General features: G+C 35.6%; 1 protein-coding gene across 2 annotated transcripts; it reads right to left on the bottom strand.

Moving 5' to 3' along the window:
* Positions 1–12,157: 12,157 nt before the first annotated feature.
* LOC129282641 (protein O-mannosyl-transferase TMTC3-like) lies at positions 12,158–36,475 on the bottom strand. Of its 2 annotated transcripts, XR_010296590.1 has the most exons (17): positions 36,240–36,475; positions 35,868–36,086; positions 35,211–35,310; positions 33,835–33,950; positions 32,786–32,970; positions 32,145–32,397; positions 28,835–28,983; positions 27,885–27,971; positions 25,205–25,342; positions 24,190–24,418; positions 23,683–23,838; positions 18,393–18,553; positions 17,752–17,872; positions 15,382–15,483; positions 14,582–14,665; positions 12,962–13,434; positions 12,158–12,850 (listed from the first exon to the last, which is right to left on the bottom strand). XR_010296590.1 is itself a non-coding variant. In XM_064113855.1 (16 exons), the coding sequence occupies exons 1-16, from the start codon at positions 36,435–36,437 to the stop codon at positions 13,195–13,197; spliced, it is 2,538 nt and encodes an 845-aa protein (XP_063969925.1). In that variant the 5' UTR covers positions 36,438–36,475; the 3' UTR covers positions 12,158–13,194. The 2 variants fall into 2 exon arrangements, 1 of the variants encoding a protein (XP_063969925.1); XM_064113855.1 differs by having other exon boundaries at positions 12,158–13,434.
* Positions 36,476–72,089: the final 35,614 nt, after the last annotated feature.

Raw genomic sequence — 72,089 nt, forward strand, 5'->3', positions numbered from 1 at the left:
CTCTCGCAGCCTTATAGAAATTTTGCACCATACGCCAAGTCTGCCTCATTAAGAAAAAAAATCCTCAGTTTACTTTGGAGGAAGTCATAGATTTTGTTATTCGTCCATCATTTATATTTCATTTTAAACAAGTAGCATCTCCATTGTTCGAGGCTATCCTAACTATTTGATTTTCCTCCAGAATTTCCCTCCTCTCTTACTGGCTCATCTCACCTATTTACGACTGTGTTTTTACAGAAAAAAAAGAAATCTGCCCAAACTAAATATTAACTAATAACTGAAGAAAATTCTTTTTGAAAATTAAAACAAGAAAGAAAGATTGGAAAGAAAAGAAGAATCTCTACTTTGACACACTCCTTTCTACTTGAAAAAATAAAAAAGGATGAGCATCGAGTTGAATGTAGCAGATAAGAGACGAGAGGTACTAATTTTATAAATAAAAAATTGCAAAATAGAAACTAACAAATTGGAAATTGATAGAAACATATAAAAAGACTGTCGGAAGAAACAAAGTGATACTCTATAATTATTCTCTGATATTTCATAAACATCATCCCTCCTCTTAAACAAACAAACAAACAAACAAAAAGGATGAGTGTCGAATTGATTTGATTTGATTTTCGTATGAATCATAAAGAAAAAAAAAACAAAATAAAAAAGTCATTTTAAACAAATATGATCTACTAACAAGGAGATATCACTCAAAAAAAAATTAACACTTACAGTTTGCAGGAGAAGGATTGTCATTATAAACGGATATTTTCACCATGAGATTATCAATTGCGTGAATTAGTTGTAAGTTTTGTAGTAACTAAGTTGAGCTAAGCATTATTGAAGTGATTTCTGATTGATAAGATGTATATTTCGGCTTTATTTTCCCGCGAGAGAGTGTAGCGAGCGAGCGGTTTGGATTTTTTTTTCAAATCTAAAGTTGTATAAATCGCTTTTTGATCAACCATGCATGATGCTAATTGCTGCTGATTCTTGGGTGATGTTGCGAGCGCGAATCGCGAGCTCAAACTTTTGGATATTGTAATAAGACATGAAAATTTAACATTCTGAGCACTTTTAGTAATCATGACAAAGATGTGTAACTAAAACTAAAGAATTAATGCGAGCGCAAAGAGCGAGCTGAAATTTTTTAATATTATGCTGACCAGAAAAGGAACCGGTTAAGGACTGCATTTAGTGACTCATAGATAGGATATCTCATCAATCGAATAATGCGAGCTGAAAGTTTGTGATATTCCAACCTGAAATCTGGAAATTCTGAGCATTTTTTGTAACCAGGAACCGAACGATCGAGTATCTTTTAATAAACAATAATTGAATTAATGCAAGAGCGAATCGTGAGTCAAAATTTTGTGATATTCCAACCTATAAAAGCTGGATATTCTAAGCATTTTTGTAACCATGAACAGGTTGAGTACCTTACTAAACAATAATCAATGGGAGCGCGAAGCGCGAGCCCAATTTTTCTGTGATTTTCTAACACAAAATGTATTAGGTTTTACTTCACAAACGGTATTTCATTTTGAAAACGGGCACATATCATTTTGAAAAATTGGCATTTTCCATTTTGAAAAAAGGGCATCAAAAGGTTCATCATTTATAAATTTTATTTCATTTTAAAAAGTAGCCTCTCCCTTGATCGAGGCTTTTCCTATCTATTTGACTTTCATCCGAAATTTCCCCCCTCTCTTACTGGCTTTATCTCTCCTATTTACGAATGTGTTTTTACAGAAAAAAGAAATCTGCCCAAACTAAATATTAATTAATAACTGAAGACAATTATTTTGAAAAAAAAAGATTGGAAAGAAAATAAGAATCTCTACTTTGACACATTTCTTTCTACTTGAAAAAAAAATGAAAAAGGATGAGTATCGAGTTGAATGTAGCAGACAACCCACCATGCATATTTGCACGGGTTATTGGGTTTAAGTCCGGTTGCTTCAGTCTCAAACGATATCCACTACACCACGGCTCACCCCAGAAGAAAGGGAGATAGTTTTACTATTTATCACTTCCAATCAATATTGCACCATCGATATGATGCAATATTTGTGCTATATGTCACTATTATAGAGAGGACGATATGTCAATAAGTTGGGTCTATTATCTATTTTATTTTCGTGACCGAAAAAATCGAACAAAAAGAAATTATTTCAAAGTAAGTCAATGATTTCTTTTCGCCATCCGTTCACGATTTTTGTTTTAATTTTAAAGAATACATCGTATTTGTGTGTGTGTCTTTTCAATATTTGATGTCCTCCTAAAGTTGTACTTCTCACTTGGCCATATTTTTCTTATTTCTCATTTTGTCTTTGCATAGAAGTAAAGGAAAAAAATATATACACTTGACCCCCATATGTATATTAATATTAAAAAATGAAGACCTCCCCCCAAAAAAAAAATCACAGAGAAAAGATAAGTTTTGTGTCTTGATAGAAATAGAAAAAAAAACTGTTTGCCTGGAATAAAGTTCAATTATAAAAAAATAGAAACTCAGAAAATTGAATGGGAAAGAGACAATGAAAAAATGCAAAAAGGATGAGTATCGAATCAAATGTAGCAGACAACCCAACGTTGTTGGGTTTGAATCGAGTTGCTTTAGTCTCAAACGATATCCACTACACCATGGCTCACCCCGACAGAAAGGGAGATAGTTTTATTATTTATCACATACAATCAATATTGCACCATCGATATGTCGCAATATTTATGCTATATCTCACCAGAGAGGGCGATATTTCAATAAGTTAGAGAGATTTTCATTATTCTAATAAAACATTTCAACAATTTTCTTTCAAGTTCGCAGCCTACCTACTTGAGGCAGAGTGTTTATATTGAAATACGAGTAATAGCCGCCCATTTCATATTCCGTTAAGTATAAGGATGGGGGGGGGGGGTTCAGCTGAGACGAGAGGTACTGATTTTACGAATAAGATTCGCAAAATAGGAACTAACAAATTGGAAATTGATAGAAACTTAAAAAAAAAAAGACGGTGGGAAGAAACAAAGTGATACTCTATATATGCTCTGATATTTCATAAACATCATCCCTCCTCTTAAACAAACAAACAAAAAACAAAAAGGATGAGTGTCGAATTTAATGTAGTATATAACCCACCATTACTATGTTTTTTTTTTCGAGACTGAAGCAACCGGAATTAAAGGTCCGGTGGCTTCAGTTTCAAACGATGATCCACTACACCACGGCTCACCCCGGTATAGAAAGGGAAATAGTTTTACTATTTATCATACAAACAATATTGCATCATCGATATGATGCAATATCTATATCGTATCCCTACATGCAGAGAGGGCGATAAATCAATAAATGAGATATTTTCTCTATTCTAATTTCTTCAAAACATTGAACAAACCCCTTTTTTTTATTCGCAATTAATACCTATTTGAAACAGAGTATTTTTTTAAAATAGAAATAAGAGGGATAACTCGTTCATTTAACATTCTTTATAATATTAGGACTGGGAGGGGGATTCGATTAATATAAGAAACGAGAGGTACTGATTTTATGAATAAAAATTTGCAAAATAAGAAAAAAGAAAATTGATAGAAACAGGGAAAAAGGCGGTGGGAAGAAAAGAAAATGATACTCTATTATGTTCTGATATTTCATAATCATCACCTCCCTTCTCTTTAGAAACAAACAAATAAACAAATAAACAAAAAGGATAAGTGTCGGATTGAATGTAGCAGATAACCCACCATGATTATGGCTTTGGGTTTTGGAGTCCGAAGCAACCGAAATTGAATTTCGGTTGCTTCGGACTCAAACGACGATCCACTACACCATGGCTCACCCTTGCAGAAAGGAAGAGAGTTTTACTATTTATCACACACAATCAACATGATCAATATTGCACAATCGATATGTCGCAATATTTATGCTATATCTCACCAGAGAGGGCGATAATTCAATAAGTTGGGTCTATTACATAGAGTTATTAGTATATATATCTATGGTCTATTATCATTCTATTCAATTTTCTTGACTGAAAACATCGAACAAAAGGAAATTATTTCAACGGAATCGATTTCGTTTCGTCATCCGTTCACGATTTATGTTTTAATTTAAAGGAATACATCGTTTTATGTGTGTGTCTTTAAAATAATATATTTAACGTCCTTCTAAAAATATATTTAAAAAATAGAAACTAAGACAATTGAATGGGAAAAAACACTGAAAATGCGAAAAGGATGAGTATCAAATCAAATGTAGCAGACAATCCAACCTTGTTGGGTATGAATCGAGTTGCTTTAGTCACAAACGATAACCACTACAGCTCACCCCGGCGGATATAGAAATGTTTTTAATATACAGTGCGTCCCACAAAAAACGAAACCGAGATTTATCGATGATTTATCATAACTTAATCACAAATACAATAGACAAATGACCTACCATTGTAAAGCTTAGAATCCCCTCTTTCATCTGATATTCCTTAGATTATTTCTCATTCACGCATGAGTGAGCAAAACAATTTGATACCTCAATTACAGAAAATTGTCAAGAAATAACAAAGCTCTGGTTATTTGAAATAAGACTTGAATTTCAATAATTTCATAAAATGAAGAGATTATACAGGCTAGCGTTCAAACTCACTCGACACTCCGTTTTGTTTGACGATCAGCCATGTTAACCGTGCGATAGCTTCTGTGGAAAAGCGGTGAAAACACGTTTATTTAATGAAATTATGGAAATACAAGCATTGTTTCGAGGGAACATAACTTTTTTACTTCTTGACCATTTTTTGTGATTAAGGTATCAAATAAAAGAGCAGAAATTGAACTTTTTAGGCATGTGATTTTCTTTTTGAAATTCAGACACCCCCGCCAAATTAGTTTTTGGTATCCTTTCTTCAAATTGTTTTTGCTCACTCATGCGTGAATGATGAATGATCTAAGTAATATCAGATGAAAGAGGAGATCCTAAGCTTTGCGTTGATAAGTCATTTGTCTATTGTATTTATGATTAAGTTATGATAAATCATCGCTAAATATCGGTTTCGTTTTGTGTGGGACGCATTGTATATCCAGTACATCAATATTGCACCATCGAGGTGCCATGAGCCTAATTACATCAGGAGGGCTAAAGATATTCGTTCGACCCAACCCATTCGAATTTTTTTCAATTTGATATTGCTGATTGACAAAAGTGTATGAATATGATTCAAAATCTAACACTGATTCTAGAAATGGTAACTACTGAACTTCCTTTGCCCAAATTGGGAAGATATATCAATGATTTGGAACTATTTTTTGACTGGCGGAAGAATTGGGGCTATTTTACTGTTTCATGTGATGAATTTGATCCCATCATAGTTATCCTCATAAATGGCGATTTATTTTTAAAATGAGCTGGCTACGATACCCTTCTCTGGTCAGATATGGAATGTCAGATATATATCCTATCCAAAGGTAGTAAACATTTGACCTTCTAATTTCACATTTATTTTTTATGAACTTTTCTTAAGTGCCATTTTAACACACAAGTCTATGGGGAATGTTTTACGCGCGTGACACCTCGATATGAATTATGATGCAAATTTATGCTATATTTCTTGAGAGGGCGATATATCAATCTAACGAGTCATCATTCTAATCGTTTTATTTCTTCCAATCATTGAAAAAATTAAATGATTAGGAAACCAATGATTTTTATTCGTGTAGCATCGACCATGAAACGAAGGTAAAAATGTTATTAAATGAAAATTTACAAAATAGAAACTAATCAATTGGAAATTGAAAGAAACATAACAAAAAGTGTTGGAAAAAACAAAGTGATACTCTATAATTTATACTCTGACATTTCATAATCACCACCTTTCTCCTCTGCAGTCTGAGGGGAAGTTCACCCTGAAAAAACGTTTATTCATTGTAAAAATAGCAGAACAAAAATAATGATGAAAAATATTGCCGAAAGTTTTTGAGAACAATCCATAAATGAATAAAAAAGGTTATAAGTATTTCAATCATTTGATTTGTGACGTCATATGCGAGCAGCTGAATTCCCCACATATCGAATGGTAAAAAATCAATGAAATGTCATTTTCTCAGAAAATTGAAAATGGTTTTTACTGTACATTCAGTAAATCAATAGACAAATCATTTCATACCTGATCATAAAAAGAAAACAAAAAATGACCACGAACCAAAAAAAAGGTGAAATTTATGCATTTTATATTACATAATATATGGGGCAACTGCTCGTTTATGACGTCACAAATCCAAAACTTAAAATTCTAATAACCTCCTTAAAGGGATGGTCCGGGCTGAAAGTATTTATAGCTTAATAAATAGAGTAGAATTCACTGAGCAAAATGCTGAAAATTTCATCGAAATCGGATAACAAATAACAAAGTTTTTGAATTTTAAAGTTTAACAATTTTTTGTGAAAACAGTCGTCATGAATATTCATTGGGTGGACTGATGATGTCACATCTCCACTTGTTCTTTTGTATTTTATTATATGAAATTAGGTTTATTCAAATTTGTTCCTCCAAGAATTAGAAAAATTGGATTGACAACTGATTTAGTGCATTAGATATTTATTGCTGCAACTTATTTCATTATAAGGGAGACATGTTATTCACACAAGTATGAAATAATGAAAAAATTATGATTTTATGTAATAACATAAGAAAACGGAAAGTAGAGATGTGACATTATCAGCCCACCTAATGAATATTCATGACGACTGTTTTCACAAAATATTACTTAACTTTAAACTTCAATAACTTTATTATATGTTATCCGATTTTGATGAAATATTTGGCATTTTGCTCAGTGAATTCTACTCTATGTATTAAGATAAAAATATTTTCAGCCTGGACCATCCCTTTAACGTTTAGTGTTCTTCAGGGTGAACTTCCCCTTTAATTGAAAAAAAAAAGAAAAGAAAGAAAAAGGATGAGTATCGAGTTGAATGTAGCAGACAACCCACCATGCATATTTGCATGGGTTATTGGGTTTAAGTCCGGTTGCTTCAGTCTCAAACGATATCCACTACACCACGGCTCACCCCAGAAGAGAGGGAGATAATTTTACTATTTGTCACTTACAATTAATATTGCACCATCGATATGATGCAATATACGGGCTATATCTCACCACAGAGGGTGATATGTCAATAAATTAGATATTTTCTCTATTCTGATTTCTTCAAAACTTTGAACAAAACTCTTTTTTTTTTTCATGTTCGCAATTAAAATATTTTGAGACAGTGTTCTTTAAAAAAAAAAAAGGAAATAAGAGTTCATTACATATTCCGTGGTATTAGGGTGGGGCGGGGGGGGGGGGGGGGGGCTCACTTGATAAGAGAAGAGAGGTACTCATTTTTATGAATAAAAATGTGCAAAATAGAAAATAACAAATTGGAAAGTGGTAGAAACATATCAAAGACAATGGGAAGAAAATTGATACCCAAAATACTATATTTCATAATCACATCCCTTAAAGTCCCTCCTCCTGAAAATATCCACAAAAGGATATCAAATCGAATGTAGCAGCCAACCCAGTTGGCGTTTGAATCGAGTTGCTTTAGTCTCATCCTGCTCACCCCGACGGATAGGGCGATATCAAGGGGCGATATTTTACTATACATGTATACATATACATACTATAAATATTTATGCTATATCTCACCAGAGAGGGTGATATATCAATAAGTTAGATATTTTCTCTATGTAAAAGAATTCAACAAAACTTTTTTTAAGTTCGCAAGCCTACCTATACTTAAGGCAGAGTATTTTTATCGAAAGAAGAGGGATAACTCGTTCATTTCATATTCCGTGTAGTATTTGTATGGGGGGGGGGGATAAAAAAATCCCACTGCGTCCATTTATTAAAAAAATGAAAAAAACAAGAAGGAATTGTTTGCAAAGAAAAAAGGGAATCTATGGAAGAGAGCCCCATTTCATTTGAAAAATACAAAAAGGATGAGTGTCAAATTGAATGTAGCAGACAACCCAGTTGGGTTTGAATCGAGTTGCTTTAGTCTCAAACGATATCCACTACACCATGGCTCACCCCGGCAGAAAGGGAGATAGTTTTATTATTTATCATAGACAATCAACATTGCACCATCGATATGGTGCAATATTTATGCTATATCCCAACAGAGAGGGCGATATAGGGTATATCAGAGTACAGGGACACTATATCAGAGTAGTGTCCCTGTATAGAACAGGAACACTATATCAGAGTAGTGCGACATTGCATCAGTGCTTATCTTCTATTCGGAGAGTAAAATATAGGCCTAGTTATATATTTTAAATCAAAGGATATATTTAAGGCCATTAATACCAAAAAAAATTTGCGCAAACTTTAAATGAGATAGGGCTCACATGCGAGGTAAAAAAGTCCTTTATAAATATCCACAGCTCAGTGAATCTTTGATGAACTTTTATTAATTTTTGTCTCTCAAATTCTGCTTTCTTTCAAATCAGCTTAACGTCTGGTTGAATCTAGCAGAATAAAAAAAACACAACAAAAAACATTCAACTTGATCTATCATGGATTGTATTCTGTTAAAAACTTGGTACATTTTAGTTTGAATATATTGACGTTTAAAACTGAGTTACGAGTGATATGAAAGGATATGCGACATCAATGACATGCTCCCCCCAAAAAATATAACTGATCATTTTGTTTTTAGTCATTTAATTAGATCAAATTCCGTATTTCTATTCATTTTCGCCCTCTTTCTCCAATCTTCATTCAACTATTCCCCCCCTCCCTCGATCTCTCTCTCTTTATCTTTACCCATCTTTATCTATCTCATCTCTCCTTCCCATGTAATTAGTAAATGGGAAAAAAAACACTCCAGCTTTTTTTTTGGGGGGGAGGGGGAAAGCGTAACTGGAGAACTATTAAATCAAATGTAGTTCTACACTACATCATCATCTCAACAGAAATTACTGAACTGGTCTAAGGGCCTTTTTCACGCGTGAATCTTGAATCATCATTGTAATGATTACTATTGTAATCATGACTGTTCGTGATTCTAATCATGTTCTAGTTTGATTTCACTCGTGCTAAATATTCATCATTAGCCTTATTTTTCACTGGAATCATCATTCAAATGACGATTTTTTTTTTACTGTGTTAAAGGGCGGTATGACTTATGTGATCACGTTTTGAGAAACACACATTAGCAACAAATAACCTTCATCAGAGTGCTTTAAATATAAATAGTCAATTTTTATTCTGTATAATCCTTGCCGAATCCTTGTGTGAAAACTCTCACTATCCTAAAGAGAAGATGAATACATATATTACACACAAATATATGCAAAAACTGAATATAAAAATGGGGTATAGTACTGCTGTTGTTGTTTTTTGCTTGGAAAGTTCACAAAATTTGTAAAATAATAACAACAAACAACAATAAAAATAATGAGGATAATAATAATAATAATAAAATAATAATAATAACAATCATAATAGAAATTGCAATTATATAAGTAATTGACTGATGTGAAATGGCAAGGGTCTGATAAGAGGACATCTTCATTATAGAGAAATTGTGTGTGGTCTCTAATTCACTGTGTTATAAATATCTAGTCTTAAAATATACCTTTTGAGACAACTATAAATAAAAAAATAACAATAAAGAGAATGAATAAGCATATCAATTCATTTGTTTAGAGAAACTAACATTGTATTGAGAAGGAAAGTATTTGTTTAGCTACTTGGTATCAAAATCACTGCGGTATAAATGTATCGAGCAGGGAATTAATCTGTTATCATTCCAATGGGCCTGAATTACAAGACTACACTGCTTAGAATGTTGCATTATGGGTTAGCAGCCTGGCCAGATTTGGGCAGTGAAGGACTTGAGATGGCTGCTATTTTTGTATCTGCTTTAAAATGACAGAAACATAAGTAAATTGATTTTGAAGTGTGGGTGTGGTTATTCATGAGTTTATTCCTACCATTCAAATCAAATTCAGCTAACCTTACCAATTTCTATTATTTGATCAACTTCTATAATTGCAATTTCTATTAGAAATATTATAACAATTGAGTTTGCATTAGGTTCATTTATAACAAGGCAATTTAAAAACAAATCCTGTTATAACGACAAATTTCATAAATTCTTGATATGGCAAGGGAATTGTTATTAGGTTCAATTATAACATGGCAATCCGCAATTTCACAAAATTCCTGTCATAACAGGGCAATTTTCACAAAACCCTGTTATACTAACAGGGCAAGTTTCACAAATTCTTGTTACAGCAAGGAAAATGCTAATGGTTCAATTATAACATGGCAATTTCACGAAATTTCTGTTATAACAGGGCAACTCTCGCAAAACCCTGTTATAACGAGGAAATCGCTATTAGGTTCAATTTTAACAAAACGATTTTCACAAAATTTCTGTGATAACATGGAAATTTTTTACAAATTCCTGTTATAGCAAGGAAATTGCAAATAGGCTCAATTGTAACAAAAAAATCCCAAAGTTCCTGTTATTACAAGGCAACTTTCACAAATTCCTGTTATAGCAAGGAAATTGCTATGAGGTTAAATTTTATTTAAAAATTTCACAAAATTCCTGTTATAACAGGGCAACTTTCACAAATTCTTGTTATAGAAAGGAAATTGCTATAAGGTTCTCTTATAATAAATAAGCCAATAAAAAGTCTTGTTATAACGAGGCAACTTTCACAAATTCCTGTTATAGCAAGGAAACTGCTAATAGGTTCTCTTCGAACAAGCAAATGAAATGTCCTTTTATAACAAGGAATTTTCACATGGTTCCTATCATAATGATCCATTGTGTGGAGGTGACATGGTGTAGTGGTTCAGTCACTTGACTCTTAAACCAAGGGTCGAGGGTTCACATCCCACCCTGCACTAATGTCCTTTGGCAAGGCCTTTATCCACATTTGTCACTCTCCAACCAGGGGGGTGTTTCACAAAAATTTAAGTATGACTGAGTCGCACTTAAATGCCGACGCGTACATGATATGCAACGCGCGATCTTATTGATAGACACGCATTAGTGCACGTCCTCACGACACGATCTGACCAATGCGGTCAAGCCTTTCATACCGTACGCAACTCGGTATTTAAGTGCGACTCTAAGTCATACTTAAATCTTTGTGAAACACCCCCCAGGTGTTAAATGGGTACCCGGTAGGATGTGAACATCAATGTGATTACATTGGCACGTGTACACCGATAAACGGTTGCCTGGCCAGGACACTCCCCAGGGAGTGGAGATGGTGCACTTTATGTGTGGAACAATGATGGACCTTATGACCGGGGTAATGATCATTACAATGTAAATCACTTAGAAACCAACGCATGAAGTGCTAAATAAATGTAACTATTATAAGGATATTTCCATGTCGCTCCTGTTGAATATAAAAGATAATTTTCACAAAGTTCCTTATTACAGGATTCTAATTACAACACAACAATTTCAGTAAGTATAACAATGTAATTTTGATGGTTCCATAGCCTAATGTATACATTTCCACACAAAAGCGCATATTTCATATGCAAGTACACATAAAACAAGAGATCATATTACTACAAAAAAAAGAAGATATATTTAAACAGTACATCTACTTTGATATAAAACACTGAATACACATCGCTTGTAAATAAATTCAATAATAAAAGTTATATAGTACATTTACTTTGATATAAAATATTGAATACACATCGCTTTTAAATAAATTCAATAATAAAAGTAGATCAGAGTCAATTTCAGGCAAAGCACATCACAGAAATGCAGAACCACTTGAATACAATTATATGCGTCACTAGTATTTCAAACACTTTGTAAGATGGATTCTATTTCTATACACAACGGGTTAGGGAAAAAAATTACACCTGGGGGCCGTTTCATGAAGCTGTTTGTAAGTTAAGAGCAACTTTAAGAATGACTGGTGATCCTTTCTTTCGTGATAAATCATCACCAATGAACATGTTAGTGTATACCATTTACCACAAGAAAGGATCACCGGTCGTTTTTTAATTCGCTCTTAACTTACGAACAGCTTTATGAAACACCCACCGGGGATCAGGACGATATATCCAATATAGTATATCCAATTTGCAGATTTAGGCAGAAGGTCGTGAACACTAGCCCATGAAATTTTTTTTTTTCGGGGGGGGGGGGGGGGGGCTGCAACAGGGCTATTAATAGATGAAATGAATGATGTACCAGTTGCATCTTTTATAAAGTACATATGGTAAAGATATCATGAGTACAAGATAGACAGCAATATCTTGACACATTATTTTTCATTCAAATGACATATGAGATCGTGAGTACAAGATAGCAATATCTTAACACAATTTTTTTCATTCAAATGACATTTATCAAAGGCACATTCTGTTCTGTTGTGGCAGTTTCTCATAACTATATACACTGTCTGATGATGTTACAACCAAACGTCAGCAATATGTCTGATGCGTATGACTAAGCACTTAAGCACTTAGGGAAATTTTAGTGATAACTCCTTCATAAATATTGTAAATTATGATAAGTATTATACTGCAGTACTAACCATGTACGGTTAATTGGCAAGTAGTAATGTTCTAGCTATAACCTATAAGGTTCTACAAGCACTCTCCATTTAAGCTTTCCTCCTTGTTTTGCTCTTGGTGAAAGACTATCCTAGGTTATCGCCGAAGACATGAAAGAAGCTTAGAAACAAAGCACACTGGAATCGAATGGGGCATGGCAAGAAACATGCAATTGATTGCAAGTCAATTTGAGGTCCTTACATCAGTTACAAACCTTTTAATTGTAAATATGCAATTGATTGCTTGCAGGGGCCCCCGTTTCATAACGGACTTGCAACTGTTGTAACTTTGCCATTATGGCAACTACCATTGGCTGCTGAGCCTATTACCATGGTAGTTTCCATTATGGCAAAGTTACAACAGTTGAAGTCCTTTATGAAACGGGCACCTGGTCTGCTTCTTGCATCAACAAAAATAACTTAATTGCTTTTAATTAAAATTGATCCTATCACATGTGACTTTGCAATTGATTGCAAATATTTTCTAGCAACGCCCCCTCAGACAGATTGTCTCGGGTGATCTGTCATCATACTTCAGGATCGCTTTCCGCTCCTGTCTCCTGCTTGATCTTCTGTCTCAAGATGTTCAGGTTGGTTCAGACATACTGTCTCAGGCGATCTGTCACCTTACCCCTGGATCGCTTCCTGCTCCCGTCTCCTGCTTCGCTGATGACCTCTCCTTGATCTTCCGTCTCAAGATGTTCAGGTTGGTCCGGACGAATTCTGCGTGTGGCGCCCTGTCTAGGACGTCCAGCAGACATCGCTCACCATCTTTGAGGAGACCCCTCTGGACCAGAATGACGCAGAGGTTGTGATGGGCCTGTATGTTGGACGGCTCTAGGTCCACTATTTGCTGGAACAGCTGATGGGGAAATATAATCAAGAGATAAAAATAAAAGAAAATTGTTTTGAAAAGAGTTTTTGTTATATCATCTATTGATAGATCGCCTTTAAATCACAAAGACAACTTCAGACTGTTTTTCTGACAAATTTGCCCATCCATAGACAAATCACAATTCTAAACCACAACTTTTATTACTAACTCTATGAATACAGAGCTTTTCAACTGAAAGCAAAGCAACACAAAAGTCTAAAGCGCTAAATCAGGTGCTTTTGGAATTCCATCCAAAAACCTCACTAATCTGGAAGCGATTCACAAAAATTTAAGACTGACTAAATCATGCATAAATTCTCCTTTGTGTGTGGTATACACATCACCGCATTGGTCAGGGGATGCACACTACTACCTTGTCTCCAATGAGGTCAGTCCAGTTTACCCGAAGATTTTTTGAAAATTTCAGTCAAATATACCTTAGTATTGTCCAATTTACCTGATGTTTTGTGAAGAGTGTAATGCAATAATGTTTCTGGAATTAAGGGGGTCCTTTTCTTGAATGGTCAGGGTACGCGAGTGACCAACTTTACGCAATAACACTATGTGATGGCACAAGCTATTCCAAGGGTGCAACACTTGTGGCTTAACAGTTAAAGATAAATAGGGCCTACCAGTTGTGGTAACGATCTCAAAATGAGTTTGATCAGAATCCAATGAACTTGCCACCAGTGTTTGTATGTATAAATAAAAAATATGTGCCAAATAACTCTGGAACAAAATACGAAATTGCTGAGAAATGAGCAAAATAAGCGCGGAATTCCATCAAACGTCAGCTATTTTTCACCGCAATATTAATACACTGTCCCGTATATGATTTTTCTGTTTAGTGATCATCAAAATTATCGATTTTGAGCTAAGATTTCATGATTTTACAAAGATAAGATTACATTAACGTACCAGATCTAGATGTATGATAATATCTTGACAATTAACCTTGATTTAAAAGACTTTTTCATGAAATAATAATTGTTTGCTGCACTTTCTGTCTTTTACCTTTAAACTTCCTTCCATCCAAGAGGTATCTAAGTCTTAAGGGGGACACTGTGAAGAAACTTTTTCTCATATTCTGTATCACAGTTCATGACATCTTCAATTTGATAAAATTCATACTTACTTGTTTAGATTTTTCAACATCTTGAAAGGAATTCAGGAAGATGTCACCCAACAAAAGCATACTCTTAGTGTGGTTTGGATGGTACTAAAAAAGAAAGGAAAATACAATGAAATACAATGAAAATGGGACACCAGATTAATTTTTTTTTCTAAAATCCTCCAGACCTAGATTTTAGGTTATGATTCTTCAACGGAAATGATACACATCAGCAGAGGGCGAATACTACCCCCCTGACCCAAAATATACCCCTAGGCTAAGTTGCATGGATGGATGGAAGGAAGGATAAATGGATTGATGAAAGAATGAACAAAATGAATGAAGAATCAACCAATTCATCCATCAATGCCAATCAAAGTAATTAGCAGCAGATTCAAATGGCAGGTCATACAAAATTGTGATTATTGTTTTTAAACAATGTCATCATAGATTCAATAATTCTTTGATATTGACCACTATCCCCTCTGTTTCAACTCTACATTTAGATGTAGAAGTATTTTTTTTTTCACTACAATATATCACATCGAAGTTTCACTATACATGAATATTGACTCATTATAAGCAATTAATCTTTAAAACAAGTGTTTGGTACCGCAAAATTGTAAGATAGCCTTAAAAACTGACATAATGAAGTTTTTCGACATGCACTCATCGGAGTAAAATCACATGAATGACTAGAACGCTAGAGCGAAGCAGTATATAATAGAACCAAAAGCTTAAAGATTAAAGAATTAATCTTTTGACAAATAAACGATTCATATGCATTTTCAAATCACATTGGCTTTTCTTCTAGGATACGGTACCTGGAGAAGAGTTTCTAAATAAGGTTTGGCCTGTAGAGGGCGCTTGTCATCTGAATGAATCAAAGCCACGTTGAAAAGGGCATGACGGGAAGACGGGTTGATCTAAGAACAAGAAGTGGAACGGTTCAAAGAAATGTTGAATTATGAAGGTAAAAAATAAAATGATCTGTACACTGTCACATTGCTTTATTTAACTTGGAGAAAATATATGATTTGATTTGATTTTATTTCAGCATTTTTTTCCAACAGAAATTATTAACAAACGTAATGTACAACATAAAAAATAATAGTGATACATTTCTTTTTACAAAAATAAATACAAATAATAATTGGCAAAAATGTATATAGATAGTATTAGTTTGCAATATTATAAGTTGTACTTTGTTGAGTAGACAAAAAAAAAATGCTGGGGACCGCTACCATAAGCAGTGCTTGACGAGGGTAGCGGCCTCAAACGTAATAGCAAAATAAACAAAAAAGAAAACGAAGTCAAATACAAATCGGGCATTGACTTAAATAAATTATAAACAGATATTATTAATACGATATTTACAAGCAAGGACCTTGTATGCCTGATATTATGTGCACTGTTAAACAAGCGATTTACTGTAAACAATTTCTTATCAAAGTCCTTCATATAGGAATCTGAACCTTTCAAGAAGTGTAACTTTATATCGCTTGATTACTATGTCTTTAGCATTTCATGTTTTTAAACTAAATATTTACATCATGTTTCAGGGACCACTTGAATGCAAATTTTTGCTGAATACCTAAGCCCCAAATTACAAAGAGTCACGTTTGATCCAATCAGTCTCAAGTACAAGGAAATCCATCAATGTCATCATTGATTTTTTTCTTCAGGAAATTTGCACAATATCCTTTGTAAACAAATAGAATCACACTGAATTTTCAAGAAAACTATGAATGTATGAATATACATCATATCACCGGTGTGTTGGCTCAGTTGGGAGAGCGTCCGTCTCACAAACAGGAGTTCAAACCCCGGCCACGTCAGACCAATAGACATTAAAAGATGGGAGTTGGTGCTACCCTGTTTGGCGTCTAACGATTAAAGGGATAGAGCCTGGTCGATCTGGCACTGCACAGCGGCTGCCAGGCCCATGATCAAATTGGGCAAGCAAATTTTCGGAGTATTTAATTTCATGTCTATTTCGAACAATAAAATATGGATTTAAATTTTTCATCATCTAGAAAACATTTTGAACAAACATGCATTTTAGATGTTGATCTTGCGGCTTTTCCATAGCTGAGATTGATTGGATCAATCGTAACTCTTTGTAAGACGGGACCAAGAGGTTCTCAATTAACAGCAGGCACTCAACTTGTGGTGCAGTAGACCTCGCACAGTGGTATTCAAGCTAAAAAAAAATACTTCAATTTTTTTTTTAATGAATGTGATGAATCTGTACTTATGCTGTTTACATAATAGTAGAATTTTCTGCCAATTAAAAGCCTTTTTAACACTGGCGTAAATCCCTGCGTCACAGCTATTGTTCGGGGGGGGGGGGGAGGGAGGAGGATAATCTATTGATCCAAGTCCCCAACTTGAATAGCATTCATTCATTCATTCATTTATTTATTTCCATTAAAAATACATATGTACAAGTAAAAAATGGAAATATCAAATTGTTTAAAACGATACAAATAGGAAATATAATATACATAGCATACAAATAATAAAGTACGAAATATAATTTAAAAATAATGGAAAGGGTGCACCCGTAAAAGCCAATAAGGCTTGATGAATTGGATGCACCAAAACGCACAACAGTCATGATTACATGTATACAGGTTCCGCAAAGTGTCTCCATCCACCCGCCGGGAGACAATGCACATACCAGGCAGTATGCAGATCGCACACAAAAGCCGGTACCAAGTCAAGCATAAACACCCGATGTAGCAACAGCCAAAGCACGCGACCCACACACCACCATAGAAATATCATGAATATGCAGCCGCTCCCGTCGGGTGAACAGATTCACCTGCGCTTAGCGCCAGACAAAGGTCCGAGTATCGAAATCACAGCAAAACCTGTAACATGCTCTCTGCAGTGTATATAATCAATGATATTTAAACTGAGAAAAGAAAGGGATATTAACAATTAAACGTATTTACAATTAGGCATCATAAAGAGAGAGGAGATGTCTTTTATAGAGCCTCTTAAAGGCATTACAGATTTACGTCCGTCCTGTTTAACATTCAAAAGCTCCGCGATTTCCACTAATGTAGAACTTCAACCAAACTATGAGAACCCTTGGATACACCTTAAAGAAATATCAATAAATGAAAATGATTTTCAAAAGAGATGTAAGAATGGTTGTTTTAACAAATCTAAGGATCATCAGATACCTCAAGTGCTTTCTGATAATACTGAAGGGCTGCTTGATTATCATCATCATCTACAGCAAGCATTCCTAATGTTGAGTAACTCATCTCACTCTGTGGGTCAATCTCTAACACCTTCTCCAGCCTACATAAAAAAAATAACAAAAAAGGGTATGAGAAAAAATAGGTTGCTATGAGAACCTATGGGTTGATCTCCTAGCGTTATAAAATGAGTTAAAGCTAAATGTAAGCATTCCTAATGTTGAGTAACTCATCTCACTCTGTGGGTCAATCTCTAACACCTTCTCCAGCCTACATTAAAAAAAATAAAACAGGTATGATAAAAAATAAATCAAACTAATGGGTTGGTATTCTCTCAGCACTGATAAAGCTAGATTATGGTTTGTACTGACAGCTCCGGTGGTAGCAAATAAAAGATTAAAGTTGTGTCATGTCTAAATTTCATGAAAATATTGATATTGCACTAAATGGACCATAGTCTGGAATTAAAGCAGGGTTAAGTTACAACAGTGTCTTTTTAAATCACATACCCGATGCCACAAGATCCTTACGATAAAATAATTTACCTGAGATATTTATTTGGGAACATTTTTTATTTACATTCTTATCCACTTAAATTGAAATAAATGGTAGTTGTAGCATACCTTTTTATAGCATCTTTCCTTCGAGCAGCAAGGCCAGATTCTTGAATGAAGAGCGCTGAGTTGTATAGCGCCATCTTGTGACGGGGATCTATCTCAACAGCCCGATCAAAGTGTTTGAGTGCTTTGGGCTTCTGCCCCTTTTTCATCGATACAACTCCCAGCTAAAAGATTAAATTTCATCATCATCAGTAAGATCATTATTATTATTTCAAGGTTTCTCATTTTCCCTAACATAAGTCACTCTCATTATCAGCAGCAGTAGCAATAACAGCAGTTACACTATCACAACCATCACTACTCTCACGATTGTGCAATAAGGCATATAGTATGTATTTATTGCAATGAAAGTCTATGCAAAAGCAGAGATTAAGAGAGAAAAGAAACAAATAACTCTTGAATCTCCTCATCATCTTCTTTAACACCAGCATCATCATCGCTGTCATTGTCATCATCAGTAAAGTATGATCATAATTACCACCATCATCATTATCATCATCATCAACACCACGACCACCACCACCATCATCATCAACACCACCACCATCACCACCATCATCACCATCACCACCATCATCATCATCATCATCATCATCATCATCACCACCACCACCACCACCACCATCATCATCATCATCATCATCATCATCACCACCATCATCATCAACACCACCACCACCACCATCATCATCATCATCATCATCATCATCATCATCATCATCATCACCACCACCACCACCACCACCACCACCATCATCATCATCATCACCACCATCATCATCAACACCACCACCACCATCATCATTGTCATCATTATCATCATCATCATCATCATCGTCATCATCATCATCACCACCATCTTAAGCATCAAATCAAATTGTACAGCTATAAAACATCATCCTTAGACTAATCATCAGGCTCTTTTACATAAAACTCGGCCATCGATCCAAGGAATATTTTTAAAGATTCCATCATTTACTATTATGTGCATGGGCGGAAATCTGTCCCGAAAGGTAGGGGGGACAACAGGGGCTGATCCAGCCTTCGCCAATTGGGGGGGGGGGGGGCGAAAAATGTTTTCAGCCAAATGTTAATCCCCGATCGGCCGCTTGAAGGTAATTTTGTCTGTTTCATTGAAGGAGTAGTCCTCAGGGTCACTTTTTAGCTTTATTCTTATAAATCAACATAAATGTATAATATCATTGTCCTTATTTATATAATGCGAGCGCGAAGCGCGAGCATAATTTTTTGGGCAAATTTGTGTATTTTTTCCTAAAATTTGAACATTCTGGGAAATGCTTGTTATCCTGAAAAAGATGTATATACAACTATAAATATTTACTACGAACGCGAAGTGCGAGCAGAGGTTAACTGATGGAAATGGTACCTGTTAAAGACTGCTTGCAGTTAGCCATGAAGACGTTACATATTTCAACAATCAAAATAATGCGAGCGCGAAGCGCGAGCTGAATTTTTACCCAAAGACTGGAAATTCTAAGCACTTTTTGTAAAACTTAAACATATAATAGGTATAATACTAAACAATTGATGCGAACGCGAAGCGCGAGCGAAAAATTTTGAGATTTAGACCTAAGAACGAGAAACTCTATTCATGTTTTTTAAAACATGAAAAGGTTGAGTAATTGGGGGTCTTCCTTACACCCGGTCCTTACATTAATAATGCGAGTCCAAAATGCAGCCAGAAAACGTTCATATACCATTTATACGTTTAATTTGAATCGATCGAAAAGGTACTTGTTAAGGACTGCTTGCACTTAGTCATGAAGACGTTACATATTTCAACAATCAAATAATGCTAGCACGAATCGCGAGCTGAAAATTTTTGACATTTCTACAAAAAGAATCGAAAATTTTAATCAATTTTTGCAATCGTGAACAGGGTAGCTATATAACTAAACAATTGATGCGTGAGCAGAAGAATTCGAGATTTAGACCTAAAAACGGGACACTCCACTCATGTTTTGTAAATCATGAAAAGTGTGAGTAATAGGGGATCTTTCTACATTAATAATGGATAAAAACTGGATAATGATTGAAATAGAGAACAAGTTGAATATCTGAATAAACATGCGCGTGTTTCAGATTTAGACCTAGAATCTCGGCATTCTACACATCTATCAGCGAGCGCGGAGCGAGCTTAAACTATTTGATATTCCGATCTGAAAAAAGAGTCAATTTTGTCTGTATATTTCAAGCACTTTGTAGGAAAATTGTGAGGTGGATATGGATCATTAAATTAATATCTTATTTATTAATGCCTAATGAGGGCGAGAAATCTGATGATATTATGGCCTGAAAACTGGACATTTCAAGCACTTTAGTAATTATGAATAGAATGCATCAGTTAAAATATTTTTAACCATTAATGCGAGCGCAAATCGCGAGCCAAAATCTTTGATAAGCTCTCATGAAAATCAATATTGAGACATACATAAATCGCCAATCGAAATGCGAGTAGCGCTACCTGCTACGTTTTGACAATCAGACTTGAAAAGGGATATTTTTCAATACTAAATGGAATACACAAAAATAATAGGTTCTGAATAAATCGAATTTTGCAAGCGCTCAGTGCAAGTAGAAAATGTCAATATTCAGACCATAAAGCTGTCTCTTTTACAGAGCACTTTTTGAAAAATCAGTTTGTAAATCACACAAAATAATGAAAGTTCGATTTCCGAGGTGAAATGTATAATGTATATTGACTTCCAAACTTGATCTACAGTGCATATCAAAAAAAAAATTACACTTTGAAAAAGCCCTGGGAATTAAAAAATATACAACATGTGGGTAATTTTTTCACATATAATCTTGGGTTTGGGTCTCATCTATCCAATGAAAGTAAAAGTTTTGACGGAATGTTACACTTGAGTGAGCACTGTCCATTTTTTTAAAGCTCGCAGAAATCTGTTTGCGCAGAAATGCTTGTTTTCACCGCTGTGTCAAGGGGAAAGGGCAAAATCAAACTTACCCTGCTGAACATTTCTCATACATTCCCCTTGCACTTTTAGTCAATTGAAATAAAACGGATACATTCAAGCATTTTGTAACAATTTTGCCACCCAAATTGAAATTTCAACACTTAGTAAGCACAACCTTTACCCTTTTTGTGCCAGCTGGATCTGAGGACATAACTGAATCTGAACAAAAGTTTATATCAGACATCTCCGGCATTTTTTCACTAAGTTTTTATCATTTAAAGTGGGTTTACATTTCATTTTTCATTTAATACTTGTTTCTCCACACTTTTCCCAAGCTTGACAATGATTAACAAAATGAAAATCAAGCCTAAGCCATTTCATGTAAATCACAGCTCAATGTAAAGCAAATATCGTCACGATGGCCTCGATGTGTGGGGGAGTGGGGTGGGGTGAAATGCACTTTTTGAAGTGTTTTGGGCAAAGAAACAAGTCAAGAAAGGTAAAAGATATCTTCAAATCAATTTTACTAGCTAAATTCCACTTGTTCTTCATGATTAAGGTCTACTTTTATTCGCATAACTATTTCAAAGTTCTGCGCAAATCATTTTTCACTAACTTTTCAAAAGTAAGTGGTGCTCACTCAAGCAGAAATATTTTTCGACAGTTATATTGTCATTTGCTTAAATGGATCTGTACCAATGTTCAAATGTGGAAAAATCTTCAGGATATTACAAGTGTATAATTTTACAGGATTTTTTCAAAGTGTAAACTTTTTTTTGATACGCACTGTATAAGCTCCATATTGAAAAATCATCTAACAGGCAATGCGAGCGCGAAGTGTGAGCGAAAATTTTATATAGTGACATGAAATATTCTTTTTATTTTCCAAGTCTTCCCCTCATCTTATTTTATTCACTCTGGAAAACTTGACAAGCAAAAAAAAACAAAGGTTTTCACTCAAAATGTAAGGTTATTTAGTCCAAAATACATGTATTATTTCGAATGTGAATGATGCATTTTTCTCCATCATAAAAGACCAACAAGTGGAACGCCTCTGGCAGTCTCGCCTGCATTACGCAATTTAATATAGCAGCAGTGCTAACTTTGAAAACTACTATAAAATAATCATTAACAAAAACATCATTCATATAATGACATAATACCACGTTCATTGACCATAAATGACATTTGAACAGAGACTTAAGACTGTCAACTACACCCATGTCCACATTTCATTCACTCTATCCATAAACTTTCAAAGTTATGATGGCACTTCAACAATTACCCCAACATGGCCTAAGTTTATTGACCTTAACTGACCTTTGACTTGGTTTTGTTACCTGAAACTCACAGGGGATGTTCAGTGATGCTTGATTACTCTTATGTCCAAGTTTTATGAACTAGATCCATAAACTTTCAGAGTTAGGATGGTAATTTAACATATACCCCCAACACGGCCAAAGTTCATTGACCTTAAATGACCATTGACCATGGTCATCAGGTCATGTGACCTGAAACTCGCACAGGATATTCAGTGGTACTTGATTAACCTAATGTCTAAGTTTCATGAACTAAATCCATAAATTTTCAAAGTTATGATGGTAATTCAACAAATACCCCCAACTTGGCCAAAGTTCATTGACCCTAAATGACCTTTGACCTTGGTCACGTGACCTGAAACTCGAGCAGGATGTTCACTAATACTTGATTAACCTTATGCCCAAGTTTCATGAACTAGGTCCATATACTTTCTAAGTTATGATGTCATTTCAAAAACTTAACCTTCGGTTAAGATTTTGAAAATAATTTTCCCAACATGGTCTAAGTTCATTGACCCTAAATGACCTTTGACCTTGGTCATGTGACCTGAAACTCAGGCAGGATGTTCAGTAATACTTGATTAACCTTATGTCCAAGTTTCATGAACTAGGTCCATATACTTTCTAAGTTATGATGTCATTTCAAAAACTTAACCTTAGGTTAAGATTTGATGTTGACGCCGCCGCCGCCGCCGCCGTCGGAAAAGCGGCGCCTATAGTCTCGCTCTGCTATGCAGGCGAGACAAAAATAGTAGGGGGGACATTTGATATTGTGTCCCCCCTACTATTTTTGGTAGGGGGGACACGTCCCCCCTTGGATTTCCGCCCATGATTATGTGTGATCAATTGCAATAACTCACCCAATGATCAGTATCTAATCTTTAAGATACAATGATCAGGAGATTGAACACAATTCGCAACTTGATTCTCAACCAATCAGAAGTGCACATTTGGGACTTGCGCTTGATTGCTATGACTTGTGTTTGAATGCAAGTTTTGTGAGAGGCCCCCAGATCATCCTGCAATCTGACTTACGTTGTAGTGTGTATCTGCTTTGAGTGGGTCTAACCTGGCCGCCTGCTGGTAGAGGGACTCCGCTTCGTCTAACTGGCCTCGTTTCAGGAGAATCTCCCCTTGATTGATGTACGCTTCTACAAAGTCAGGACGCATCCTGATCACTTTCAAATAAAGCTGCAAGAAAAAATCAATGGATGATAAGTTCAGCTTACATTTCGTGATTTAACATGCGATGATGATGGGTTCTTGTATAGCGCCGGTATCCGCCTCAGCTGTAAATATAATGTAATGTAATGTAAATGTACCAGGTCTAGATCTACAATATTTTATACAAATATACTACGATGCTTGAAGATCTGGCTAAACCTATTCAAATTGAAGGAACATCAATAGGACCCTTCTCCTGAGGACCAATGTCACGAGGGAGCATGGTACTATTCATGCTCCTGAGTCTGTAGTTTTAGCCTGCTCCGAATATTCGTCTTTGTATATTCCTCATACCAGTGATATCCCAATTGACCTTACCTCTTCTGCTTCTCTAAGCCTGCTCTCATTCTTCTTAATCAGGTTAGCAAGATTAAGGTAGACATTCAGATGGTTTGGATCAATCTGGGCCAGATATTGTTCCCCTTTCCTTGGCTGAGGCATAAACTTCATTGCCTTCCTGTACACGGTCTCTGCCTCCTCCAGCTTACCAAGCTGACGATTCGTTCTACCGACGTTGATCCATGACCCGATGTCATCCGGCTGTACACTGCAAGTGAAAATGATAGGAAATGATTTCTGCCTGCAGTAAATGTCAATATCCTTTCAGATTTGTGGATATATATATAAATTTGCTGATCCACTATGCTTTCATTCAAAAGGATTTATCAATCGTAATTCATTCAGCTTGTAAATGCTTTACTTCATGTATTTTTAAGGGAATAACTATGGTTTTGTATGAGTGAATATTTTGTAACATTCAATCATATTTAATTTCAACTGTAATTGATTACATTTGTAAATGCGTAATCTGTTGGCTTTTTAAAGTGAATAATGAAGGTTTCACTTGAGCAAAACCTATGAGGTATTCTATCAAATTCAATTTTAATTGTAATTCATTCAACCTCTAACTGTGTAACATCACCTGTTTGTTTTTTAAGGGAATACCTATCAATCAAATTCAATATCAATTGTAATCTATTTAACTTCTAAATGTGTAACTTTGCAGATTTGATTTCAAGGGGATAGTTATGCTTTAAGAGTAAAACTTAAGAAAGCTTATAATCAAACTTAATTTTCAATTGTGATGTATCAATCAGTAAATCGAGAACTTCACATTTTCGCTTTCAAGGGAATAACCTTCATAAAGGTAAGTAATCATACCTTTTCCCTCCTAGTAGCTCCCCCAGTTTGTCTTTTTTTTCATTTAAACTTGATAATTTATCTATATTCTGAAAGAAAACTATCATCTAGTATCTGACTTGCAAATCTCACTCCCACATACAGTCATTATCCACGCATAAAAAAAGGTTTTCTCATTTATGGAGACACTCACGTTGCAGCTTTATTAAAGTAGGTGAACGCATCTTCCCAGCGATTCTCTTTTTCCAAGGCATGACCGACATTATTCCACAGCTTAGCATTGTTCTGCGTAACCTTGAGTGCAGAGGTGAACAGTGAATATTCATCTTTCCTGCAATAGGTGACATAAAATAAATAAACATATAAAGCCCTCTATTTTCTTTATTAAAGATTTCACACTTTAGTCAATTTGCAAGATGGCATTCATAATATATCCTGTGCGTCAAATACATATATAACATAGATCTAATTACATATACAGTGCGTCCCACAAAAAAGGAAACCCGTTTTCTGAGATAGATTTCAAAATTATTAAATATGTTTTTATTGTAAACTTGATACTCATTGCAAGAGTGGAATCTCATCTCGAATTTGAAACCAACAACCAAGCAAACCGTTCACGCATGGCAGCTTACAAACAATATTGAGGCATATCAGAAACGATTTGCGCAGAAACTCACGTGTGAATCTGAATCCACTCTCATTTTAAGGATCAGTGAGAGAATCTAAACAAAGAATACAAAAGACATGCAAATGAGCTAATCGTCGAATAAGCACGGTTGTCGTATCTCGAACAAATCTGGTCAAATTTTTCTGCGCAATCTCGTTTTGACATTAAAATTTCAAACTCGTCTTGCTCATTAATGCATGAAGTGTTCGTCTCATGTTAGGTATCAAAAGAGGAATAATTTAAATATATGATTATGTGAATGAAATATCTTAAATTATTTGTCTTTGAAGAAAAAAGACATGGGAATCCCGGTTTCCTTTTTTCTGGGACGCACTGTATAATACAAATGATATCATTCAAATTACCAGCACGAGGTAACTTTGGAACAGTTCTAACATGCCCAAAGCATAGCTGAGGGCGTTTGGACTATTTTACCGGTAAATAGTGTGTGTTAACATTCTAATGCCTGAGCAAACTGTTTTAAGCGATGTGGATAAACCATCCTAATTTCCAAACCATAACTGGTCAATAGTATAAAAATAATACACAGCATGAAGGGCATTAGTAAGAATTAGACACACGAGGTAGCTATGGAACAGTTCTAACATTCCTGAGGCACAGCGAAGGGCATTGGACTGTTACAAATTTAGCAAGTGTGTGTATTTATTCTAATGCCAGAGCAAAATGATGTCCATTATTTGTTTTATAAGACAATGATGTGGATCACTGTTATTTGATAACTCATCCTCATTCAACATTCACGACCAGCCAATAGAACTGGTCATTAGTAACATTTTTATGGTATCATCCAACCAAGGATCCTACTACCTTCTGTGTGTAATCTATATGATATCCTACGTAAATTAAATCATTTATGCTGATTGGTTTAACCCTAAATATACTGGGCAATTTTGACGCCTAAGAAGACTGGGGGGGGGGGGGGGGGCTGATTCAGCCCCCCCTTATGATCTCGGCCGTCGATTGCGCGATCGCGACGTAAATCGGCACGCGCGTTACCCATGGCATTATCTACAAAACTATAATATCAAATTTTGCGAAAAATCTCATTGCTCATTAATTATGCTAATTTATGCGTAAAATCATAAGTTTGCTCTAATTAATAAAATAACGCCCCTAAAATGCTAATTTTTGTTTCACATACTCTAGATAGGCATCTGATCAAATTTATTTTACAAAAATTTCAACGTCGCATTTATTTTCTTATGTATTCTATTGTTTTCTAAATTTCTTATGTATTTCTTTGTTTTTCGACTTTTTGTTTTTTATTGTTTTTTCAATGGAAATTGTCGGGGACATTATTTTGACTATAAACAAGATGGAATTAATTGATTTTAATCAGTAAAAGGAAAAATAATGGTACATTTATGAATTTTAGCTAAAAACACTATTTGCATTGGATTGGTACACAAATTCACGTTTTTGAGTAATTTTGGGTCTGCATGCACTTACGAAATGTTGTGTAATTTCTGAACCACGTACCCAGGGGTCACAATTTTGGTCTCAAAAGTTGCGCAAGACTTGAAAGTAAAAGTCAGCGAGTGACGCGGTCAAAAAATTCGAGCGGCAGATTTATCGCGAAAAATGTCGAGGGGGGTTCTTAGGGTTATATAGCATCATGTGACAAAACATATTCTCACTATTTTGCGATGATGTTGAAAATGACACACCCACAGTAGAAAAATTACTATTCCATGACATCAATGATGGAATAATGCAATATTCCATCATTGACGTCACAGATCACGCATTCTCTCGGATGCAGGCACAAATGCGCGTTCCGCTGAGCGCGTAGCTTCAGGAAAAGTAGGTCAGTCAGCGAAGCGCATTATCAATATTTTGGTTCAGATTGAAAAAAGACAAACTGCGTGTACAAGAACTAGATTATCAAGATCTGTTGTTCTTACTTATTAAATGTAGGATATAAAACAAACATACCAGGCTTTTTATTTCAAAAGTATAGAGGGAATTATTCATCCTTGGTTGTACTGGCAAAATTACTATTTTCCCATGGGGCTTCGCCCCTCGTGAAAAATAGTAATGCCAGTCCAACCTCAGACAAATAATTCCCACTATACTTGCATGTACTTAAAGCCTGGTATATTTGAATACTATTGCCCTCAATGATGGGCATCATTTATATATGATGAATGAAACACTGAAAAGAAAAATAAATGTCACATACCAGTCAGGATTCCTCTGTATAGTTTTCCCGGCATGCAACAGCAGAATGACGGCAAAGACGACACCGATGACACGCTTTATGGTACCACTGCAGAGAGCAATAATTAAAGGTAAAAGAAAGAAGTTGCAGCAAAGAATTATTTCAAGAGAAAGTCTTTAAAATCAAGGTTAAATGCTACCATATTATCATAGATCTAGTTCTGTTACATTAAAAAAAACTTATCTTTGTGAAATCATGAAATCTCAGCTCAAAACCAATAATTCTGATGATCACTTACACAAAAACGCATATGTAGGACAGTGTATTAATGTTGTTTGGAAAAATACCGGACATATTATGGAATTCTGTGCTTATTTTGCTCATTTCTCAGCAATTACCCATTTTTTTCCTGAGTCATTTGGCATATATTTTTGCTTTATACATACAAACACTTGGATGGTAATTTTATTGGATTCTGTTCTCATTTTGAGATTGTTATACCACAAATGGTATTTATCTTTAAGAGAAATAGAAACCTAGACATGTTTGATAAGACATGGATGTCCTTGGTTTTTTTTTTTTCTTTGTGAGATTAATCATGAAAGTATATCTAATATCTTTCATTTTAGATGACCCTTGAATGTTTTTATGGTGGAGAGATATTAAAAGGGATTACAGTATATCTTATCTCCTAAGCTGACCATGGCTCGTTGCATAAAAGTTACTTTTGTGGTAAAATTAATATTGCTTCAAAAAATACCTGACGTTTAATGGAATTCCGTGCTTATTTTGCTAATTTCTCAGCAATTACACATTTTCTTCCAGAGCCACTTGGCACATATTTTTTACTTATACATTCAAACACTTTGGTTGTAATTTCATTGGATTCTGTTTGAACTCATTTTAAGATCGTTACCAGAACTGGTATTTACTGTATCGTTAAAACATATTTGATGATATCTAATTCTTACCCATTTGCTTGCCATCTCTCCATCGCTATGGCGACAAGTAAACAATACCCCATGCTAGGTGTGTAGAGTACTCTCTCAGCGACGACAAACCCAACAGGAAAGAATAGATTACTCGCTGGTAGGAATGGCAAGACAAGGAATGATAGAGCCTGGAAAATATCAAGCAGTTAGATTTGCATATGATATAGAAAATTGTGAATATTTCAATACACAAAAATATTGTTCGATATTCATAACACACAATCTTGATTAGATGTCGAAGAACTGAGAAATGAACACAAAAATCAATGTTTTTAGGTTAATTACACAAGCTAGTACATGTATATGAATAAGGGCGTAAATCTGTAACATGAATGTATCAGGATCACTCTAGATATTTTGCTTGAAATAGTTCAATTAGTCATAAATTGCAATCTTTATTAGATGTTGAAGAAATGTGAAACGAACATGAAAATAATTTGTCTATATTGTGAAATGCATCTATAGTTTATAGAATGTGAGTTAGGCAGAGAATCTGAATCATGGCCCTAATAACCATGCACATCGATGAATTCTTAATTTGGGAATTTATCTGGGGGTAAACAGACTACCCACAACTGACTGATGCCTACAAATACAATGGGGATTTACAATAAAATTTCTTTTCCACCCCTAATTTTGTATATATTTATTTATTTTATTTATTTATTTTATCTATCTATCTCTCTATCTTTCTATCTTTCTATCTATCTACCTACCTATCTATCTATTCATTTATTTATTTATTTTAGTATTACTATAATTTTTTATTTTTTTTTGGTGGGGGAGGTGGGCTGACAAATGGTAATATGGATGATTTTCTTATGAAGTAATTGAAGAACATAACATTTAGGAGGTAATTATCAGATTCCTTTCCTCCTATGCTTCCACATGGTATGGTGTAATATTCATTTCCCAAGCTACATGTATAAGTACAGAGTATAATATTTTTCATCCGACAAGTTGTCAGATCTGACAACTTTTCTTGGTCTTGATTGGCTTAGAAGCACAGGTGTTTGACTGATATCTGACTGTTATCATGGTAACTATTGGATAAAACAGCCGACAAGACCTTTCATTGAACGCTCCCCAGACTTCAGTAGTCTGTCTTCTTGGTTTTGATTGGGTCAGAATCGCAGGTGTCTGACTCTCACTGTGGAAACTGTCAGATAATGGATCATGGGTGTCGATCACGGGGGGATGGGGGGGGATATATCCCCCCCAATATTTCAAGTGGGGGGGATGGCCTGTATTATCATCCCCCCCAATAATTTAGGGTAGAAAAATTATAATAATGATGATGAAAAAATGAAAAGTTTGATCATGATGATTATAGTGATGATTATAGTATGCCATCAATCAGTTTGTTTCCCTCGCAATTTGTGTATATTGTTATTAAATGAAAACATTCTTTTTCAGGACTATTAAACAGATGGGTGGAAGTTCAAGATGAAAAAGAATGAAATGTTTATGTATATGATATTTTTTAACACATGACATAAAAGGACCCCAACGAAAAACAACTTTTGTTGATAGGGTGTTCCATCCCACCAGTGGTGAATGAATTAATTTTAATAAATCAATGATTTCAAAAGGGTGGAAAAACAAACGGGAGTAAAAGGGTGGCAAGATAAATCGTCTAAGGAATGACCATATAGCTATTAGAGTAATAGCCCCACCAATGAAAATATTTGGGGGGAACATATCGTTTTGCCCCCCTCCCAATAATTCTGCATGTGCAACTAAAAATAAAATAAGATTGTAATGCTACACTGAAACCAGCAAGCGAGATTAAGATACCAACTCGATTTTGATCTAAAATCGTGCTCAAAATGTCTGCTTTTCAGATCGGAATATAAAATTATGATTAAATAGGTGAATAGAATGTCCCGTTTTCAGTTCTATACCTCAAAAGAACTCCCGCTTCGATTTGCAATAATCTTTTGTTGGATATATATCTTGTTCTTTATTAAAAGCGTCCATTAAATTGTCTTTTTGTCCAGATCGAAATATTAAAATTTTCAGCTGACGCTTTGCGCTCGCATCTATTGTTATTCTAGATACCCATCTTAATCATTGGTACCAAAAGTGCTTAGAATATCAAGCTTTCACGTCAGAATATAAAGAAATTTTAGCTCGCTCTCTAGTGAGATACATGTATCTATGCTCCTCATGAGTTACTACAAGCAAACCTAAACAGGTACATTTTTCCTGTTTTCATGTCATACTAAAAAATTTCAGCTCGCGCTTTGCGCTCGCATTGTTGGTGAGGTTGAGATATGTGTCTCTTTCTCATGATTCATATATATATATATAAAATATAGGCCTATGTGTGGGGGTGTGTGGGTGAGTTTGTTCGTTTTATATGATCGAGCGTCTTTGGAACGTTGATTCATGATTTTGCCCCCCCCCCCCAATCTGAAAAATGGATCGATGCCCCCGTGTATACATCATGCTCAATCAACAGATCACTATGTACATGTTCCAGGTAATTTTTGTCATTTTTTCTTTCGTATGAGTTTAGAATAGGCTTACTTGTAACACAAATTGAATTTTAAAAAAAATTATATAAGTACAGTACACTACAACAATGAAGGAATTTCCAAGAACACCATGCATATCAATCACTCGAAAATGTCCTAACTTGTGATTTTAGTGGGGGTAATGTTGAAAGATCCCCATCCACAAGAACTGTTGTGTCATCATCCCCCCCAACCAAGAATACTGATCGACACCCATGTAATGGATAATGACAACTTATAAAGGGAAGGTTCACACTAACAAAAAATCTATTGTAAAAATAGCAGAAAAAATAATACAAAAAAACATTGCAGAAGGTTTGAGAAAAATCCATAAAAGAATTAAAAGGTTATTTGAGTTTAAATTATTTGATTTGTAATGTCATATGCGAGCAGCATTTCTACAAAGCAAATGTTAAAAAATCAATGAAAAGTCATTTTCTCAGAAAATTGAAAGCGGTTTTTACTGTACCTTTTGTATATCAATAGACAAATCATTTCACACCCGATCATGAAAAGAAAACAAAAATAAGTCATCAGGAAACATTAAAAAATGAAATTCATGCATTTTATATTGCATAACATATGGGGCAGCTGCTTGTTTATGACATCACAAATCCAAAAGCAAAACTTAGAATTCTGATAATGTTTTTCATCTTGAACGTTCGCCAATATTTTTTATTACCTTTTCTGCTATGTTTACAACATAATTTTCTTCAGGGTGAACTTCCCCTTTGATATAATAATAATAATAATGATAATATTCCATTTACCATTATAAGTTGGCAAGAGATTGACTCTTCTGCAAATACTGCATACAGAACCAGTAGACCGAGACACAACAGCAGTAACAGAGTCACGAGGTTCCGAGGGTCACCGAGTGAGGTCACCAGGGGGATGGTTCCCATCGTCCAATCACAGAGCAGCGTCGAGGGACAGAGGAGGAGCCAAGCGTTGATTGGTAGGAGGTAGAGGTAGGTCAGGTGACGGGTTGGAAAGGCAGAAAGGGCAGCTGGATTGTCAAACCTTGGGAGATATGAATTGAAATTTAGATAAGGAATTGATTTCTTTCTTCCTTAACAAAATACAAAAAATATAATATAAAATGATAAAGTCAAATACAATGCATGCATCATAGAATAGAATACATACTATAATTGTAGATCTTGAGGATTGAAATGTAAACACTTGGAACACCTCTGGCAGTCTTGCCTGCATTAAACAATTCAATATAGCAGGACTGTTTACTTAGTGATACTGAAAGATCAAACACTTTCTATTTTTGTATTTGTTCTTTGAAGAAACAATTTCATTACAAGGGTATGAGGGGGCATTTTTAAAGATTCCCTGCTTCAAAGAGTAAGGAAATAAAAGGATATGACCGTTTACTTATCTTCCAATAATCTTTCCTAACCTGGTAAAGGAGGGCAACTTTGCCCCCATGATGCTCATCCGTCCCCATAGCAAAAGACCCGAGGATGCGATAAGGAAAGATAACCTTGGAGCAGCCCTCAAAACAGCCTGGTAGTTGGGCGATGCGCTTCGAGAGGCCTTAGCAGTTCTCGACTTGGATTGTTGAATGAATGTCTTGAGAGAGAACTGGACGTAACATAAATACAAGGACTTTTTAAAAATACATTATCTTCTGGACAATACCATAGAATAAACAATCATCCAACCTCATCATTTTAAGGCAAATCATTACAACTGCTCATATTAACTAGAAAACAAGGAAAAATAATTCCAGGAAGGTAACAGGAGGATGGAATATACATATTTAATGAAATTACTCTTGTAGGAAGAAGACAAAAAGAAGAAGATACCAGAATGAAAAACAAAGGGAGAAACCACCTGAAGACTTAAGAGGTACCCATGTGTAACCAAGTAAAAAAAAAAAAGGATAATCTAGGAAATCAAATTTATACCCCTTAAATAACATACGCTTAGAGAAATGTGCATTACATGCTATTATAAATCGTATCATATATCATTATTAGTTATCATACCACATAAAGAACCAACATAACTTTACCACTAATCTCTGAAGATTGGGGTGGAACGAGAGGAAAGAGGAGATGGAGGATGAGAATAAGAAGAAAAAAAAAGAAGAGGGAGACCCAGTTCATATTTCTACCAATAACCTTTCTGAGTGAATCTCATTGGTAACCCAGAAATCTTTACACAGTAGACTCTGTATAAGCCGACCTTCTATATCACCATTAACCGCCTAACTCAAAGCATTATCTCAGACCAAAATGTGCAAAAGATGTGTCAATAACATCCTCTAAGTCGAAATTCACCTATGCAAGACATATTCATGTGGTCTGAAATAATTAAATATAATAAAATAATTTGATTTATACAGAGATACCCATACAAACATCAGTTCTTTCATAATTTTAATTTAAAAAATCATTGTTCTGCATGTGACTTGGTAAAAACTCTAAAAATATTTGATCTCACCTTTTGAAGAAAAAATACTTCATAGATGCAACATATTCCAACCATTGTTATTCCCTGTTCTTTGGAGATGGTTGCCATGGCAATAAGCAAAATTGACCAGGTCATGTAGTTCCAGTCTGTCAAATGATACAAAAACCCATTAAAATGCAATAACATGGTCAAAAGAAGAAGATGAAAAAATAAAAACAATTAAAGGACAAGTCCACCCCAACAAAAAGTTGATTCGAATAAAAAAAGAGAAAAATCCAACAAGCATAACACTGAAAATTTCATCAAAATCGGATGTAAAATAAGAAATCATATGACATTTTAAAGTTTCGCTTAATTTCACAAAACAGTTATATTCACATGGTCAAAAGAAGAAGAAAAAAACAATTAAGATAAAAAGGTTACCGGGAGAGGTAACACCAAAATGAATTAACAATTTATTAATGTTCTTCTCACTTGGTTTTATACTTTGGCCATAATAAAAGTAATAATATGCAACATTTATATAGCACTTAATACAAATGTTTATAAGCACTGCATACTATTACCCGGCTCTAGCCAGGCTACCATGATCGGGCACTCAAGTAATTAATTCCTACCGAGTACCCATTTACTAAACCTGGGTGAAGAGTGGCCTTGCCAAAGGACGCAAGTGCTGCGGTGGGATTTGAACCCCAGACCTTGTGGTTCAAAGTCCGGAGACTTATCCACTGAGCCACAACACACATCAAATGTAAATAACAATGTAATATTAGCAGCCTTAAAAGAATGCCATCACTATTCCATACTCTCAGTTTTCCTCTTTATTTCTGGAGCTTTTCCTTCTTCTGAGCTATGGAATTTTTATTTTTATTTTCAGGGGCAACTTTTCACAACCTAAATACCTATTATGCATAAATATAAAACATTGGATAAGCTTTACTATTGCAGTGAATGAGAATTTTCTAGGGCTCTTTTGAGCATTTCTGGGGCAAAATTGTCCCCCCCCCCCATTTTCCCCCTGTTGTGTGCTTTCCCAATGTTTCATCATTCAAAATAAAAATTTGGAGAGTGTCTGATTTCTCCTGATGTCATGAGTGATATGGTAGGGTGGGGGTGGGGGGGGGGGGGGAGGGTTAAATGGATATATAAGAAATTTAGCTTCATCTGATACAGATAAATTGTCTATGATTGTAACAAGATTGTTCTTGTTTCTCTTCAGAACCTGGCGGCCGTTTCATAACGCTGTTCATAAGTTAAGAACGACTGGTGATCCTTTCTTGTGGTAAATGATATACAACAAAATGTTCATTTGCGGTGGTTTAGCGCGTAGGAAAGGATCACCAGTTGTTCTTAAAGTCGCTCTTAACTTACGAACAGCTTTATGAAACACCCACTGGAAACCTTACCCGTTGAGTTTATGGTCTCAGATGCTGTTACATAAGCCATGAACGCTAACAGCATGAAAACAGAGGACAGAAGTTCAGCTCTACCAACAACCCCAGTAACCTGAAACATAATAAGAATACCAATAAAAGAAAACGATAATTGATAACATACATAATAGACCTGTATGACACCCATATTTGCCATTTTTCCTTCATTTTCATGAACTGCTCAAGCAATGAAAATCTGACAGCATTACCATATTACATATGAAATAGAAAACTGAGTCAAATTTTTCAGGTAAATCTAGCTACTGTAAATAGAGGGTCAAACATACATTCATTAGGGCATTGCCAAAATGGAAACCAAGCGTTGACTATCTACGCCATTATCATAATGCAATTCAAGGATTCATAATTCCGGGCACATTTAGCATTTTGTTGTTAGATTGATCAAAACATGGACCATGATTACTGTTATGTTTCCAATATCTTTGGTAGAGTGTGTAAATAATCGATTAATATTCCTATCCATCCATCTATCTATCTATCTATCTATCTATCTATCTATCTATCTATCTATCTATCTATCTATCTATCTATCTATCTATCTATCTATCTATCTATCTATCTATCTATCTATCTATCTATCTATCTTTCCATCCATCCATCCAAACTTACAGCTTCAGTGTGAACGGCATGTACAGCAAACAGAAGAGTTGCGTTCACACTGCTCTCCTCATCAATCATCTTTTTAGCAGCTTTCAAGAAGAGAACACACACTGCCCAGTGCAGCAACACGTTGACGAGGTGATAACCCCATGGGTTCAACGCTCCAAATGCATAGTTGAGACGGAAAGTAAGAATGCACAGTGGACGGTACGACTTGTGACTCCTTTCCTGTTAGGTAAAATAGGGAAAATAAAGGAACCTTTGAAAGAAAATAACAAAACGTTTTTGTTTTTGTTTATCAAATTTTTCTACAATGCCTGCATCCATCATCCACACATTATGCATACCACATAAAGTAAAAAAAAAAATAAGACTCTCTACCTTATTCATAGGCATTCCCCAGAAATCATTTGAAAACAGATCAAAGATTGAGGAATCTGGATGAAGATCTCTGTTTTCTACGACCGCCTTCACGTCATCAAAGACAAACCCACAGGTGAGGGAGTTGGAGTAACAAGCGAAGACCAAAGCGAGCAGGCCGGCAGAGTAGAAGAGCTCACGCTGGAAGGCAGTTGCCATGGCGATCCAGAGTCCCAGTCATTGGAGTATGCACATCTGTGAGAGGATTAAAAAGATTATATCATACAGAGTTAAGAACAGATGAAAAAATAGCAGATAACAGATTTAGTGTCTAATGATGATGATGAAGATCCAATCAATAATAATAATAATAATATTCCGCATTTAAATAGCGCTTAACACATCGGAACGACGGCTCTAAGCGCTTTACAGATATATTATTACCTTGGTCATCGGATCCTTGCATGCCCGCATACAATGTATGCACCTTCTCCACTTCCTGGGGAGCATTCCAACAAGAGTTCTAAGACTCAATTGCTAGGCATACTACATAGGCTTTCGCATCCTACCGGGTACCCATTGAACACCTGGGTGGAGAGTGGCAAATTGTGGATTGACGCCTTGCCAAAGGACGCTAGGCCATGGTGGGATTCGAACACACGACCCTCTGATTACAAGGCGAGAGTCAGAACCGCTACACCACGGCGCTAATAAATAAATCTATATAATATAGATATAATATATATATATATATATATATATAATAAATCTAACATGCATCCTGGCAGTTTTTAATTTCTAACAGTCTTCTTACAGATGTGTAAAAATTGATTTGGGGTCTTCTAATAATCCAAAAATTGCTTTATTTCAAAATTTACATTTTGGTTGTAAATAATTACTATTAAATAATCATTTAAAATAAAATGTAAATTTTATTTGTTAAATAATAATTATCTATAAATTTTTCTACAAAACAAAGTGATTTGGGGTCTTCTGATAATCCCACAATTGCTTTAGGCCTATTTTAAAATTTACATTTTGGTTGTAAATAATTATTATTAAATAATCATTTAAACTAAAATGTAAATTTTATTTGTTATATAATAATTTTCTATAAATTTTACTACAAAACAGTGTCTCATAATGTAGCTCATTGTAGCTACGTCATAATGAAGCGAGTCAAGGGTCAAGCCTTTTATATTACGCAGCGTGGAAAGATATTGCAGTTGCCACCAGATCGGTCTGGTAAGAAACCTCTCATTTTTCATGTTTAGAGTGTAAGACCTATATTCTTTGTACGCATTAGGTGTAGAAAGGTAAAAAAACAAAATAAATTAACAAACAAGTGGAACGCCTCTGGCAGTCTCGCCTGCATTACGCAATTCTAATATCCCAGCAGTGCTAACTTTGAAAACTACTATAAATTAATCATTCACAAAAACACCATTCATATAATGACATATTCAAATACCACGTTCATTGACCATAAATGACATTTGAACGGTGACTTAAGACTTGTCAACTACACCCATGTCCACATTTCATTCACTCTATCTATAAACTTTCAAAGTTATGATGGCAATTCAACAATTACCCCAACATGGCCTAAGTTTATTGACCTTAACTGACCTTTGACCTTGGTTTTGTGACCTGAAACTCACAGGGGATGTTCAGTGATACTTGATTACTCTTATATCCCAAGTTTTATGAACTAGATCCATAAACTTTCAGAGTTACGATGGTAATTCAACAAATACCCCCAACACGGCCAAAGTTCATTGACCTTTAATGACCTTTGACCATGGTCAGGTGACCTGAAACTCGTACAGGATGTTCAGTAATACTTGATTACTCTTATGTCCAAGTTTTATGAACTAGATCCGTAAACTTTCAGAGTTAGGATGGTAATTTAACAAATACCCCCAACACGGCCAAAGTTCATTGACCTTAAATGACCATTGACCATGGTCATGTGACCTGAAACTCGCACAGGATATTCAGTGGGACTTAATTAAACTAATGTCCAAGTTTCATGAACTAGATCTATACATTTTCAAAGTTATGATGGTAATTCAACAAATACCCCCAACTTGGCCAAAGTTCATTGACCCTAAATGACCTTTGACCTTGGTCATGTGACCTGAAACTCAGGCAGGATGTTCACTAATACTTGATTAACCTTATGTCCAAGTTTCATGAACTAGATCCATAAATTTTCAAAGTTATGATAGTAATTCAACAAATACCCCCAACTTGACCAAAGTTCATTGACCCTAAATGAACTTTGACATTGGTCACGTGACCTGAAACTCGAGCAGGATGTTCACTTATACTTGATTAACCTTATGCCCAAGTTTCATGAACTAGGTCCATATACTTTCTAAGTTATGATGTCATTTCTAAAACTTAACCTTCGGTTAAGATTTTGAAAATAATTCTCCCAACATGGTCAAAGTTCATTGACCCTAAGTGACCTTTGACCTTGGTCATGTGACCTGAAACTCAGGCAGGACGTTCAGTAATACTTGATTAACCTTATGTCCAAGTTTCATGAACTAGGTCCATAGACTTTCTAAGTTATGATGTCATTTCAAAAACTTAACCTTAGGTTAAGAATTGATGTTGATGCCGCCGCCGCCGCTGCCGCCGTCGGAAAAGCGGCGCCTATAGTCTCGCTCTGCTATGCAGGCGAGACAAAAATTAGACCTTACATGTTTTTAGCAAATGGCAACATTTGGTATATGTGCATTTTTGATGGAAATACATCATTCTTAATTACGTTCGACACGCAGGTCTATATGGACCGTGTCTAGGCCTAACGTTAGATCTAGGCTCCGCTCTGTGACGTGTCATGATTAAAAAGACAAAAATTATGAAAATATCATCACGAAGACGGAGTCTCTAAGACTAAGGCTAAGCTATGCGACGTCATTGACTCGTCACACACACACCACTTATTTGATAGCGAGAACCTTATCATTACATTAATTTCAAACTAACTAGGCTTAAACATTTTATTTATTTATTGATTCATTCATTTTTTATTGCTAGCCACCATTCTCGAAGTCTTACTCAAAGTTACTGTACGGAAGGAGGCCGGAGGGAAGCCCCCCGGGGGGGCCACTTCCATTGACAAGTGGATACCATGCGCGACCATGTGGTCTTGAAAATCACCCTAAACACGTATTTTCCATATTCTGAAAATGCACCCCTTAACAAGTATTGGCGTCTGAAACCCTACCCTTAACAAGTATTGGAAACAAAACAACACTCTTGGCAAGTATTCCCTGAAATGAACCCCTAAACAAGTACAGCGATATTTTATTGTTTGTTCCGTCAGTCGTCGGTTTTACCTGGCTTTAGATTACACACCATTTGGTTTAGTACGGCCCCAGCTTCAACACCTCGCGCTAATCGGACTCTAAACACGTAGTGTGGGGGCAAAAAGGACATCCTTTATAAAACATTTTAATTTTGTTTTATCATCCCCGCAAATTTGACCCTTAACACGTAGCTTTCCTAGCGAAATAGATACCCTTTTTGCATTATTTTTGTGTTTTTGACACCCTCGGGCCTTATCACGTTACGTACGTAACGTGCCCTATCTTGAAAAAGACATCCTTTTTATGTGTTTTTTTTGGTCGCGCATGGTATCCACTCGTCAATGTAAGTGGGCCCCCCCCCCCGGGGGAAGCCCCCGAGGCAGAGACCTGCTGCGCTGCCGGTGTAGCGGCGGATTTGGTTCCACCGGCGGATACCGTATCCGCCGGCAGATATGGTTCTAAATGGCCGATATCGTTTTTAATCGGAACCATATCCGCCGGGTTTGACGCGGCTTGATGTTTGCAGATTTGGTTCCTCGGCGGATTTGGTTCTATTGACTATACGTTTAATATTGATTTGGACAGACAACCTCGGCAGCGCGCGCATATGCGCGGCTCTGCAGGCAATGTCGATCGCAATGGGGGGGGGGGGTTCGTCCGCCTTTAGTGAATTCTTATTCAGGGGCGGATCCATACAGCTTTTGACAAAGGGCTCGATGGGGATGAGGATTAATAGGAGAAATGATGTCTCGATATTTCATGTATTACATAGACCTGGCACATACGCCAAAACTATGCTATTTATTATAAGATTTTGATGAAATTTTCATCATTCTATTTTGTGAATTTTTATACTTTTTTTCAGTCCGCAGTATGCATCGACCTCTTTAACTGTGCTTTTTCACACCATGTTTAGTGTCAGTTTGCCAGACTGTTTGGCGAAAATATGCACCCCATATAGGCCTATAAGTTTTTTAAACTACAAATGTTTAGAAAAATTTCACCAAGTTAAAACTTCACATTTCAAAATAAATGATGCAAATTATGTATGAAAATAATTATGTTTTGCTGTTCGCTCATAATATTATTGCTTGTAGAATGCTAATTTTTGGTAAAAACATAAATTTGATATTTCTAACAAACATCAAAAAAGAATGTCAAAACGTGATCAACTTCTTATGTAGTTAATTGTAAGCCTATTTTTAATTTTTCATGTATTTAAAAAAAGAATTAAAAAAAACATTTTTTTTTTTTCAATGTTAAGGAATCTGAATTAATTAAAGGGGACCGGAAGTTCACCCGGACAAAAGTTAGATACGCCACGTACCATTTAGTGCTCCCTAATTTACCTCTCAGTCATTTAATTTTAAGATCAATATGGGATCTTTAGTGAAATATAATTTCTCCTTTATATCTTTTGTTTCTCACTATACCCCTCCTGGTTTTCATTATTTTATTTGTTTTGCCTTTCTTTCTATCCCTGCTTATTTCGCCCCTTTTGCCTCTTTTCCAGTTTCGTAACCTTTCTGGCACATTATGAATAATATATCTGGGGCGTATACGCGTGGGTAATATAGCACCAAAAAGAAGAAACAGAAAGAGGAAGGGGAGGGAGAGAAAATAAAAAAAAATATACGAGAAAATGTGGAGGAAATAATAGTAATACATTGGAATTTCGTAAATCAAGAATTTCATTTGCAGTGATCATTATTTATACTTCCCTTTAGAAAGCTTAAAGGGATGGTCCGGGCTGAAAGTATTTATAGCTTAACAAATAGAGTAGAATTCACTGAGCAAAATGCCGAAAATTTCATCAAAATCGGATAACAAATAACAAAGTTATTGAATTTTAAAGTTTAGCAATATTTTGTGAAAACAGTCGTCATGAATATTCATTAGGTGGGCTGATGATGTCACATCTCCACTTGTTCTTTTGTATTTTATAATATGAAATTAGGGGGCGCTATTTTCTTCTTGTCTTGTTCGGTCACGACCAACATAGCAGCAAGGAATAACCGTCTTTTTTGATATATTCTGGAACTCTGATTGATTAATTTTGGAATATATGATTTTTGGACAACTATAGTCGAGGTATGTGAAAGATTTCAGAAATATTATCGAAGATTAACTCGTTAGTGACATTTATAACATTTGCTCATTTGTGCTTTGAATATGGCGGGTAGAGACGCCGTACGTGACACGTATTCTGAGAAAGCTGATTACGTCATAGCACAGGAACGGAACAGATCGTCATGCAAGCCTGTCTTCATTAAGCATCGTGACATTCCACAAGAAAATGATAAAAGCTTTGGTAATGAACTTATGTACAAAGCACTCTCCAAGTAGTTTCGAGAAATGAAACCACAGGAATTCAGAAAATCAGAGGATTGTGGCGAATATACCTGTTAAGTCAAAACTCTCGAATCAATCTCATTACCAATGGTCTGAACTTGAATAATGCAATTGTGGCTGTATTTGACACTAACCCTTTCGTTAGCCAAGGTGAAGATACACTTCGCCTTCTCGTGAAAGACGTACCGCTATCAGCAAGTGATACTTTGATAACAGATGAACTAGAGAAAATGAAGTGCAAAGTTGTTGGAAAAGTCTCGCTACAGCGACTGCGAATTGATGGCAGACTGACGGACTGTTTGACAGGGGATCGTGTTGTCTACATCCAGAAACCAACACACTCCTTACCCAGACACATCATGTTTGGCCTCTTCAGAGGAAGAGTGTATCATTCTGGACAAGATTCGAACAATGCCTCAGCAGCGACCTGCTCGAACTGTCTCGAAGTAGGACATCACCGATCCCAATGTATCAAGGATGTGACCTGCAAACAATGCAACAAACCAGGCCACATTGCTCGTGAATGCAGGGAGGATTTTCCACCACTTCAGAGCACCAGTGATGCCCCTCTACCCCGAGACCAGAGACATGATGATAGGCCAAACGAGACCCGTCAATACAGCGACGCGACGCAACTGAAGCGAAGTCAAGGTGCCACGCCCACACAAGGAGTCCCGAGTCCTAGCAACGAGACGCTAACCACCATGACGACAGAACAATCGGAGATCGCTCAATTCATCCGCAGTGCGAAAGACGAGTCCGAGGATAACAATAACCCAACGGACATGCGCACTCGTACATCGCGGGGTAAGATGCAATCACGTGATAAACCCGCGACGCCACTGAGAGCCGACTCACCTATAGAAGCAGTGAAATCACAATCGAAAATCACCAAATTCACTTCTAAAGTGCCACAATCACAACACAATATGGAACGACCAACCGGCAACGAGCACGATGAATGTCATTCGTATGACGACTACTCGACAGCAGAGTCAGAAAACGACGACAAGTCAGAAAGCTTGCAAGAATATTCTGAGCTGTCAGCAGAATCGCCTGAGATAACACCAACAAACCGAGAAGCAAAAAATCCAGTAAACACAAAGAGAAAACAAAAAGCACAGAAAAGACAACCAAAAAAGAAATGAAATACGATCATCAACTTAACACTACATTGGTAGCTATGCTTAGTCAATCAATGGAGAATTGTGTTATGCAACTAAACAGTATTACAAGTATATGGAAGCTGAATGTAGAAACCTGCTTAAAAGGAAATATGATGGAAATTTTGCTTATTGCTGTTAACATAATTATACATGTAATGTTAATGCCAAAAAAATCACTGAATTACAAGCATTCCGAGAAAGAGGCTAATGTATATTATAAACGACATTTCTTTGTTATTTGGCAAAAGACTTCAGTTGGAAAGATAAAGTTATCTTCTATGGAGACATTTATAAATATACCCATTGAAACCTACCTGTTCTCTTTATCAAAGGCACTTCAGACATTTATGTTTGGTTCTTTATCAGACCATATCAGTGGCATTGAGGAAGAACAATGCATGGAGTTCAAATATCTCAACTTAAAATATTTATGTTCACTTGCCATCTTTTAAGTCTGAATATTCGAGGTCTTAGAAACAAGGAAAAGAGAAATCAATTATTTCGTTGGTTTAAACATCAAAAAGCAGATATTGTTTTTCTTCAGGAAACATTTTGGTCACATGATTTAGAATTTATTGTCAGAAATGATTGGCGAGGGCCCTGTTTTTTCTCCCACGGAAGTAATCATTCATGTGGAGTCGCTATATTGTTTCAACAAAACCTTGTTATAGAGAATGTTGAAGTTAAACACACAAAAGATGGTAGGTTATTAATTATGCATGTGATGATAAATGATACAAGCATAATTCTTGTAAATGTGTATGCACCAACACAAAAGAAATATAGAGATAATTTCTTTTGTTCTTTGCTCCAAGATATTGACAAGAAGTGTTTTAGTGTTGATTCACGAAATTCCGAAATTATACTCGGTGGTGATTGGAACTGTATAATTAACGTAAAGAAAGATGTACAAGGATCAGAAAATAGTTATTACAGTAAACATAAATATTTACAGAAAATAATTAAGAAACATAATCTCTATGACGTCTGGAGGAAAATGCATCCTCAAATGAAACAGTTCACATGGAGAAATGTGTCCCTTAAAAGAGCATCACGGTTAGACTTTTGGTTAGTAGATAAAAATATATATAATAAATCAATATCAGCAGATATTAGACCTGCTATTCGAGCAGACCATAATGCAATTTCTTTGAAGGTAACTTTACAGAAGACTAAAAGAGGTCCAGGTTACTGGAAAATGAATGAGTCTATTTTGAGGGACAGATCTTACCAAAATCAAATTTGTGACATAATAGCATCTTTTTCAAACACACATTTATCAGCAATGTCAAAATGGGAATTGTTGAAAATAAAAATTCGTGAATTAACACAAAAATATTGCAGAAATAAGTCTGTTAAGAGAAAAAATACTAAGTTAGCTTTGGAAGAGCAACTATGTTTTTTGGAGAAGCAAATAGATGTTAATGTGCAAAATCTAGATACAGAAAATAGGTACGCTAGTGTTAAAGAAAAATTTGAAAAGTTTTATAAGGCAGAAACAAAAGGGGCCGGTATCAGGGCGAGGATGAAATGGATCGAAGAAGGAGAAAAGAATACGAAATACTTTTTAAGCCTTGAGAAAAACAATGCTAAGAAAAAAGAAATAAAACAACTAAAATCTCAAAATGGAAAAAGAGTTTTAAATGAGCATGATGAAATTATAAAAGAGGTTAGAAGATATTATGCACAATTGTATACAAAAGATCTGATTGGTGTTAAAGAGATGAATAAGTATATTTCTTCACAAAATGTAAGTCAATTGGGTGATAAAGAGAAAGAATCATGTGATGGGTTATTAACTACAGCAGAGTGCAAACGTGCTGTCTTTGGAATGAAAAAGAATAAAGCCCCAGGTACGGACGGGATTATAATAGAATTCTACCAGATGTTTTGGGAAAAAATAAAAGATATACTTGTAAAAGCATTGAACGACTGTTACAAAAATGGTTCAATGTCAAATACACAAAGAAAAGGTATAATCACTCTCATTTTCAAAAAAGGAGATATGAAAGATCTAAATAATTGGAGGCCAATTACTCTTCTAAACAATGACTACAAGATAATTGCAGCAGTTTTGGCAACACGTCTGCAGAAAGTTATTAGTAACATAATCAATGAAAGGCCGTTTAGCCGCATGCAATGTTCGGCTCACTAAAGATGTTATTCAGTATTTAATGAATTGCAATGCCACAGGTTCAATAATGCTTGTAGACTTTACTAAAGCATTCGATGTTCTTAATACTGATTTTCTTAATTTGTGCTTAAATAGATATAATTTCGGAAATTCATTCCGAAGTTGGATCAAAGTACTATACAATGATATATCAAGTTCAGTTCTGGTAAACGGATGGATATCCGAAGGGTTTCCAGTAGAGAGGGGAATAAGACAAGGATGCCCCTTGTCTGCACTGTTATTTATTTTATCAGTCGAGTTTATGGCAAATAAGATTATGAATAACCATGCAATCAAACCTATACAAATCGATAATTATAATGTTAAATTAAATTTATTACAATATGCGGACGACACATTATTTTTCGTGCAAGATAAGTCGTCCTTAAAAGAAATAGGAATTGAATACTTTTGGGAAACTTGCAGGCCCTAAACTCAATAAAGAGAAAACTGTAATGATGTGGATAGGCGACACTAGTAAACGCTGGAATATTAAACCTTACAATCTGAATTGGACTGAAAAACCTGCAAAATATTTAGGGCACTTTATTCATTCAGACAATAACCTAGCACTTAACACCGAATGGGATAACAAACTAAATAAATTGGAGAAAACACTTTCTAGTTGGAAGAAAAGAAGTTTAACTATATTTGGTAAAGTTACAGTATTGAAGTCACTGGCTCTCAGCCAAATAATTAATTCCGCCATTGTAGACTGCATCCCTAAGATGTTTTTAAAAAGACTAAATAAAATTGTGTATAACTTCATTTGGAATTCTGTTGTAGAAAAAGTGAAAAGAGATACTCTAGCAAATGATTACACAGATGGGGGAATAAGAATGGTAAATATTCAAAGACAAGAATTTAGTTTTAGATTGAAATGGTTAGGCCGATTGTTCAATGAGAACCCGGGAATGTGGAAAGAGATGACTCATTACTGGTTTGATCAACTGGGAGGTATCACTCTTTTATTGAATTGCAATTATAATGACAATATCGTATCACATGTTAGAAAGAATCGTGTACCGCTATTTTACGGACAAATTTTACAAGCCTGGTTGAGAATCAGGTCAAGCACTCCCCTAAAGGAAATATATGCAACGGAAAGTAACAAGCTGAAACAAATTCTTTGGTATAACGAAAATATTACATTCAACAAAAACACTCTATTTTTTAGAGGATGGTATGAAAGTGGTCTAATCTTTCTAAAGGATGTAATTTGTGATGGAAATTTTCTCTCCACAGAAAACATTGCTTTAAGGCTTAAAACTAGAAAAGAAAAATGTAATGTAATGTATGATTACTCTAAATTAAGAAAATCGATACCCAAAATCTGGAACACTTCGCCTCCCTATACTCAGCCAAAGCAATTAGCTCCACATTTACAAATACCACTTTTGATCATTGGAGATAAAGAAAAACATATCAGTGAATGTAGCAGCAACTTCTTATATAAACTGCTTTGTCCCGATTACATGCACACCAATACGTGTTGTATTTACTGGGAAAATAAGATAGGAACTCATTTCGATTGGGAAGTTATTTTTAAACGTAATCTAAATCAAGTTCAAGAGTGCAAGTTACGCGAATTTAATTTTAAACTTCTTTATAACCTATTACCTGTAAGAAGAAACCTTCACAAATGGGGTTTAGTGAATGATAACCTATGTTCGCATTGTGGAATGGAGGAAGATATCCAACACGCTTTCATTTCTTGTGATTTGAATCAATCATTTTTTCAATATTTGAAAGAACTGACTAAAAAATTATTTCATAAAGATTTAGAAATCAATTACAAAATTTTGTTTAAACATGAAGTAGACGAAAATTTGGTTTTACTTCTGACCATTGCACTTTGGTGCATTTACAAAGTCATTGTTTCAAGAAACATATCCGGAAAAGAAAAGAGAGATAATCTGAAATTTATATTCTTAAGAGAAATAGAAAGTAGAGTAGAAATGAAAGCTCGGCACAGTAAAAGATATGTTTATTTACCCAGAGAAATTACCGAATACGTATGAAACTCAGTAAATCTTTTGTTTTCACTCATGTATTCAATATGTTATAACTCATGTAAGACTTTTGGATGATTGCATAATTATGTAATTGTTTTGTATCGATATAATTCTTTAAAATGTCATGTCATTTCATGTATGTTCATTTTTATGATGTGTTATGTTGCAATGGTGTAAATAAATCCTCTAATTGGAGGCAAAAAAAAAAAAAAAAAATTATATGAAATTAGGTTTATTCAAATTTTTTCCTCCAAGAACTAGAAAAATTGAATTGACAATTGATTTAGTGCATTAGATATTTATTGCTACAACTTATTTCATTATAAAAGAGACATATTATTCACACAAGTATGAAATAATGAAAAAAATATGATTTTATGTAATAACATAAGAAAACGGAAAGTGGAGATGTGACATCATCAGCCCATCTAATGAATATTCATGACGACTGTTTTCACAAAATATTGCTAAACTTTAAACTTCAATAACTTTATTATTTGTTATCCGATTTTGATGAAATTTTCAGCATTTTGCTCAGTGAATTCTACTCTATGTATTAAGATATGAATATTTTCAGCCCGGACCATCCCTTTAATACAAAATACTGATTTTAATTATCGAAACTGCCATTGTTTGCCTTCATTTAATACTCTGTATTAATCGATGCATATTGTGCCCAATTCATCCTTAAAATTGTGATAAGAAGGATTTTTCATACTGCAATAAATTAATAGGTATGAAATAGATTAACAAATGCATGTTATTTGAATACAAGCATTATCTTGGGGGAAAATTCTTTGTATACTAGTAGTGCAGCAGACATTGACAGTTGAATGAAGACTAAGTGTGGACTATTTAAAGACCCAGACCAAACCCCAAAATTTAATTGATAAATCAGACAAATCGAAAGCTATTAATTTAAACTAAAAACAGAAATGCAAGTTTCATGCAGTCATCGCTTACAGCTGAATATATTATATATCGGGTTTCGAAAATGCTTTCACCGGCCTCGCAATGTTAGAAGTGGTGTAATTCCATAGAGTTGTAACAAGAAAATGCGTTATTTTCCCCTTTCAGATTACGCATTTTATTTTTTCACTCATAATCATATCAGTTTTTATCACATACTAGTCTAAGAGATAATAAATATCTTTTTCTGCAAGCTTTAATTGATGAAATCTACCGCTTTTGACTAGTTTTCTCGTACCACGTGACGTATGTGAATGAAGGATATCGCGATAGCGCAAGAACGATATCTTCCGAAGAGAGTGGTACTGAATCCGCCAGAGTAGAACACGATCCGCCGGCGGATTTGGTGCCTAGAAGAACAGTATCTGCCAGGCGCAGGATCCGCCGGTACACCGGCATGCCGTGCTGGGGCAGTAGCGCCGGAGGGCCGCCACAGCACCAGCTGGTCTGGCGGCGATCGATTGATCGCTCGCTCCGATCCAGTGCAGTGGCAGAGGCTGAGATTTTGAGATCTCTATCGCCTAGATGGCGGAATAAATTTTCACTACGACCTGAAAAACTTATAAATAATCATAAAATAGGGTGTATATACATTCTTTGGAACAAAAATTCAAAGTATACCTACAATAATCCAAATATTAAGGCTCGACTTGCACTGACTCGATGCTTTGTTTTTTACCAAACTCCTCAAGGGAAGTTATGGCAAGCGAAATTAATTTAATAAAGGCGTGCCATACTTTTCTATGAATGTGGAAAGGAAGGATAAGGATCCAGAGAAAACAAAATTATTTCTCTTCATACCAATCTATGCTAATATATATGAAATGACATGTATTAAACATCTGGCAATATCGTAGTTTAAGACATCACTCAATCTAGCATTTTAGAATTTTCTTTAGTTTCACAATTAGCATATTCTAATGCCTGTACACTGTTAAAAAAACCCTGATTTTACAGAAAAAAAGAAGATTTTGCAGAAAGCAATAACAGAATCATTCTGTAAATTCATTAAACAGGAATTTTTCTGCAATTTAATAGAACAGGTCTGTTTAAAAAGGGGAAAAGGGTGTTTTATTTAAGGAAATTTGTAAAATTCCATACACCAAATACCAATTTCCTGTAAGATTACGCAATCTGGTAAGATTACAGGTGTTCTCGAGACTCTGCTGCAGGAACTTCTTTTTATTTTAAGGATACATTTTCTAACAGTGTACCAGAACAGAAGAAGATAATCCCTTAATCAGAAATCAAAATCCGGGCAAAAAATAAAACGATATGAAATGGCATAGGGCCTACATAATGATATAATACTGTAAACTAGTGATGTGGCACTAATTATTCTTGAGCATGCATATTTTGGTATACACTTGTTGATGTACCAACGGTACAACCAGGCTGCGACTTCCACCTCGCTTCGTGGTCATCAGATGAGGTTACACGTCCCACATACTCGCACTGTTACTTATATCAGAAAACTTTTATTCCTGATGGCATTAGACTGTGGAATATTCTCCCTGCCATTACAATTAATTGCACTTCAGTAGCCAGGTTCAAGGCTGAGGTGCAGAAAATCCAATGGCGCTAAGACTGCGCTGATTCTTTTTAACCGCATACTCCTGCACAATTCTATACAACTTCAAGTACGATGATACACCCTGGTAGACTGTACTTTAACGGGTGATGATGTTGATGATTTTGTAAAATCAATCCAGATTTAGAATTGCCTAATTTTCTAAATTTATCATATTTCAGTGCCCCCCGGGAGTCACATGCCACATATGCCAACCGGGAACAGTGTGAAATTTCAAAGGGATGAAAAAAATGAATGGTAATACCTCAGTCACATTTCCCCTACGACGGCCGTATGGCGAGTCGAAAACAGCCGTTTTATCTATTTTATCAAACCACTCATGTATCTAGTACACAAATGTTAAATCGGCTGTTTTCGTCTTACCCCACGGTCGCCGTATACGTATAGCTGGAAAGAGGTACGAGTATTTAAAAGACTAATTATATATAATGTTGTCGAACCATTTGGTATCATTATTTTCTAATAAAAAATGATTCCGTTTCATGGCTTTAGGTAATTTTGCCCCCCTTTTGAAAAAAAAATGTTTATAGGACACCACCCCTGTTTATACATGGTATTTCAAGGTCATGGTGCATAAGCGTTGACTATACATACCTAAATTATAATTATTAACTGATCATATCTAAAAGTGTTCACATAAACCGATGCTTGTGTAAATTTCCAATTAATTATCTCGAATAAAAACGAATAAGAATTAATGAAAACCGGTTGACCTACAATCGCCGGAGCTTTACTAAATGCTTGGTGACAGTGCACGGGATCGTGTAATGAAAAATATAATAAATTAAACAAATTAATTTATATAGGGATATAAATTACAAAGTCGATTCGATTATATTAGTTTATCATAATTATGTCCCTGCATCTTGGGAATCTAATTTTGTTTCAAAAGAAGCTTAAAATCATAATATTCTAAATCTTCAAACCAGTGGTGGATCTATAAGGGTGGGGGGGGGGGGGGCTTAGTCCGGCCCGTGCACCCGCTTTGAGAGCTCTAAAAATAGTGGAAAATGTGCATACGCAAGTTTTAGGGGGGGGGGGGGAGCTTGTCAAGATCATTATGGACAAAAATGCACCGCCTTGGAAAATCCGGGAGCCCCTGCTTCAGACCATCCGATTTTGATGCTTGTCTGTTTCCACCTCTTTTTCCTTTTTCAAAAATGAAATGTTTCTCAGGCGGACTTGGCATTTAACCGATAGCGCTTCATAGATCTATGAAAAGTGAATTGATTACTAGGTATCTTATCATAAACAAAACGGAGACCTTGGGTGGCAATTACCATGATTAAACAAAAAAAAAGTGATATAAAGGCAGAATATAACCACAACTTTGAAGCACTAATTTGACTAATGATCATAATTGTTATAGCTTTCATGCCGTCACTTTCTTCGGGTTTTTTTTTCCGGGGGGGGGGGGGGAGGAGGGGGGGGGGGGACTCACCATCGGATCCACAACTCTCATGCTTCGCCTCGTCGTTCACCCATTGTTGGCGCCAGCTAATATTTTTCATACAGGAAGGGGGGGGGGGGGTATGCAAAACGATATAATTTTGACGTCATATAATTTTGTTTATTTAATTATATTATAGCCCTATATTATTGTAGACCTATTTAATATACGGGTACTAATATACATCGCCCAGACCTCTGCTTTTCGTTTTTTTTTTCATGTTTCTTATCTCCCTTTCCTTCTTTCTTCCTCCTTTTTCTCCTCTTCCCCCTTTTTGAAAATAATAATAATAATATAGGGTATTCATATTGCGCACATATCCACCTTGTTAGGTGCTCAAGGCGCTCCTATATTACCCGGCTAAGCTAGGCGTTCATAGCGCACACAGCTTTTTAAGGAATTACTTCCTACCGGTACCCATTCACCTCACCTGGGTTGAGTGCAGCACAGTGTGGATCAGTTTCTTGCTGAAGGAAATTACGCCATGGCTGGGATTCGAACCCACGGCCCTCTGTTTCAAAGTCCGATGACTAATCCACTGGGCCACAACGCTCCACGCTTCAGTACTTGTAAATCACATTGGGACAGTCGACTCCAGTCTCTGCCACCCCACCCCCCTTGTGGAGCCTCCCCTCGTCCCCCCATGCACGATGGATTCGGGTCTATCCCTACGATTCTGTATTACATGCATTGTTCAGTTTGATTACTGTTATATTGTTAATTTGTTATATTGTTTTTAATTATTTGATCATGTAATGTTTATTTTGTTTATATTTATGCATTTTTAATCGTGAATAAAAACCAACCAACCAACCATTCGGGAACATAATAAAGAATGTATTGTCAAATGCCCTTCATGATGACAATGAAGTCTTTGTCGATAATTGGTGGACCAAACAACAGTTTTGTCCTGGAGTCTGGACAAGCGACGCATTTGCAACGGTTCGTCAGCTCTGAATGAACCTTAGAACGATCTGCTATTCGGGTACACCAATGTTTGACAATGCCCTCTCAGCTGTTCATCGTATAATGACTCGCCGGATGTTCAATATATTTTCTGCGTTCTTGAATTAGTTCTGCATGGCGGTGCGAAAACTCGCTTAAAGGTCAAATCCACCCCAGAAAAATGTTGATTTGAATAAATAGAGAAAAATCAAACTAGCATAACGCTCCGAATTGCACCAAAATCGGATGTAAAATAAGAGAGTTATGACATTTTAAAGTTTCCCTTATTTTTCACAAACAGTGATATGCACAACTCAGTGACATGCAAATGAGACAGATGATGATGTCCCTCACTCACTTTTTTTTATTGTTTGAATTATACAATATTTCAATTTTTTATAGATTTGACAATAATGAACAACTTGACTGAACCATATAGAATTAAGCAGTGCTAATTTTACGGTTCAGGGAGGAACTAATCGTTGTTTCACTTGACAATGAGGAGAAAATTAGAATATATCATATTTCATATAATAAAATACAAAAGAAATAGTGAGTGAGTGACCTCATCAGTCTCCTGACTCGCATACCGACCAAGATGTGCATGTAACTGTTTTGTAAAATTAAGTGAAACTTAAACATATTTTAACTTTCTTATTTTACAGCCGATTTTGATGAAATTTTCAGCGTTATGCTTGTTGAATTTTTATCTTTTTTTCAAATCAACTTTTTGTTGCGGTGGACTTGTCCTTTAATATACAACCGACGTGTTGGCATCCAATTCCATTCATCATGTTCGTATACCAGTCGGGGGGCATACGACTTCCAAATGTACAGGGTCTTGAATGTCACCTTGAAGGTGAAGATGCTTCGGCTTAAAGGAACCAGACTCCATATCAAACCAATCAATGAATGACGTCACTGAAAATAACGTAATGAGCTTTGAATCGGTCTGGAGTCGGTTTCGTTGGTGTTACTGCAGCATTAAAGGTGTAATTGATATACTTTTTGCGTGGACACGCAAACGGGCTGGAGCTTGAATGACCAGAGAGTGATGGTTATGCAAATAGCGAGCGTGAGCAGCGAAGATGATGATGATGATGACGATAACGATACGACGATGATTAGTGATGATGATGATGATGATTTTTTTTGGGGGGGGCCTCATGTTGACGATGTAGCTGATGGAAATGACGATGGCGACGACGACGGTAATAATGATGATTATAATAGTGATATGACGATGATGATGATTTTTAGTTGCTGATGATGGATTAATATGATGATGATGATGAGGATGATAACATGTGATATGACGATGATAATGTTTTTTTTTGTTGTTATTGATGAGATGATGATGAGGATGATGATGATATATCGGTTAAAAGCCTGTTGTTGCTCGTACTATTTTTATTCAGACCCCTCCTCCTCCTCCACCTCCTAAATTAGGGAAGAATACGAATATGTAAATGAGCCAAGATCCCTTTCTTACAAAAGGTAGTATATATCCTTCACAAATCTTTTTTTTTTTTGGGGGGGGGGGGGACCAAGTGGCTTTGACATTGAAATTTCAAACACCCTCCTTGTTAATCTATGCGTGAATTTTATTTTCATAAAGTATCAAACTGAAGAAGAAAAAAAATGAATTTATTGAGGATGTTAACATGAATCACCGTAAACTTCATGTATTTGGAACATCAACCTAAACCTATGTTGGAAAGTTAACAGCTGGGAATCCCGGCTTCGACGCACTGTAGCCTAGCTGTAGTGTACATCTACATTTGACCTATCAACGCTTTCTCCGCACTAACAGGGCAATTACTGTCAAATGGTTTGAAGTCACATCAACGTTGCAATAAAGCGATCGAACAACAATTTCTTTGCGATTGCATTTTGATCGCTCGACGGGGAAAGTCCATTTAGGAGTTTGACCACTGGGCGGGAAAGTCGTGACTCTCATTTTGGCATGTAATATGCCTTTTACAAAGATATATTAATATGCGTGATGGACATGGTGGATGGGGCCTTCGCTTGGATTCATCATGTTGCAAGAGAGCGTGTTATCATTTTCACGTTCAAGGAATGGATATTAAGCGCCTTATACTCTTTTTGATCTAGAAGAAATGGTAAGTAAACCTATCAATTTCTATATGAGTGTTTCTTATAGCTATTTTGATTTTATTTTATATTTCATTTCTGCATTTATACGATGAATATGCAACATAACATGGGCCCTATACAAAGGTATTATATTTAACAAAACAATAATATAATAGTCATAATGATGATAAGCAAATGAGAATAGATATTAGCAAGATGCATTATTCACTTGAAAGGAAATGTCATAGTTTAAAAGAATGCAGGAGACCGCCATCGTGCGCGATTAGCTTGAAAATGATGGCGGCCTCGTAAAATCTCTTAACAGTCTCACCCTACCGGAAATGTCCAGGGGCCCGTAGCAGAAAGAGTTGCAATCAATCGCAACTCCAAAAATCATGCGCAACTTGATTTTTAACCAATCAACAGCGCGCATTTTTGACTTGCGATTGATTTTTTGACTTGCGTTTAAACGCAACTCTTTCTGCAACGGGCCCCAGGTCGCATAAGAAGTAGGTCTTTCGGTATTTTAACAGATGTATTTTCATATATGTATATGACGTGGTACGCCCCTGCCCCTCTCGTACACATATTTCATTTATCCAGACTTTCTTATGGCAATATATCTTTTTCCCGCCCCTCTCTGTCTGTCTTTCTCCGTTTGTCTCTTCCTCTGCCCCCCTATATTCCTATTGGTGCAGATGAAAATGGAGTATCCATGCATCGTCTTTTGTTTTGGGTGTTTTGTCTTTTAACTTCTTAAGTATGTTTATTTATTTATTTATTTATTTATTTATTTATTTATTTATTTATTTATGTATTTATTTCTTTATTTCTTTATTTCTTTATTTATGTATTTATTTACTTATTTATTTATTTATTTATTTATTTATCTATTTATTTATTCATTCATTCATTTATTTCTGATATTAATATAGAGTGGCACATAATAATCACCGATTTGGTGGTCTTCCATGTGGCCCTGTAAGAGCATTAATAGTTTTATGCAGTTTATTTCATTATGTATATGTTATTCTTTGTGTTTCTTTACTTTGTTGTGTATTATTTTTGATGACGGAAATAAAACAAACAAGCATGACACGTAAACAAGCTTTCTTTCTCTCTTTCTCTCGCTATCTCCCGTTCATTCTCTCCCATTATCCTTCTCCGGCATTACCAGCTCAATCTTTCATAACGTTATAGAAATATCATGAATTTCTTCTGTCCCTCCCTTTCGTTCATTCGTACGGTTCTCCCCATCTCCCCGCCTCTCTCTGTTACCCCCCACCTTTACAAGCTCTCTTATATCATGTTAACGCTACCAGATTTTTCCCCTTCCTTTTCCCCTTCTCTCGCCCACTCTCTCTGATACGTCCTTTTCCCATTTTCAATATGCTCCTCACCCCCCTCATCATCTCTTCTCCTCTCCTGGGCTCTCCCATCCTCCAGTACATCGCACATTGCAATCATGTTAATGCATTATCATATAGTAGCTCCATGGTATTATGTATATAAACATCATCGTTATCCTGATCATTAAAAGTTTCCTTGCCGTGGCACGCTTCGAATTTCATCACCATGAGTACCTTAGGTATTGAAAGGTCTGTCAATGATTTATCGGCTCACAGGTTACACCCGTTAAGTGCATGTTAACACGGTTGGGGAAAGTTAATATGTAAACATAACGTTTTATGTTGAATAATCGACCTTGCCTTTTTCTTGACCTTGACAAATAGACGAGATTCATATACGCCCTCAGGGTACACGCCTAAAAGTTTATTTAAGAGAAATTTACACGATATCATTATGAGGGCCTGGAAAAAAATGGACATGATAGAGCAGTTTTCAAGAAGTCTCGACGCAAATATAAATTTTGAAGATAAATACAGCTGTATGAACTGAAAAAAATCATTTGCGTTTAATAGAAAAAAATGGGTGTTGATTGCAAGGGCGCAGCTAAATCTTCCATCGATTCGCCTCCGAAATAGTTACCAGAGAATCATGTTTTGGGGGGAAACATGATCACACAATGCTCTTTCTTACGGTCTGGTGTGTAATGAACAGCTATGTAGACAATATACAATATTCCAGTAGATGAAATAGACCACGAACATTATTCGATCCCATGATATTTATTTTTGACACGATAATAACACCTGTTCATATTTGTTTTATGTGGTAATATTTGAGTCAAACACTATACAGATGTCTATTACCATGATTACAGGAATGCCCCATTATACACCTGTATTCATATTGGTAGAAAAAGGGTAAATGACCAGGGATCGGGGCGGGGGGGGGGGGGTAGGACTTGCCCCCTTCCACTTTTTTTTCTTCATTATTTGTATTATTTTTGTTCATTCGTACGGGAGAGTGTCCACCATAAGTGCATGGTAATAACATTTTTTTTGTTTTCTTTCTTTCTTTCTGTCTTTCTTTCTTTCTTTCTCTCTCTTTTCCCTTCCTTCCTTCCTTCCTTCCTTCCTTCATTCCTAACTTTCTTTTTATTTATTTATTCATTCATTTTTCGGGGGGGGGGGGTGGTTTGGAACGGTGCCCATTCCCACTCTGGTCAATTCTTGATTCGTACCTGGATGCATCTTTAGTAATCAATCGTAATTTAGGTGACGTCATAATTCTCGAAAAAGAAGAATATAATATGGTATATCAATGAGTTGCACAACAGATTTTCTTCACGTTTTTTTTTCATCATTTCCTTCTCAGTTTTCACTATTTGGAAAAAAAAAGATACATAGAGGGTGGTCATTCCTGCCCTCTCCGTTCTTTATTTATACAAAATTGATTGATTTGATCATAAAATGAAAAATTTCTCTCATTTTTCAATTAGACATATGACGAGGAAACATGAAAAACAAGCAATTCGACGGCTTCAGTCACGTATATGTGATATAATAGTTATTTCAGCACAACAGCCACTTTTCATTACTATGTTTTTGTCCACTGGACATTGATTGGGGCGCAAAATTACAATTTTACTTTCCATTAGGGTACATTACTGGTCATCTTTGTCGTGGATGGTTGTTGCCATGGCAACGCTGCTCAAAGTCAATCAAACATGAAAGTTTCTTTGGAGGCTATTAACAAAGTCAGAGCATGGAGCTATAAAACACAGATAGCTCCATGGTCAGAGTAAACTTTATTGCATGCTTTATGACAATGGAGACAGATGCTCGGTAGGAAGAAGCTTTACAATTTATTGATTGATTAATTTTATTTTATTTCTTTATTTCTGCATTCAAGATGAATATGCAACATAACATCTACAAAGGTAATACATTTAAGTTTTACAAAACAAAGCAATAGTCATAATAAAGCAAAAATAAAAAATAAATATCAACAAGAAGCAATATTTAATTAAAAGAAAATATCAGTTTAAACGAATGCAGGAGACCGCCACCGTGGGCGGTTAAGCTTGAAAATGATGGCGGCCTCGTAAAAATGGTACATAAATGTCTTTCTTCATTGATCAAGTGGGTGCAATGCAGGTGCGGGTGAAGTAGAGGGCAGTTGAATTATTAACTTGAAGAGGGCATGGAGGGGGATGCATATGATTCGATGGTTTTTCTTTTCATAGCAGCTTTCAATGAGTATCTTGTTGAGCATGGCTTAATATTGTCTGGAAAGTTGTTCCAATTATCAGGACCATAATGTCGGATTGATTTATGAGTTATTAATGATTTGGGGTTGGTGAGATGGAGGTTTCCAGATATGCTGGGTAGGAATGAACAGACATGTTAAACCTATAACATATTATTAAAAAACGGAGGAAGTTGATTATTAAAATATTTGAATATAAAGATAGCTACTTGAATCGTATTGATATCAAAGATTTTTAAGGTTTTGAGTTTATGAAACAATGTGTCAGAATGAGCCAAGTAATGTGACCCTGTGCACATACGAATGGCTCTTTTTTGTAGTTTAAAGATAGAATTGAGTTTAAAAGAACCACAATTTGCCCAGACGATATTACAATATGCTATATAAGGGAGGACTAACGAATTGTATAACAAGAATAAAGTTTTGTCAGGAAGAGTGAATTTTAACTTGGAAATTATCCCAATACTTTTGGAAACGGACATCGTAACATGGTGTATGTGTTGATTCCAAGTCAAAGATTCATCCATAACTACACCTAAAAATTTAGATTGTTTTTTCTGTTCTAGGGGGTGCCATCAATATTAATGTAAATCGGTGTGTTAATGTTATGGGAATGGTGTCTGAAATACATAAAATGTGTCTTTTTTGTATTAAGGGAGAGTTTATTGGCTTTGAACCAGTTTGATATTTTATAAATTTCACAATTTACGATATTGTTTAATGAATTAAGGTCTCTATGAGAATAAAATATATTGGTGTCGTCGGCAAATCAAACGAAGGACAAAATAGAGAAGGTTCTAATGATGTCGTTGATATAGAGTAAAAATTATATTGGGCCTAAAATGGAACCTTGAGGGACACCACACCGAACTAAAAGAGCAACTATTAAATTAACACATTGCCTTCGATTATTTAAGTAGTTTTTAAAAATGAGAGACATTGACCTCGTATTCCATAAAGGTTGAGTTTGGAGAGTAAAATATCATGTTAAGGGTGTCAAATATGCCAATTACGTGTTCTTTGTTCGCTATGGCATTTGTTATTTGAAGAATTTGAAGTGAAGCTAAGTCTGTTGACTAATTTTTTCTAAAACCATATTGATTACAATTTAGAATATTGTATTTGTTTATGAATTTATAAAGTCTTGTGTAAACTATTTTTTCTAGAATTTTAGATATTGTTGGAAGTAATTGGAAGAGTAATTACTTATTTCGCGAGGGTTGTCTTTTAAAAAGATTGGATTAACTTTTGCTATTTTGAATAAATCTGGAAAAACAACTTGAGATAAGGAGTTATTAAATATGTGAGTCAGCTAAATAGAATGATCAATCAGTAAGTGGGAATGACCAATTACAATCATTGTTGCATACGAATTTGGTTCAAAACACTGACCTGGAACCAATCAGAATCGTTAATTCATATTTGAAATCAATCGTCAGGCAGTAGTTAAATGTATATCACACTGTCACGTCACACTAATGATGGGGGGGGGGGTGGGATTTGGGGCAAATAAACAAAACTGCCCTAGAAATTATTATTGTATTTTTTCTTGTTATTCTTTGTTAAAGCACAGCAACACCGGTAACACCCCATTTGAGTTTCGCTTATTTTTTCTATAGTCTATACATGGTTGTTTCTAATATATTATGGTGAGTTTTACTCCACATTTTGATATCATCGAAACTAATATGAACCTAAGATGCATCGCAATTGTAAAGGAAAAAAAACAACCCGATGCAAAAGATTAAAAAAAGAAAGAAAACAGAATACAACATGTCTAGTTTTTAGGTTAGCTCATTTTCCTACACATTTAAGCCGTATATTCTGCCGTGTTTGTCGTAATGATCATTTATTTCGTGAATGAATTTGTGCAAATTGTTCTGCTTTGAAATGAATTCTTAATGGGTTCGACGATGATTAACCATAATCGCTATTCTGTACGCGTGCATATTACCATAACACTTGTCGAGAAAGAGGTCACCAAAGACTCACCATCCCTTCTACTATGATTGACAAGTAATTGATCCGAAACCACTGCCGTAAAACTGCGGCTATCTGTGGGTCAGTGGCGGAGGTGGTTGAAATGGAGCTATAATGATAATTTGCATCTAAAACTTTATTTATTCATTCATTTATTTATCTTTTTTTCATTTATTCATTATTTATCCTTTTATCTATTTGTTCATTTATTTTGCAGTTCTTCTTATTTGTTGAATTCGTTTATTTATTTATAGAATGATTTATTAATTCATTTTTATTCCTTTGTTTATTGTTTGTTTATTTAATTATATATTAATCTATTATTTATTTATTCACTTATTCATTTATTTGTTTATTTATTCATTCATTCAATCATTCATTCATTCATCCATCCATTCATCCATTCATCCATCCATTCATTCATTCATTCATTTATACATTTCTGTTTATGGTAACTCCCGTAGGAACTCGGCAGGACAGCTTTTTGCTGGTAAACGCCAAACTGGTATATAACCAATTACCTAGGAAACATTCGACGTTTAGTTTAATCAGTCATAGTGGTTGACCTTATAGACGACAGAAATTACCCTCGGGCCTTTTTATCAAAGTGGAGACAATGACAGAGTGGGGATTCGAACTCGCAACCTTGCGATTATGAGTCAAATATTCTAACCACTGGACCACAAGACATTTATTTAAGCATTCATTTATCTATTCATTCATTTATATAACCTTTTATTTGACCTTTGACGTTTAAAGTGAGAAAGCTGCGTAACTATTTACCTGAATATATATTTTGCATAAAGTATCCATCTCTTCTCTGTCCCATTATGTCCATAAATTGAAAAGGGGGAGGGGCAGTCAACCCCTGTACCCCAGTTGTACCGCCCCTGTGTCCCGTAACACAAAGGTTAGCGATTAATCGTACGCTTAATTTTTACGATTAATTGTACATTGTAGTCAATGCAATCAATCGTAGAAAAAAGTTCTAAATTGATTGCTAAGCTTTGTGTTATGGGCCCCTGGTCTTAAGTGGCTGGTTGATGTACAAAATGCTTGTTTGATATCGTACCCGACGTTCCATTTAAGTCGCAGTATTAGGTTGATATCAAAGCCAAAGTACAAGTAGCTGGATTTCCGAAGTGAATTTCTGCATGCCAGTATAACATCGAACACTGGACAGAAAATCGCTCCAATATAATACCAATGATCCCTTGCATACTCTTTGATGCCATTTAACCGAAGGCAACTACTTTTTCGTCTGACGTGTTTAGAGAAATATGAGAAAATGGCAAAAGCGAGAAGTAATTGGGGGTAATTGCTTCCCATTTTTTATCACAATCTTTTGCACTGATCATCGTCTTAAAGCCATTCTATACATCAATGCTGGTAATTATGGCCTTAAGGTATAATTTTGATTATGTTTGATCATGGAGACTATCAAAAGACTTAACATGGTGATTGAGCTGGAGCGGGAGATATTTTGTAACTTTATTTTTCCGCAATTGAAGTAATTATTGAGACAGCCTAAAGGAATTTAGGGGCCATAATAGTTGTCATTTTTGCACACAGCGCTGATGAAACGGCATTTCTTCGGATTATGTAAATTTGCAAAGCCATGCATTATGGTGGTTATGCCGGTGATGCTACTGCTGCTGATTTAATGGATGATGACGATGATAGTAATAGCGATGATGATAATGATGACGATGGTATGGTGGCGATGATGATCACGATGACGATGATGACTATTTCAATGGCGCTGACGTTGATGATGATAAGAAGAAGATGAAGATGAGACAGAAGTAGAGGGGAAGAAGAAAGAAGAAGAAGGAGGAGAAGAAGAAGGAGAAGGAAAAGAAGAAGAATAAAAAGAAGGAGGAGAAGGAGGGGAAATATGCCCTGAAAATAAATTCATAGCAATATCTATGTTATAAAAATGATTCTCACCCCATAAATGAATAAAATGATTCATGATGAATCAAAGAAAGAAGGATTGATTGAATGAACAAACGAACGAATAGAGGAATATGAAGATCTCTCAATATTCAGTAATTTTTTTCCCATTCAGACTGTTCAGACATGTTTAAATTCTGCCCATTCTAGATCATTAACTTTTCATTTATCCGCTTAAAAATATAAACAAGAATGATTTAAAATTAATATAATCCACCTTCATTATTAAGAAATAAACTATACAGTCATGTAGATTATGTCCCGAACAACATACTGCACGTTGATTAAACAATCTATTTACCCAGCGTGAATATTTATCGATTTTGATATTAGTACAACGCTTTCGATTAAATAAAACTATTACGTAATCAGTAAATTTCATTAGAGTATACAATCACATAATTAATGACTGAACATAATTATAAGCTTACGCAATTTGATTATTTTATAACAGTTTCTCGTCCCAAGCTCTTGAGCATCCCACCCTCTTTCTCTCTCTCTCTCTCTCCCTCTCACTTATACATCTCCCCCTCTTTTCCCTCTCCCTATATTACTGTCACACACCCACCCACCTGCACCCACCCACACACTTAAACTCATCACCCGTCATGCACATTAAAAAAAAATACAATTAACAAACAGCCTTTTAAGCTCTCTACCACTTAATACCCTGTTTCTCCTTCTGACTATAGTCTGTTTAGCTTGGTCTAGTGGTTGCGTCCCTCTTGGATAAGAGGGTCGTGGGTTCGAATCTCGAGCAAAGTCGTTAGTTACCTCAGTATTAAAGTCGTCTTGTGACACTTTAACCCAGGCAGGTAGGATTAACTTCATGGGGCCCGTTCCATAAACGACTTGCAACTGTTGTAACTTTGCCATAATGGCAACTACCATGGTAACAGGGCTCAGCAGCCAATCAGAATCAAAGTTACCATGGCAGTTGCCATAATGACAAAGTTACAACAGTTGCAAGTCCTTTATGAAACGGGCCCCTGATCTTTTGATAATGTCATGCATGCACAATACACTGTTGTATGGGCCTATTAAAGATAAAAGCAGGGGTTATCTTCTTCCCCTTTCAATCTCCTTCTCATGAACAGGGGCGGCGCCAGGGGGTATTTTCACGGGGGGGGGGGGGGGGCAAAGAAGACCAACATGTGATATCATGTTTAAAACAATATTGAATAACAGCGATAACAAAGAATTACATGGCCAAAACCTCTCATTTTATCTTCTTTGTTAAAATCCGTCTTTTTATTTTTTGCCTTATCTTTTCTCCCCATTATACTTGAAAATTCAAAGGGATGGCCCCCTTTAGTGCCGCCCCTTAATAATATCATTATCATTTTTGTCATTATATTATATGTACAATGTTATGATATTACGCAATTCAAGGCAATATCACCATTGAAGGGGGAAAGCCATGCTACCCATATTTTCCAACTGAATCCCTTCCATCCTCCTTCTTTCTTGCCACATTAGTTCCCTTTTTTGTCTCCTCCTACACAATTATCCCCTCCCGCCGTCTATCCGGCTTTCTTTACCCTTTTTTTTTCTCGCTTTCTTCCTTGAAATATCCCGTCAGCGCTTCTCCCATTTCTCAGATTTCATCATCCCCTCATAATCTTTGCGACACATTCGCCATTAGCGAGACAAGTCTTTCGAAAGTACGTCTGATTTTGTCGAGGACCCAATATCTTCAGTAGATCGTAACATACCGATTGCCGAATATTTTGGCCGAAAGTTAACCATGCACGATAAATTCTCGGTAACAAAAACGTCATTATTTTTATCGAGTCCCATGCAGCTAATTGCATAAAAAATAACGAATACCAGGAATAAGTTCAGTTGAAAAAAATTAGGAAAATTAACGCTTCACAGCATCGATTTAAAGGTAAAAATTAACATAAATGTTAAGTGCACAAATAATGTATTTTCCCTATAGTGAATGTTTTATTACGTTGTCAAGGAGATATCATGTATGTTACTGTCATTTTAATTCAGAATCTTCCGTCATGTTTTCGAATGCGCTTTGCTGTAAATAATGTTTTCCGTTAATTCCCAAATGCGATATATCTTAACTTTTCTTTTCAAAATGTTGTTATGCCATGTACGCGTTAATGAAAACTTCTCCTCGTATTTTTCCTTTTCGTACTTATTTAAAAAGTAAGTTTACCATGAACTTTAATCGAACATACATATTTCTTTATAATTGTACTTAATAAAAGTAAATCATTATACATGTTTACATCCTTTTTGTCCCGTGAACAACATTCACGAGGGCCGAGGAACGGGGGGGGGGGGGGGGATTCAGTCCGCGGCATTTTTGGCTCTGCCCCCACTTTCAAAACCATTTCGAGACCTCTGTTTCATAATAAAAAGCGATAATTTTTTTAATCAAGTACCCTTTTGAAAATGCAGGGTGATTGGCTATTACTGACTTTTATCCCAAATTTAGCGTATCATAGAACGCAATTAAGTAGAATGATCGATTGATTAGTTTTAAATAGTTGACTGGGATAACATTCATTATCGATTATTTAGATGTAATTGGCCTTCTTTTGTGTGATGCGAATAACAGAATGATTAAAATTTGATGAATATCTTTTCATTTCTGGTAATCAGGGATCAGCTCATTACTAGACATGATTAATTTAACGGCTGAAAGGCGAGAGACGAATATTATTCTCGATCCATAATTCATTTGTAATTTGACTGTCGTATTACAGGTATCTATACGATCTCGATAATACGTCACAAAACTGTGTCTCAGTATATGATGTGAATCTCCATTTCATCTAAAACATGTTAAGTTCGCAGATTATTATAGCTGAGGTCTCCTCCTCCCTCCGATATTTTTAAACACAAACTTCGCGAGAACCTAACACTGTATACAATATTAGCACGTTGTTTGAAAGTCTGTCACTCTAACATCTATTGGTTGAAGTATAAAACAAGTTGTTCAAACTTTTAAACATGTTGTTTAAACAAAGTTTAAACAATTTTTTTAATGAAGCAAATTTTAAACAAATGTTAGAGTGGTGGGCTTAGAGAACGTGCTTAGATTTTTAAACAGCAATTTTACGTGAATTGTACGACCTTGTTAAATTACTGAATAAGATTTTTACCAGGTTTTGGTTAGCTCGAAATTCTATTCATGTACGACGTCAAATAAAGAATAAGGTTGAATCAGTCTCTTCCGGGGAGCAGAGTATCGCTGGAGGAAAGTGATTTTCAAAGAACAAATTACATCGAATTAACGCACTGATTTGAATTTAGATTGCTCATTATTATGCAAGATGAGATGGCAAAGGAAATATATAAACGATGAGTGCTTTGAAGGAGAAGGGGGGGGGGGCGCCAGAGTGTTTTTTTTTAGGTGAAGGTCTGAAGGTAACACAACTTTCATGCAGTCTAATTGATTTGTTTAACTGCCATTCATGGGTATCACAGTCTATAGAAATGTCTCATTTCCTCATAAACTTTCTATAATATCTTCTTATTCCGTCTGTCACTATCTTTTGCCTCATTTCTCCTTTTCATTACTTAAAAAATAAACAGGGCGACTTGCCTCCTTGCATGGCGTATTGAGAATATAAATTGACACACATCTTTGGTGTATTGCTCACAATGAATGCATTACAAATATAAATTCCCCTCATTTCCATGTCAGTACAAAGGAGAAACGAATAAAACTGAATAGTTTGAAAAACAGGATAATATTCAAAACTTGAATTATTTGCCGGACGTTTACACATCCGGCTCTAAGATAAACCCCCCCCCCCAACAACACATCGATCTTCCATCTGTCAAAGTTCGCTAGTTGACATGGTAGAGCTTTCATCCATTTCGTTCTATTTATTGGCTAAAGGGAGTCAGGATACATTTAAATTCTTATTCGATGACTGGGGGGCCTCTTCGACATCAAGATGTAATTCGCCTCTTTAGTTGAGCCCCATCAGCTTATTATCTGTGTTCCGTATTTAACCCCACCAGCCACACTGGCGAAACCGATAGGCTAATCAAAGCTATATTACGTTAATACCAATGACATACTATCGGTCGGTTTGGAGTCGGTTTCGTTGGTGTGACTGTTTCGTAAGCACGGTCGAAAATTTATCAATTGATTTGAGGGGCCTATATCGTGGAGTTGTGCGTACTGAGAATGCATAGCTTCTGGGCCGACGCCACAATTTTTAGGGGGTGGGAGTAAGGGCAAGGGCGACCGCCCTATCATTTCATTTTTTTTTTAATGGAGGAAGAAAGATGGAGGTGGAATGAATTAGAAGACTGAAAATGGATCCGCTTGGTATTATGATAACTTTATGATATTCACATATTTTTCATTGTGAAAAAGATAACTGAGTCAGATTTAGATGCTACCTTACTTTCTATCTGAATACGTCGGCGGTGTCTTCCACGGCTTTCTATGAAACAATGAATAAAATCAGGGAAATTCGATGTTTACACACTTTTGATTTTCTTAAAATGATAACTGTATTTTCAACATTAACTACACTGTTAAAAAATCCCTCATCTTACAGGAAAAAAGAAGATTTTGCAGAAAGCAATAACAGAATCATTCTGTAAATTCATAAAACAGGAATGTTTCTGTAATTTAACAGAACAGGTCTATTTAAAAAGGGAAAAAGGGTGTTTTATTTAAGGAAATTTGTAAGGTTCCATACACCAAATACCAATTTCCTGTAATTTTACATGATATAATGTAAGATTACAGGTGTTCTCGAGACTCTGTTGCAGGAACTTCTTTTATTTTAAAGGAGAATGAAACCCTTGAAACCAGCTGAATCCATATCAAAGAAACATATTGTTGAAAGTTTGAGGAAGATTGAATGAATAATAAGAAAGTTATGAGCATTTGAATATTGAGATCACTAATGCCATGTAGATCCTCCTATTGGCAATGCGACCAAGATCTGTGATGTCACACACGTACAACTCCCTCATTACTTTAGTACTTATTTCACTTATATTCTCACTTTTATAGAGTATATCACAAAGGTGAGGTGTTCTCTTTATGAGAGGACAAGTACAGAGGTTTCACAACATTATATCATTGATGAATCGTTTTTCATATGATTAGAATGAGCAAAAAGATATGTTTTGGGGTATATTTCCAGTGTCCAAAAGGGGAGAGTTGTTCATCTGTGACATCAGAGATCTTGGTCGCATTGCCAATGGGAGGATCTCCACAGCATTAGTGATCTCGACATTCAAATGCTCATAACTCTTCTATTGCTAGTCCTATTTTACTCAAACTTTTGTTGATCTTATTCTTTGATTTTTCTGCTTTCACAAAAGCTAACTTGCTCCAAGAGTTTCATTCTCCTTTAAGGATAACTTTTCTAACAGTGTAGTGTGAAAAACAAAGAGTATACATACTTAAGTGGAGGGTCGGCGGTGGCAATGTATACAAAAACATGAAAGGCACGAAGACATATCTTGCAGTGTAATCAAGTACGTCGACGATACCGGGATAACGGGGTACTTACTCGGTGATGCTCATGAATATATCTCCCAGATTAACGATTTTGTCAGTTGGTGTGACGACCATTACCTGATATTGAATACCAGTAAAACCAAAAAAAATTATCATTGATTTGTAGAAGGGTGATACAATCCAACATGAACCACTCCGCATTCACGGAGATATCATTGAGCAGGTACATGAATGCAAATACCTTGGAATTGTCATTGATCTGTTGATCATGTTGATGATAAGCTCTCTTGGAAGGAGAACTGTCTTTCGATTCGAAGGAAAACAAATCGAAGGATGTTTTTCTTTCGAAAAACTAAGAGCTTTATCTTGAAACTGTTCTATTAGTCGATCATCAAGAGTGTAGCAATATTCAACCTGATAATGTAGGCCTACTTTTGGCAATTGTCAAATGAGCAAAACGCAGAGTAGATCGCACTCGAGGAGTTGCACAAACATGACAAAGGGTGATAGGAATAGAACTATCCCCGGTCCAGGCACTTTATAAAGAACGCCTATACTTACCAAGATCCGGACCATATTGGTAGATAGTTCTCATCCCATCGATGATTGTTACAGGTTAAACCGTTCTGGGTACGGCTGTGTCCACACTCGTCTTTCACATTATCGGGACTCTTTTATTCCGAATTCTATACAACTCAAATGTAACATGATGATGCCATTCTTCTTGTCCTCCTTCTTTCTCCTTTTTCTTCTTTCTTCTCCTTTTTCTTCTCTCCTATTTGATCTTCCTCTTCTTCTTCTTTTTTTTTTTTCTTCTTCTTCATCTTCCTCTTCTTCTTATTCTTCTTCCTCTTCCTCTTCTTCTTCTTCTTCATCATCTTCTTCTTCTCCTCCTTCTTCTTCTTCTCTTCTTCTTTTTCTTCTTCTTCCTCTTCTTCTTCTTCTTCATCATCTTCTTCTTCTTCCTTATCATCTTCTTCTGTTACTTCTTATATTTCACTTCCTCTTCCTTTCGCCATCATGACCATTGTCTTGTACAAGTGTTTTATTAAAACTATACCATGTCTTCTACATTTATTGTGTTTGGAATTTAATGATGATTATATTCCTCATATGCTAGGATGGGGAGGGGGGGTGGAGTTATAGCAGCAAACAGACCTTTTATAATCATCCACATGGCATGCATTGCATTATGAATTTTTAGGGGTATTAAAGTAATTGCAGAAAGTTAATAACTTACTTTTTTTTCATGTAAAGTTTTCAATATTGTTATGATATATTGTACTTTTCATCTTCGTGTATACCTATTGGTAAAGGCCATTGGAAACCAAATTTCTTTGCATGCGTACATTGACCGATAAATCTTGAATATTTTCATCAAATTGGATTTTATGCATTTGTGAATGCCACAAAACATTGGACATAATGTGAAATCGACCGGTTTGTATAATTACCCTTCAAAAGAAATGAAATCATTGTCACATTCATTAAATGATCATGTCATTAATCAATAAGTAACATCTAATAGTAATAATTTGAACGTGGTTAAATTAAAGTGCAACCACCCCTCCACATCAAAATTATTCGTTCATTCATTCATGATGAAGCCGCCAGGCGCGGCGCCGAAGCATGCTTCAACGGGCGCCGGAGGAATGGGGCAATCTTAGACTTAACAACCAAATTGCCCGAGAATATTAGGGATTATGGGGCGTCTCATTTTCAGATTCGTGCTCTTATAAAACTGCCTATAAATTTACGGAGTGCAATGTCTGGAATGCAAAAAGTGAAGAATGATGTTAGCGTAGAGTTGGGTGGTGATTTTACAAATTTGTTGCCCGCCTATTTCAGCATTGATAACACATGCTTACAGTTTATTTGCCACAGTACTGAAAGTTATCTCTCTCCCCCTCTCTCTCTCTCTAAAATCATTGTTACACATATATATATATATAGACGTAAAAATTGAGATATAGATGCAAGACGTAGCTTTCTGGTCGTATTCATTTTGCGAGCTTTTGGTCGTTCGTCATCGGGCTTTCATCAGGCCTATATACATTGAAGCAAACAAAACAGAACAAAAACCATGCAAATAAAGTCGTAATAACAAAAAAGTAACTGAAAGGTAACAAAAAGTACTGAACAGAAGTGTGACTAAAAGTAACAAAAGAAGGGATAGTGAACTTAACGTAATTGTTGGGTGCAATTGGAAACGATTTGGTAACTTAAAATGTGAAGAAAGAAAGTGGGAGACAATGTATTTACCGGCAAGGAGATTATCTGGGGATTCGGGACATCAGGGTGTGTAGTCTTTGTAGTATATGCACTGTAATTGAAATAAAAGATTATAATTCATATAAATAGTCATCTAGCCTGATGTCCAGAATATATATATATATATATATATATATATATATATATATATATATATATATATATATATATAAATGTGTGAAGTTATACATGTACAACAACTTTGGCATCTCTTTTTATTTAAATATTGTAAAGAAATGGATGAAGAGAACAATGGTGGGCGTAGCTTAAATCAAGGTTCCCCAGAGCTATCTACCCTTTGGAAAAATTGGTGATGCCGAAAAAATGTCTCTTCCGTGAATCGAACCCGGGCCCCCAGCTTTGAACGCCGGTGCCTTAACCACTAGACCACAGAGACGGGTTGGTGGCTAGGGCGACCCCGATCCGATTGACCGTCAGATAGACAGATTTTCGACATCATACCAATTATAATTTCCTTTGTCGGGTGAAGGTGGGTTTTGAACAATGACATCTATGAGCTATCTACCCTTTGGAAAAATTGGTGATAAATATATATATATATATATATAGATATATATATATATATATATATACTGTATATTGCAACTAAAATTAGTCATCTAGCCTGATGTCCAGAATATATATATATATATATATATATATTGTAATGAAATGGATGAAGAGAACAATGGTAGGCGTAGCTTAAATCAAGGTTCCCCAGAGCTATCTACCCTTTGGAAAAATTGGTGATGCCGAAAAAATGTCTCTGCCGGGAATCGAACCCGGGCCCCCAGCTTTGAACGCCGGTGCCTTAACCACTAGACCACAGAGACGGGTTAGTGGCTCGGGCGACCCCGATCCGATTGACCGTCAGATAGACAGATTTTCGACACTATACCAATTATACTTTCCTTTGTCGGGTGAAGGTGGGTTTTGAACAATGACAAGCCGCCATGCCTCAGCTGGATCAAAGCTATTGCTTTGATACAGTACACGTATGGGAGAAAGTATACAAATGTGTGAAGTTATACATGTACAACAGCTTTGGCAACTCTTTTTATTTTAAATATTGTAAAGAAATGAATGAAGAGAACAATGGTAGGCGTAGCTTAAATCAAGGTTCCCCAGAGCTATCTACCCTTTAGAAAAATTTGTGATGCCGAAAAAATGTCTCTGCCGGGAATCGAACCCGGGCCCCCAGCTTTGAACGCCGGTGCCTTAACCACGAGACCACAGAGACGGGTTAGTGGCTAGGGCGACCCCGATCCGATTGACCGTCAGATAGACAGATTTTCGACACTGTCGATTTTGTAATTGTTCAAAACCCACCTTCACCCGACAAAGGAAAGTATAATTGGTATAGTGTCGGCGTTCAAAGCTGGGGGCCCGGGTTCGATTCCCGGCAGAGACATTTTTTTCGGCATCACCAATTTTTCTAAAGGGTAGATAGCTCTGGGGAACCTTGATTTAAGCTACGCCTACCATTGTTCTCTTCATTCATTTCTTTACAATATATATATATATATATATATATATATATATATATATATATATACTGTATATTGCAACTAAAATTGAACGAGAATCCCATTTCATTTTCTTGAATTTACAGACTTCAGTTTAAACGTCCTGCGAGGCACTCTCATGAAATCACTGTTTGCTATAAATACAAGGTCCATGTTATATTCCAAAATCATTGAATGAAATTCTGAAAAGATCGGATATAGATGAGATGATATAGTGTGTCGTGTCCCCCACTCAGACTGTTTATGCAAAATAGGGCCTATGCTTGCTACTACTACTACTACCAATACTACTACTACTTCTACTACTACTACTATACTACTACTACACTACTACTACTACTGCTTCTACTGATGATGCTGATGATAATAATAATAATGATGATGATGATGATAATAATAATAATGATAATGATGATGATAATAATAATAATAATAATAAAAATAATAATAATAATGAAAATAATAATAATTATAATATAATAATAATAATAATAAGCAACATTCTACTTAAGCGCTGCTTCTAATACCTCGTCTTTATTTATATGGTCATGTTCAAAGTGTGAAGTGTTTGTTGGTCAAGTGTCCAAGCCAGCGTAGCATTTATTAAAGTTCTTAGACATGTTAGATGATATACCTTATTGCGCTTTCAATTTTTTTTACTGGTACCCAGCATTTATGGACAGTACTTGGGGCCGGTTGTGTGAAGAGTTGCGATTAAACACAACCAATGAAATCAAGCGCAAGTCTACAATACGCGCGCTTCATTGGTTGAAATTCAAGCTGCATTTGATTGCAACTTTTTGTGCAACCAGCCCCAGGTCTTACAAACGTGCAATTGATCCATCAGCCAAAACTACATGTAAAAAAAACCATATCATGTAAAATGGTTCATTTTAAGCAAAGTGTGAGCACATTCACTCTGATCAATGTAAATCAATAAATGTTCATCAAAGTCTATGTAGAAACATTTTGGGAAAAAAA

The sequence above is a fragment of the Lytechinus pictus genome, chromosome 19 (genome assembly GCF_037042905.1).
Source record: "Lytechinus pictus isolate F3 Inbred chromosome 19, Lp3.0, whole genome shotgun sequence".
NCBI lineage: Eukaryota > Metazoa > Echinodermata > Echinoidea > Temnopleuroida > Toxopneustidae > Lytechinus > Lytechinus pictus.

What these genes read in the sequence shown, in the direction of transcription:
- LOC129282641 (XM_064113855.1), bottom strand. Translation starts at nt 36,437, where the DNA reads ATGGCAACTGCCTTCCAGCGTGAGCTCTTCTACTCTGCCGGCCTGCTC. An exon ending in TGAGACCATAAACTCAACGG is followed by an intron (nt 33,951 to 35,210) that starts GTAAGGTTTCCA and finishes ATCATTTGACAG; the next exon opens with ACTGGAACTACATGACCTGG. An exon ending in ATTATCAGAAAGCACTTGAG is followed by an intron (nt 15,484 to 17,751) that starts GTATCTGATGAT and finishes TCTTGTTCTTAG; the next exon opens with ATCAACCCGTCTTCCCGTCA.